Source organism: Enhydra lutris, unplaced genomic scaffold (assembly GCF_002288905.1).
Source record: "Enhydra lutris kenyoni isolate GAN:26980312 unplaced genomic scaffold, ASM228890v2 scaffoldscaffold27, whole genome shotgun sequence".
Classification (NCBI taxonomy): Eukaryota; Metazoa; Chordata; class Mammalia; order Carnivora; family Mustelidae; genus Enhydra; species Enhydra lutris.
In genome coordinates, this window is record NW_019154111.1 from 17,458,880 (window position 1) to 17,530,968 (window position 72,089).

The following is a 72,089-nucleotide window of genomic DNA, read 5'->3' on the forward strand; positions in this document are numbered from 1 at the left end:
TTGTAACAACATGATATCAGAAGCAACCTAAATATCCATCAGTAAGCAACTAGCTCAGGTTGTGATCTCAGGGGTCATCGGATCAAGTCCTGCATCGGGCTCCACACTCAGCACAGAGTCTGCTTGTTCCTCTCCCTCTGTTCCTCCTCCCACTTGCGTGCTCTCTCTCTCCCCTCTCTTTCTCAAATAAGTAAATAAAATATTAAAATAAGTAACTAGCTAAATATATCACAGTGTCTTCTTCTAAAGATTTTATTTGCTGGGGTCCAGCCTCAGCAGGTCCAGGTGTCCCCGAAGGAGGGGTGGTGTCAGCGAGATGAATGGGAGAGCCACGCAGTGAGTTCTGCTCAGTGGTCAGGCATCTCCATTTTATTCTGATTTTAGAGCTTCTTATATAGGCAGTTTAATGGGGTAGGGGATTGCATTTGTGCAAAGGATATTAAAGGACTCAAGCACTCATCAAATAATTTCCCTTTGTTCAGCACATGTTATTCTAGTTAAGCTATAATGGGTACAGACTGGCACCAGGGTTGGGGGACAGGGTCTTGCTTCTTGAGTAATCATGTCCCTCAGAAAGCCTTGGGAGGTAACTTATTCTGGGGTCTGCAGGAAAACAGGATATAAGTTAATGGAAAACGAGGAGCTATCTGAAGAAATTAAGTATATAGGAGAGAAGTAGGAATGAAAAGGCGTTCCCTTTGCAAGAGGCAGGTGTATTTTAATGGCTCGACTTGTGAAAGCCTTTGGACAAACATCAGCCTAGGTAGGAGACCCTCTGTTGTGGTACACATCTAAAGTTCTCCATACTCCTAGGAACAGAATAATTTACCTCCTTGGAGTTGCTCCAGCCCACAAGCCTGAGAGATGTTTGTGGCAGATTAACAAGGGGCTCTTTGTTTGAGAGAGATACAGGGATCAGAGGAAAAGGCAAGAGACTAACAGACCATGTTCATCTGCGGGGTCAGTCCTGCCCTGGGCAGGATTAGGCCTGCATTAGTTCATACCTTAACCTTGTGGGGCAATGCCCTCGACCAGGTCTCATGCCTCCCAACATTTCTCTCTTTCTTTCTTTCTTTCTTTCTTTCTTTCTTTCTTTCTTTCTTTCTTTCTTTCTTTCTTTCTTTGTCAAAGAGAGATAATACAAGCAAGGAGAATGGGTGGCAGAGAGAGAAGCAGGCTCCCCGCCAAGCAAGCAAGGAGCCCAAGGTGGGAATCAGTCCCAGGACACTGGGATCATGACCTGAGCCGAAGGCAAATCCTTAACCTACTGAGCCACCCAGGTGTCCCTAAATATATCACAATATATATGTGTGGTGGAATGCCTTACAGCTATCAAAGAAAAATAACTAATATGCAGAAAAATTAAGGTGCAAATTATGTGCTTCCACGTATGCAAAAGAAGAGAAAAAGAATATCTGTGTGTGAGTGAGTGTTTATTTGTATAGGCAGAAAATATCTCTGGAAAGACACAGAAGGAACTTGATCTTGCTTTTCTGTCCAGAGGAAACTAAGTTGATAAAGGATAGATGTGGGAGGAGATTTTTCTCTACATTCCATTCTCTAGTTTTGGATTTTGGTCTATGTGACGATATCACCTAGACAAAATAAAGAAATGCATTTAAAAATCCAGAAAAATAAAACCAAGAAATATTTTCCTCACATAGTCGTAGTCTAGATTACACTGATTTCTCCATAATCCTCCCCTCATTTGATTTGCTGACTTGCCATCACCATTGCCACCTTCTTAAAAATAAACTTCTAGGAACAAAAAAGGAGAGAAAGAGAGCATATAAAGCAGGGACAAAATGGAGGAGGAGGAGGAAGGGAAGGAGGAGGAAAAAGAAAAGCAGAAGGAGAAGGAAGGTGGGAGGAAAAAGAGAAGAAACAGAAAGATGCCTTTATATAAGGACAGAGAAATTCCTTCAGATTCTTAAGCCAAGGTTTTGAAAAAAGTACAGTATCTCTGATGTTTATTATTCATTCCACTTGTCAATGTCCCAAGAGCTTTCACGGGAGACCCCTATATATTTTACCCTTTAAGAGTTTCACAGTGTATTCATGTTGTAGAGTTCTGACTTCAGTGACGTATACCAAAGTCTGAGAAGCAGTCACTCGGAAAAAAAAAACTCAGAAACATGTTCTACCCTGGCTTACCCGAACCGGTTTCTACAAACCCACACACAAAACCACGCTCAAGCTAAGTGAAGGATGCAGATCAGGCAAGTAATAAAGTCAACAGTTAAGTTTGTGTTTTGTGGGTTGGTTGATCGGTTGGTTGGTTTCTATTTCAGAAATAACTTGGTATAGTGTGAAGAAAGACTGGGCACCGAATCTGGTTGTGCTACTAAAATCTATTGGGCACTCCTAAGCACTAGATAGATATTCTGTGAGGCCCTGGAGATACACCAGCAAAGAAAACAGAGTTTTTGCCTTTGAAGAGCTCCTCCTCTTGTAGGAGGGAGAGATTTGCATATAACCAAGTGAAGCATAAGGTGATAATCGTCATCCTGGCACCGTCTGGTGCCATGAAGAGCTGAGAAGGGAGAGCAAAGTTCTACTAGGTTGGGGGAGGAGAGCAGCTCACAGAAAGGAAGTGATATTGGAGTTCTGCTTTGAGGAATAAGCAGATTTCTTTTTCCAGACAGGGAAGGAGTGAAGAGCATCTCAGGCAGAATTAGGAAACAGTAAGTCACTTACGGGTTGCAGCATGGATGAGACAAGGCATATGAAATTCCCAGCGTACTAACTGCCGTGTGCTCCTCTCTTTCCCCACCCAAGCAATCAGTGGTCAGGAAATAAAAGTGAGAAGTTACCGTTAGCAGTAATGCCCTCTGCCTTACCAAAAGACACACAAACAAACAAATCTGCAAAGCAGTACTTTATTTTTTTAAAGACATGGGCTGTGACTTTGGTACTTGAAAACACTTCCAGCCAATCTCTAAGATCACTCTACCTCCACCACCATATTAAGATTCAGATGGCAGAAGGTGATATTTTGTGCCATTTCAACCTTTTTCCCACCCCCACTTCTCACCCCCTACTCCTCTCTTTTTAATCTGTCTTGAAAATAGAAGAAAAGTGGTGGTAAGAACCCTCTGAGCCAGGCAAAAACAGAGAGGTCCCAAAACTAACCCTGTGACCCAAGACCTAAAAGAAGTGCTGAGAGCTTCAGTAGGTTGGTAAATTACCGTGACCTCCACACCAGAGACTAAATTCTGGTGCTTCTGTTACACACAGGTCCCCAGGGCTTGGCATATCTGGGAGAAGGAAAGCTAGTCTTTTTTATGTGCAGATGGCGTTCATTAGCCACAAGCACCTGGCCAAGTGGATCCGCTGATAAAATCTCAATGGCAGTAGAACCAAGGAGCCATCCTTGTCGAGGCATTTCGCTTCAGGAGAGGGAAACCAATTTCTGGCCCCAGATTCCCCTAGCCTGATCCAACTTGCTTACATCTCCAGAAGAAATGGAGGGAAAGAATGTAAACAACTCTGAACAGCATATTTTCACTGTTCAAAATGATTCAGAGGTTATACCAACAATTCAATGACTCATTCATAATTTGAGTGGGAAAAGAAATTCGTCAACAGGAATGTGTTTGGTGTGAAGTACAGAGTCCTGGCAGTGTTAGCCCCCAGGCTGGAGTTACTAGCGTGTTGTCTTCTTCTCTTAATGGTCCCAAAGATGAGTGTTTTTAACACAACTCAATTTTAATAATACATTGGTGAGAGGGGCAGGTGGGAGGGAGAGTTTAGTAATATGTTACTTCTCATGAAGCAATTTCCTTTTTTCTTTGTTGCTGGAGAATGTATTATTTTTCTTAATAACTGAAACCTAGATGAATCATCGGGCTCCTTAGTACCTTGTAACAGCTAACGCACCACTTCCTCGGCAAAACTTCCGCAGTTCTCCAGCTCATCCTCATCAGCTTCCCAAGGAAATGTACTTGGACATGACATTGAATCAGCATTTCTAGGGTCCTATAATAGAGAATGACATATCACTTCACATAAGCGGTAGCTGAAAACAGTCCTGTAACCTGGGGCCAAGAGAACCAGAATTATGGTTTTTTTTCCCATACTCTCACTCATCAGACTCACAGTCTCAAGTATTCAAGTTGGAAAAGATTTGTTCTGGGGGGGAATTATGCAAAGATAGATTTTTATATGCTCATAATATGCAATATTTTATATTATCTTTCACATGAGCAACATCATAAAACCGTTTCATTTATGTAGCTTTATAGAAGAATGAAGTGGTCAGTGGCAGTGAATTTTACCAAAAAATAAAGCCTACCACTTTAAATATCAACTGATTTAAATATATATAATGGTTTTTTAATGGATTCTTTCTAAAAGAAATTATATCTTGCCCTTATTAAGCAATAGTTCTTGGATATCATTTACATTTTTTTTAAAAATGCAGGTTCCAAACTTTTATATATTTATTTATTTGTTTATTTGTTTATTTATTTGACAGAGAGAGAGATCATAAGTAGGCAGAGAGGCAGGCAGAAAGAGTGGAGGAAGCAGGCTTCCTGCCAAGCAGAGAGCCCGATGCGGGACTTGATCCTAGGACCCTGAGATCATGACCTGAGCCAAAGGCAGAGACTTAACCCACTGAGCACCCAGGTGCCCTCATTTATATTTTTCATGCTGATTTGGAGTCTTGATTAAGAATAGATCTTATTGAGAATGTATTTAGATTGGGGTGCCTGGTTGGCTCAGTGGGTTAAGCCTCTGCCTTCGGCTCAGGTCATGATCTCAGGGTCCTGGGATCAAGCCCCGAATCAGGCTCTCTACTCAGCAGGGAGCCTGCTTCCCCTGCCTCTCTGCCTACTTGTGATCTCTCTCTCTGTCAAATAAAAAAATAAAATATTAAAAAAAAAAGAATGTATGTAGATTAAGTCTGTTTTCTTTTTTATTAGCTCTTCTTGCCTTCTTTCAAGTTTTTTGTTCCTAGTTTCCTGTTCATAGAGAAAATAAAGTTTTTAATACTCTGGTATACACACACACACACACAGAAAAATGTTGTAGAATCCGTAACTGTTCAGGACATGGATTTAGTGCAGAGGTTTTGTGAAAATTATCTATAGAACTTAGAAGCCTTTTCCACATAATTCCAATTCATGACTCTGTTCCAAAGGGTTTAGGTCACTGGCAAGTAATTTTATACTAAATATAAAAGCGCCTTTGAAAATATTTTACACACCTACAAAATTAAATTAAATCATATGTAAATAGCATTTCTTCTTAACCTGGTAAGACTCCTTTCCCTACATACCAATCAAAGATGCACTGAAGGTTCAATTGTAATATTTCTGGCTCTGTAGTGGACTGAAAAGATGTTACACTGTGAACACTTGAAAATATTTGGTCTCCTATTCAAGATTTAAATTTAGGAGTTATCAACAAAACCTATATTATTCTATGTGAAGGTTCATAGACAAAAGATAAGTTCTAAATTATCATTCCCAAGGATAATTCTGTAGTAGCCTAATTTTGAATAATATTTGAATAATCCAATTTTTAATATACTTGAATATCTGAATATTTAGGTAAATATAAGCATCTTCAGTATTTTTTTGTAGTTTTTCTGATATGAATCCATACCAAATCACAAGCAGTACTTACTTATGCTTAGTACAAAATACAGTATTTGCTGCACAAAAATACAGTAACTAGGGGACTTGGGTGGTGTAGTTGGTTGGGTCCAACTCTTCATTTCAGCTCAGGTCATCATCTCAAGGTCATGAGCTCCTCCCCTGCTTATGGCTCCATACTCAGTACGGAGTCTGCTTGAGACTCTCTCCCTCTGCCTCTACATTTCTCCCCCCAGTACTCCCTCTCAAATACATAAACAAATCTTTTTTAAAAAAATACAGTAACAATACTTAGTAAGCAAACATGTGAATGCTCATCAGAAACAAACACTGAGAAATCTTAACTAATCATCTCCATTTTAACTTTCTCTCTCTGTGAAGCAATGGTGGTTCTGAAAAACTCAAAACTCATTTCACAGACTCCGTGCCAAATCTTTAATATTCTATCTCTGAGAATTCTGAACCTCATCACATTTTGTTTCATATGTTTACAGATGGTTAGGTTTGATCTGGAAAGATGCTCTCTGGGGTAGTCTAAACCTCATCACAGTGGAATGACAGTGTATTCCATTTGTCCAGGACCATCCCTGTTTATGTGAATTATCACAATCTTAAGTTTTTCAAGATTTTATTTATTTATTTGAGAGAACATGAGCAGGGAGAGGAGTAGAGGAAGAAGGAGAAGCAGATTCCCTGCTGAGCAAGGATCCTGTGCAGGGACTTGATCTCAGGACTCCAGGATCATGACCTGAGTCATCCAGGTGCCCTTCACAATCTAAATTTAATAGGGCCCCCATGTCCCTCAGAATGTCTGGTTTAAGCAATAAATTATGTAATTGCCCTATCTATTAGTTTAATTTAGGGACAAACAAGAAATGGAATGGTTTTGCTTCTTCAACCAAAACTTGATCAACTTGGATTCTTAGGAGGAGAATGTGGAGGGGTCAGGAAAGAGAGGAGAAGGGCAGAAAGACAGGGAAGATTCTTTGGTTTCCCACTGAGTGAGAAGAAGAAAAACATCAATTTGGAAAGACTACATTATCATTCATCCAGTCTTAGGCCTATTTCTAATCTGGCAGTTCAGTAATATTTGGCATACTGTCCAAGAATCGAAATGACATATTGAGTACAAAGATACTTAGAATGAGGTGAACTGGGGACACACATTTGTGAGCATCTCTGGGTTAAAATCTTGAAGTGATATTGTACACTCATCATTTTGGTTGGTGCCATTTCCCTTATAGTATGCCACCTTGTAATCCAAGGATATATGAAAATTTTTTAAAAGACAGATCATTACTTAATTTTGTGCTGGGGTTACTTATAGCTTTCATAACCCCCATACTACCTTTTGCTGGCAATTTTCGGTAATAGGGACCATGCAAGGACCAAGCATTAGCTGCTGCTGGCGGCCCCAGTGGTCAGACACTGATTTCCAGTCATACAGCATGGCAGGTAGCCAGACTCACATTTGGGAAAAGTACCAGGAATAACATCCAGAGACTTGGAATTTATCCATGCCATTTGTTAGTTATGTGAACTTGAACAAAATCAAGACCAGATCACAGTGAATTGAAGTTTTGTACAATTTTATTTGCGAAACAGGGAGTTAGACCTCTAAGTGTAGATCCAGCTCAAACAACCTGAAATATCTTGAATTTTGTTTTAGTGGTATAAGCAAAATATATCTATTCTCTGACTCTGAGTAAGATTAGCAGTTGGATCGTCTTCACATTCAGCACATCAACCCCAAAATTTCCTGCTAGAGTTTGCTAAGGGGCCTCTCTCACAGAAACAATTACACTAAAGATGCAGCCATTGTCTGCCAGGAGTTGGGTTTTGTTTGTTTGTTTGTTCGTTTGTTTTTCCATTCAACCATTCTTTCCTTTCTCCTTCATTGAAATTCCAGAGTGAGTCCAACTTCTTTGTTTCTAATTGTCTGTCCTATATTGTTTCTCTAAGGTATCAGTTAGTTATTAACTGATATTTTCTCTCCATCTCCTTCCTGACCTTTGATTTGCCTCCATCTCAAATTTAAATTTTAGTTTTCTGAGGCAGAAACTGTATCTACAACTCAGTATTTCATCACAAACATTGTGCTTGCTCTGAAAATACAGCTTCCTCTCACTGACATTTTTTTTTTAATAGAAGATTGATTCCTTTATTTATTTCCAGGTCCACTCCAATATCATACCTCTATATAGTGTCTTTTTACTTATACAATTGTACTTATACAATTGTAATTAGCTGAACTAATTAATTCTTTTTTAAATTGTGTTTTTTAAAAAACATAACATAAAATTTACTATCTTATCCATTTTAAAGTGTTCAATTTGTCAGTATTCAGCACATTCACATTATTGTACCACAGATCTCCAGAATGTTTTCATCTTGCAAAACTGAAATTCTATAACCCATTAAATAGCAATTCCCTGTCTCTTCCTCCCTCAAGGACCTCGTAGGCCCCATTCTACTTTCTGTTTCTATGAATTTGACTACCTTATTTATTTGTTGTTTGTTTTTTTTTTTAAGTTTTTATTTATTTGACAGAGAGAGAACACAAGTAGGCAGAGCGGCGGCAAAGGCAGAGGGAGAAGCAGGCTCTCTGCTGAGCAGGGAGACTGACGCACGGCTCAGTTCCAGGACCCTGGGATCATGACATGAGCTGAAGGCAGCTTCTTGACCAACTGAGCTACTTAGGAGCCCTGATGAATTTGACTACTTTAAATAGCTCATATAAGTGGCATTTTTAACAAAATCTGAACTATATTTTTATTACATATACAATCAGAGAAGTCATGGCAATATGATTTTATATGTTAGTGTATTAGCACTTCTGTTGTTTCGAAGAGCTTCCGTACATATTAAGTCCCTCTTTATTCAGTACTTTCCTGTCACCCTTCTTCTCAGACTTCCCACTCTTCCACCCCTTTTCATCATGGCCTTCAAAACTCAATCCCACTATAAACAAGCACTCTATACTCTTAGCCTTAACTAAAACTTCACTTTCCCTGGAGAATCCCTCTCCCTCTTTCTAAACCTATAATAGCAACTCTTTGTTCTCTTGTAATCATACAGTCCAAGGCCATGGTGGCAGGGTGTAGGAAGGAGTATATTAATTACTAACCCTTTGGTTAGTAATTATAGAGACCCAAACTCATATCTGGCTTAAGCTTAAAAAAAAATAAGTTACTTCTGGACTTACATAACTGAAGAGAGGTATTCTCAAAGATGCAAACAAATAAAGAAATATTATTCTAGCTTTCAGCCATCATTTCCACTTGTCTCTGCTTGAATTAATTTTCTCAGGCTTCTATGGCAATTTTCTTCTAGGTAGTTGGCGAGATGGCTACTGATAACCACAAGATCACATCATCTTTATCCTTTTCTTAAGGAGTACATCTATAATACAGGAGTATTCTAGTTAAAATAGCTTGGGTAATAAAACTATTCTTTGATCCAGTTACTGTCTATGGAGAATACTATATTACTGATCCATCCTGGGACATGATAAGCCCACTAATTTGAGAGACTGGACACCATAATTGATAGCTTCTCCAAAATCACAAGACATTCTATATCCAAAGAAAAACAAAATGGGCTATCTAGTAGAGAAGAAATAGCATTCCCTGGCACCTCGTCTTAGTTTTTGTTTGTTTGTTTGTTTGTTGTTTTTGTTTTTTTTAGAGTCTTTTTTATTTTTTATTATTTTTTATTTATTATATTTTATTTTTTTAATTTCTTTTCAGTGTACCTGAATTCATTGTTTATGCACCACACCCAGTGCTCCATGCAATACGTGCCCTCCTTAATACCCACCACCAGGCTCACCCAACCTCCCATCCCCCGCCCCTTCAAAACCCTCAGATTGTTTTTCAGAGTCCACAGTTTCTCATGATTCATCTCCCCCTCCAATTTCCCCCAACTCCCTTCTCCTCTCCATCTCCCCATGTCCTCTCATCTTCGTTTTAAATCATTTCTTCTCTACCTTCCTCTGATAAAAGCTAACAGACCTTTCTTCCTTTGAGGCATGTTATCCAGCCTCTTTTCTCAGCCATCTCCTGCCCTTGGTCAATATTTAACTTTGATGGTTGGGACACTAGTCTTTTCAAAATATCCATCATCATAGTGTATAACGTCAGTGTCCATTTGGATGACTTCTCCAGTAGTCTGAAGTCCTAGATTCATAGTTCCTTAATCTCCTAAAATCTAGTCATCTTAACCTTCTATTTTCTGAATCTCATCAACCATACAAATCTGTTTAAAAAACCTTGAGATTCTAATATTAACCTCTCTGGCCACAGACTCCAACTTCCTACTAACATGTCCACATGGGTATCTGACAGAAACATCAAATTTGATATGTCTAATTGGTAAATGATGGCAGCCTGAGCTAAGATTGTGCCCCAGAGACTGCTACAGTGCATGCACCTTGTCTCTGACCTGCCTGTCCACCTGACAAAGAGCAGCTGCCCATCAACAGCGATTCCAGCTCCCACCAGATCTCCTCCTCTCGATTTTCGGAGTTCTAGTCTAGGTGCACGTGCAGCAGCATGTGAAAGGCACCAGCGGCATCCTCAGGTCATCCATATCGCCACAGTTAGATGCGGTGAGCATCAAACAGGGTTCCCTTCACCCACATGAGTTCCATTTTGTCTTCTCAGGTTCCACTCTGTCCCCTCGGATCTCAGTTTGCACCTTCCTTCCCTACGCGTCATACTGACCTATACTGACTGCAGGCCCAACACCACATGCAGAGGAGACTTCCAGATATTATTTCTCCAGTTTCCCTTCATGTCGATGAGTGATTTTTCTCTGATCTTCCAACCATCACTTTTAAGATCTTTATGTCTCCAGTTCTTACACTTTGGATGATCTAATTCCTACAATAAATCTATTCCATGTCATTCATAGGAGTTCTCCTTCCCTGATCAAACTATAACTAAGACACCAGACAGGAGGTTATTGTACAAAATTCTGAGAAGTATCTATAGAGAAAGAAAAGGCCTAAAAAAGCAAAAGAATCCAAGTAAAAGGAGATTTTATATTCTTAGATGTGTTTGAAAAGTTCTGATTTAATTGAAGTGAGAGGAATAGCAGGACTGAAAAACAAGGTGTCACCCATGAATTTTATGTCTCCAAATCACTTAAGATGCTATTTCTGTGTATCCTCATCCCTTTCTGTTCTCTCTACATAATATCTAAGAATCATTAAGAATTTTTTTATTAACTGGTCCTATGTTTTTCCCCACCAACTTCAAACATTGTATATTAGATTTCAGTACAAAAGGGTAGATTCAATTCATTTTCAACTTTTCTTCCTCTGTATACCCCATAAGATTATAATAAGGATTATCTAAAATGATAAAAACACAATAACTAAGAGAAAATAGTGGGATCACCCCAAAAAACAAGTGACTTAACACATTTCTGGAATATGGAAATTTACCGTGTGCTATAGCTCTAGCCCAAAATAAGAAAGAAGGAGGCTTCGGCAGATACGGGAAGCACCTTGCCCCACAGAAATCGAGATGCTTCAGAATAGAGACTACAGGTAGAAGAAAGTTCAGGAGAAAGTGGAGACGAAGACAGGGGATTAACTGAAGACCTGTATAGAACACAGACACCTGTCTTCTCACACAGGATGACCTGTAGTCAGGCATTTCACTGGTGCCAGAAAGCAAAGCCCTCCTTCTTCTAGTATTTGCCAAAAGAAAAGGCAGCTGGCTCACCTTGTTCTCACTATAATGTAAAACTTACAGCCACCAAATCTTTTCACATACAGAGCACACCATAACTTTTTAATTCCCTCAGTTTTAAATATAGATGGACAATAAATGAGCACCAGAAAACTGAGAGAAGGCTGCAGTGGAACAGAGAAAAACCAAGATAAATAGAAAAATTATCCCCTAAAGAAAGAGAGAATATTCAGGAAGCAGCAGAGGAGAGCCTTAAGTAAAACTTAAGTGTCCTTAGGTAGAAAATACTATATCCAGAGACCAAGAAAAACAGCAATAACAACAACAACAAAAAGAAGGTACTTTTAGAAATTTAGTAATTTCCTAAATCAAAAAATTAATTAAAAATTTGAAAAATAAAGCACAGGCACTCTCTAAGAGGTTAAAAACAAAAGAAAACAAAAAGAAGAACATATGAAGGTAAAGATAAACAAAATCAAGAATCAATACAGGAAGTCGAATTATTAGTAATTCTGAAGAGATGAGAGCAATTTATCAAAGAATTAAAACAAGGTAATTCTCCAGAGATGAAAGGAGGCTCCTGTCTCCAATCTGGTAGGGATCACCTGCAACCAATAGTATGAATTTAAAAAGAAAGAACCACATATGGACACATTATTATAAAACTGTACAACTCCAAAGGTTAAAAGATATTACAAGCTTCTAGAGAGGACTGGGAAAGGAAAATTGTGTACAAAGAAATTAAAATCAGAAGCATTGGTTCCTTTTTGTTTTATTAGCAGCACCAAATAGCATAGCAATGTTTTCAAGTTTCTGTGGGAAGATTTTTTCCAACTTAACATTCTCTGCCCAGTCAAACTCTCTGCCCAGTCTCTCCCAGGTGGGAGAGAATGAAAATTAAGTTTTCTGTCTGAAAGCACTGACAGATTTATCTGCATACCCCCTTCCTGAGGAAGTTCCATGAGGAGTGGTGACAGGTATGAGAGTTGTGTGAGATAAACCCTCATGACTCACAACAGGGCGACACTAGAAGTGTTGAGGTTGGTAAGTCAGGAAATCGCATTATATATGATTTATTTGGAGACATAGAGCTAACCACTAAAATAACTAAAAACTGAAGTTGTAGAAGTAGCAACTTCTAGAGAGGGATATTAGTTGGTAGGGTAAAACCTTCAGTACAACTTTACTGTCTTAACCGTGTACATATCTATATATAAAAATATATCTTTTTAAATTTTATTTATTTAGTTGTCAGAGAGAGCACAAGCAGGGGGAGCAGCAGGAAGAGGGAGAAGCAGGTTCCCCGCTAAGCAAGGATCCTGATGTGGGACTCGATCCCTGGACCCTGGGATCATGACCTGATCCAAAGGCAGATGCCTAACTGACTGAGCCACCCAGGTGTCCCAACCATGTACATATGTTAACTTTAAGTAATTTTTAAGTGTCTTACCAGAGCTCCAATTAAAGTTTTCTGTTTAATATTTTATAATAACTACATGGACTTCAGTAAGCAGAACAATGGCCCCACAACAAGAAACACACCCTATGAATATGTTACCTTATGTGGCAGGGAGGGACTTTGCAGATAGGATTAAGGTTCAGGATCTAGAAACTGGGCGATTAGCCTGACTTATCCAGGAGTCCACAGTGTAATCACAAGGTCCTTAAAAGTAGAAGAGGAAGGCAGAGGGGAGTCAGAGGAGATGGGAACAGGAAGAATAGGCAGAGAGATGCAACATCGCTGGCTTTAGAGATGGAGGAAGATCCCAAAAGTGTAGGTAGTCTCTAGAAACTGGAAAGGCAAAGAAACTGATTCTCCCCTGGAAACTCCAGAAAGCAATGCAGTCCTGTGGATGCCTCAATTTTAGCTCAGGAAGACCCAGGTCATGCTTCTAACCTACTAAAGTATAAGATAGATTTTTGCATCATTTCACCATGTTTGTGGTCGTTTGTTACAGAGGCAATAGAAAACTGATACATGGAATTAGATCTAACAGGAATTAACTCCTTTTGGTGTTTTCCCTTCTTAGATTATTATTTTCCTTTCAGTTTTTAGATCAGGTGTCCTGTTTAAAAGGGGCAGCAAAACAGACCCTTTGCTTTTCCTATTTTATAGGATGAAATAGGATCGATTTCCTGGGGGTTTTGGTGGGTTTTTTGGTACATTTCTAATGTTTTATACATTTCTTTTTCTAAATCTTAGTTAAGTTATGGCTGGGTATCTTTGGAAAAGATGCTGAGCTACCACCATAATAGAAGGTCGTGTACTTCAGTATTTCAAAATATTTCCACAGCTGTTCTTTTTGGAGTTATATGTTAGGGTTTTTGGGGTTTTTTTTTTTTTTTTGTCCTATTTCGATGATTAAAGCACACATACGTAAAAGATACTAAATTCCTTAGCTATACTACTAACTGATTTTTTATGTCATCCTTCACATTACGTGAACTATACTTTATCATGCTATTAGTATATATTTAGTCCGTTATTTTAAGATAGTTCTAAAATGTCACCAACAAGGTTCGTTGGACTTTAAATCTTAATGTGGGTCTGTACTAAAAATTCCACAAAGGTTGATTTTGTTTTGTTTGTTTCTTTTTAAGGTAAGTTTTTTATAGCCCACCGAACAGCAGATACTTTTTCTTGTAACCCTCAGAGTGAGAATGAATCTGTATATTCGTCTCTCTTTCTGTCAGTCATTCTTTGGCACGTTACAGAGGCTGCACAGTGTAGGAGCAAGAGGACTAAACCGGGAGGCCAGATGTGTGAACTGGAGATTTATCTGAGCATCAGTGGTGTGATCCTGTGTGATCCTGAACAAGTCACTTCATGACTCTAGTGCGTGTGTTTTTCTTACACAAAATTAGGTTTGACACAGTTGTAATATTAAGAATGGCCAACGGCAAGTCTGTGGCATAGAGCAGAGAAAAAAAACTCTGTCACACCAAAGTTCAGCCAAGGGAATTACACAATCACAAAGGCCTTATAGAATACATGACTCAACAACAGCAAAGTATGTACCCCTTGAACTCTTTTCTTTTATAAGATTTTGCTGTCGCCATATGTACTTGAACTCATTATGTTTTCTCTAAACCCAGACAACAATCAGTCAGTGAAAACAATTTCTCAGGTAGCTCTAACAGTGAGCAGGCTAACGTGGAGATATTCCAATTACTCATCCAATACAGTTCTCCTTTCAGTGACTTCTCCCTGCTCAGGTATTTCAGAAGTTCTGAAACCCTATTTCCTCACTGACCTGATTTTGCAAGCGCGCTATAGTAGAGAACACCTTTACTTTAGTTCCTTGTGCTCATCACACTTTTCTTTCTCAAAGCAGTGGGTTATTCTAATAATATAAGTAAATGATCATGTTTTTAGGAAATAAATTTAAAAATATTTTCCAACAAAGCAAAAATGTACCCATAACTTATTTAAGCAAAATTTTCTTAAGGAATCAAAATATTAAAAATTCATATTATTACAAATACCAAAACCTGCCCAAGAGCAACTGCTTACATTGTAGGTGCATTCACTTCAATGTGGACAGACACACTGGGTCATAAACTGGCCCCCATACACAGAAAGAAAGGAGAGACCAAGGAAGAGGCAGACCATTCCAGATTGGTAGATGGCAGGTTTAATAACCAAGGGAACTTATTGATGAAGTTTGTCTTGGGTGGCCTCAAGACAGCAGATCTCTGAACCTAACCTCCAGGATCTTAAACAGTCACATATCCAGTCCAGATGGTCTCAGTAACACAGAACTCCCCGAAAGCTACATCCTTGGAAACAGCTCCCCTATGGAAACAGTGGGCAGAATATGCAAGAGCACAGGAGGCAGTGGGGAGGCTCCAATTGCCTAGGTCCAGATCAAGAGTCAACTGGTAGTCATGTTCTCTCAGTGACCTCCTTCAACACGTAGTAAACGTGACAATCAAAGTAGCCACCAAGTCGTTTCTTTTTCTTGAGTACATCTCAGCTGGAGGAAGTGAGAACTGCATAATTTAGGAAGAGGAAAGAGAAAATGTTGGGATCCTGCTCATCTACTATTCTATGGGTTCAAAAAATATATATATCTTCAAATAAGGCCCTTTGTTTCTTGTGGCCTGATCGCTAGCAATGCTTCTTAGAAATCTATCTTTAGCTTCTTATTCTACTTCTGATTTCAATCTACATCCTTCCTTTTCTCTTCTCTTCATTTTCATTTCTCTGGGTACATAAATTACTTATATATCTATTTACCGCCCCCCCCATAGGTGCTCTTTTGTATTATCTGCAAATCTCTTTATACTACCTGTATCTGAAAACTTCTCTACATTCAGGAATTCATTAAGCAGATGTCTAATACCATAAAAGTTAGACACAAACCCTGTCCTTACAAAGCGTATGGTCTAAAGGAAACAGATAATAAACAAAAATAATGTTGTTGGTAAATGCTCTGAAAAGTGAGTTAGAGGGTCTTCTAGAAATGCTTGGTAGGGCCTCCATAAACCAGTCTAGGTGGATCAGGGGATTACATTTGAAGCCTTCTTGGCTTAAAGACATCATCTTCAGAGCTATACCCTGCCTTACAGTTGGAAATCTCTCTATTCCATCTGTTCCCCCAAGTTCCAAAATCTAGAGGTAACATCTGACCTTGTCTTTAATTTCCATATAGAATCATGCCATGTTCTGCCACTTGATAATATGGAAATACTATGGATACGGTTCTTCTTTGTGAACAAAAGTCTAGAATACTTAGGTTCAGTCTCTGTCGATTGCTTACACGAGCTTTAAAGTAAGCCTAGTCAGCAGACAGTCGTGTTTTTTAATAAGCCAAATGCTCTATTTATATTTTCTAAACTACAATTAACTCATTTAAGATTGTTTAGCATTTCAGGCAGTTTACCACCATAATATCAAGTCTTTCTTGGTATCAATTTTGGATCCATTATAATGTGTCTATTTTTAGTGAAGCTATGATGGAACACTTTTTGATGATCTTCTTTCCTGGAAACCTGAATAATTTCATCTGATTGCCCATATCTTTTGTCAAGCTTCAATAACTAGCAACAACATTTTCAGAAATGAAAAAGAAAGTGATTAAGTAAAAGAAAAAAAATGATTGTCTTTTCCTGACATGATTACAGTTTTACTTCTCTATCCCTATATCAAGTCCTGTAGACACTAACTTCAGGTGTCATAGCAAGGTCAGAAGCTTTTGCTAAACACTCCACTTAGTAATCATGTATTTTCATTTAATTATCCCTTAAAGTAATTTTATGGTTGTCAGTATATATGTACTAACCCTCACCTTCTCTACACTGAAATTCTCTTTCCTTCTTTATGGGGGAAAACATGGGTTTGGAGCTAAATATATCTAGCTGCCAGCCTGGCTCTCTCATTTATAGGCTACGTAACCTTGGGCATGTTATTTAACCTCTCTGAGCTTTCTCCATCTATAACACAGAGGCCGTAATACTTTATACTGCCTGTCTCCCCTCTGCACTACTGACATCTTGTACCAGATAGCTCTTTGTTCTAAGGAGCTGTCCTTTGCTTTATAAGATGTTTTTCGCACCTTGGTCTCTCTCTTCGTTAGATGCCGGTATAACCCCTCCCCTTGGAACAATCACAAGTTCTTTCCAGACATTGCCAAATGCCCCCCCCCCCCGGCAAGTTACTTGATTGTTGAGTGGGTTAAATGAAGTTATATATGGGTCATTTAGCACATTTTGGCACATAATATTTACACAATAAATATAATTTTTTGATTATTGGTAGACCTGGATTCCCAGTAATAATAATGACAACAACCACATTGTATTGTACAAAAACAAAGAATGAGAAATCCAAGAAGGAAAGACTTTTTTTTATTATCAGGGAGAAGACTGGCTGTAATTCAGGAAGGAAATAATTTAGTGTTAGTTCAGTTGGAACTTTTAGTTGTGCCTATTCTGGAGGAAGGAAAGGAGGAAACCCGAATAAGTTAAAGCATTTGTGAATTTGACACATACCAACTTCAGCACCAGCTGATATTTTTTTTTAGTCCCCTGAAAGCATATCCATTGGAATTTCAAACTAAATTTAAGCCTTAATTTCCAGGTGTCTGATAATGTAGAAAGAGCTCAGCTTTGAGAAACAGAAAGATCTAGGTTCAAATTCCAGCTCACCATTTAGTTGGGAAATTTCAAACCATTCTGAGCCTATTTCCTGATCTGCAATATAAGGAACAGAAATATTACCATTTGATAGTGTTTTACAAATATTCTGTATTTTATCTGGCAATCTAAAATAGAACTCAAGCATTAAGCACTTGAAATCCTATCATTTCTTGGTATCTGCTACGAACCAGGCATTGATCTAAGAGTTTGGCACATATTAACTCACTTAATCTTTAAAACAAAAATAAAAACTCCAAGAGCAGTACAGCACTAAGCTAACCCCCCTTTAGGAAAGGCACTGGGGTGCTAAGGAACTTACCAAAGGTCACATGGCCAGGAGGTGATGGAGCTAGAATTACACCATTGCAACTCCAGAGTCTAAACTAACAACTAAAGTTTCCTAACTCTGATCCTCCCCTAGTTAGGTGCATATAGCTGGAGTCTGCATTAGGTCCCTTACATTGAAGGAAATGCCTTTTCAAATAGACTATTGGGTTAAGAAAATAAGACTGACATGATAATTCAGATTCCAAATTCTGGATTCAAAGTCTTGCATAAGTTTGGATCACAGCAAAGGAAAAGGGTCTGAACATTTAACAGACCAGAAAGGAGAGTGATTAGGAACTTACAATGACCAAATAGCGAGGGCTCAACTGCCTATAAAGCAAGTTTATTTTTATTACAAGAGATTAATTCATTTATGGATCATGTGCAAATCTTTAGCAAAGTATGGGGGAGAAGTTGGAGCAGAAGCAGATATCTCTGAAATGGTCTCAGTTTCCTGAGAGTCTATAGGCTTCAGAGAGAAGATTGTAAATGAAATGAATATAAATGAAAGAACATACATGGGTTCCTCCCACCCCAGGGCAACTGTTTCACTTGTTAAGACACATATAGAGATGCCCTATTCAGAAAAGTGTTTCTGATTTTTCATTGATTGCAGTATTTAAAGCTAGATGCCTATGTAGATTTTTATCACAATCTTTGTTAAAAATTAAATCCTGTATTAAACATTTGTTCAAAACTTGCCGAAAATTTTTGAAAAATTTTCCCCAAGATTTAATTAATTTATTTGACAGAGTGTGTGCATGTGTGTGTGTGCGTGTGTGTACAAGAGGGGGAGCAGAAGAGGGAGATGCAGTTCTTGATCCTAGGACCCTAGGAAAATGACCCCAGCCAAAGTCAGAAGCGTAACTGACTGAGCCCCCCAGGTGCCTCTGTTTGCTTGTTTTTTTAACACAGAGTACAAAGCATACAAGGTGTGTTGGGTTGGATACCAAGTTGGAGTCAGACTAGGAAGGGCCCTGAAGAGTTGTGAAGTTAAAGTAGTGAATAATGAGGGTAGAAAAAAAGAGGCTGTATCCAAGGGACATCTCCCAAGGAGAATGGATAGTTCTTCAAAACTGCTTAGATGTAGTGAGTGTAGCAAAATGGGGAGCAGAGGAAGACTTCAAGGTGGATAGGTGGTGATGCCATTAGCCAAGACTAGGAAAGGCAAAGATCATATTCTCTGAGGGGAAACAGTGGAAGAGAGGGAGTAACGAGTGATCAAATGACTTCATTTTCAGAAATGTTGAGGTGGCACTAACCCCCAGCTGTAAATAGCTGATGGGATACTGGATATATGAATCTGAGTTTGCAGTGGTGACGATCGTAAGAGTTTTTGTTGCTAGGTTCTACGCCAAGCATTTTGTACTCTGTAGCAGAAGTTGCTATTTCTAAATATATGTCCTCCCTCAATAACTATACTCCCCTTTATCTATACTAAGAGAACCCATGGTTTGTGGCTAGGTACATTGCTACTTGGAAAGGGACTATGCATCCCAACCTTCCTTGGCTAGCTGTCATTATGCGACTAAATTCTGACCAGTGCCCTGGAAATACAAGTGTTCTCAAAAAAGCCCTTTCCTTATCCTTCTTGATGCAAGAATGCAGACAACTACATGGCTAGGAGAGACAGATACTTAGAAAAGGAAGTCACCCAGAGTATAGCAACCACATGAGCTAGTACCTGCATACCAGGAACCTAGAGAGAACCAGCCCCAGGCACCTAGTGAGAATTATTCATGAGACAAAAATAATTGTCTTGTTTGGACTACTAATATTTGGATGTTTTGCCTTTTAAAACAAAACCAAATCATAACTAGGGCATGTACATTATCTCATATAATCCTCATATCAACACTATCATTATAACTAATTTAGAATGAGGTTAGGAAAAATGAGGAGAGAGGTTTGCCCAAGGTCATCCAAACAGGAAGAAGTAGAGCTAGGATTCAGTCCAAATAATCCGACAGCAGAGGCCATAATCATTATCAATAAGCGTTAGGAAACATTCTAGCTCTCTGACCATTCCAAAGGTACCCCACACAGATAAAAATCAGCTGTTTCTTTTTTTTAACTTCTTATTAAACTATATATCTGTAGAGAAAAGAGCACATCCTTATTTTTTAAATGAGGAGCATATTCAGCCAAAGCATTATCTCGTTTCTAACCTATATTCTTCCTCCTTATTCATGTGCTCATTTTCACTCATCCCCAGATAAAGGCCACATAAGCACCATTCTTTCCGTGTTTATTTTATGACCCAGAAACACATTATTAAAGTACTCTAGAGACTTCTCTCTTGCGGGCTAAAAAGCCGTGGGTCCTTATGCCTTTCTTTATAGACTTAATTTCCTAACTACTTGAATTATTCCCACTGTAAATCTTTAAACATTCTTTAATTCCTCTCAATCTTTTACCTAAGTGCCGCTCATGGTAGCAAAACGAGCAGCATATAGGGCTTGAGAAGGAGTTTTTCACGGCACTTCCTTTGTGCCAGGCCCGCATTCACGCATTAGCCCACCCATCATATCGAGCAGATTTAAATACTTGGTGAGTTAAGAAGTACTTTCTGTTTTTCAGAGACAAAGAGAGCTTTGTGTTATTGCTGAAAAGCCACATAAATAACTTGAAAACAAAGGGTTTGTCAATTACAATCTGTTCTTTATGTTTTGAGGATTTGTATTTGGCTAACCATAATCCACTAAAATTCATCCGTGGACAGGAGGGCATGGGAAAAAGTGGTACAATAGTTTCTTTCCGGGACAGATCCAGTGGGTCAGCGGACAGGGAGAGGTACACCATGCTAGAGAGGTAGATTTAGAGCAGGACAACTGCCATGGGTCAGGTGTGAAGAGGAATAACTCAGGAAATACAACTTGCTATCACACACCCCCAGAAAAATCCAAGGGCCCAGATAGCTTAGATTCTGCAGAAAGATCTATGCCACTGTGAAATTCTAAAATTTAGAAGTTGTTTTCAGGTATTTGGGTAAAAAAAAAAAATTCAGAAAAGGGAAGTGGCTTTTACTAAGAAGGAGTACTCAGAGGGAAGATTAGGATTTCAGAAAGTACCCTAAAGATGCTTCAGAAATATGGAAAATTAGGGCACCTGTGTGGCTCAGTCATTAAGTGTCTGCCTTTGGCTCAGGTCGTGATCCAAGGATCCTAGGATCCAGCCCCATGAAGGGCTCCTTGCCCAGCAGGGAGTCTGCTTCTCTGTCTTCCACTCCCCCTGCTTGTGTTCCCTCTCTCACTGTCTCTCTCTCACTGTCAAATAAATAAGTAAAATCTTAAAAAAAAAATGGGGAAGAAAGAAATACGGAAAATCAGAGGGAAGTTGAAATTCATTGACACTATAAGGTAATTACAGAGATGAGATAGAAAAGAAACAAAGGGTAATTATAGAGATGAGATAAGAAAGAAACAAAGGGAGTATCATTATATGCCCATAGATAAATAATCTGAAAGATTTGCCAAGTTCTGAAATCACTATCATTAAAAATGATTTTTTATTTATTTAATATAATGGCAGGAACAGGAAATTTAGATCCAGAGGTCTTATACATCACACAAAAAATGAATTTCCCTAATACATGAAAACTGTTGTTGATAAATTAAAAAAAGAACTATCACCCCAATGGAAAGGGATATGAAAAGATAGTTTATAGAAGGAGAAAGATAAATAGTTTGTCTATGTTTGCATAATGCCCCACTGTACACAAAATATGACAATTAAAAATTAAAACTACCAATGAAATACTGAAGCATGAAAATATGTAACAAAATATTATTGGCAAGATTATGTGGGAATAGGCCCTTTCATAATCCTGGTGGGAATGCAAATTGATCCAATTTCTTAGGAGAACAATTTGGCAATATCTATTAATTACAAAGGTACACATCCTTTCACCTAATAGCCTCACTGCTATATCTTTAAGTCATTTATACCTACATTGTGAAATGACTTGTGTTTAAGGCTTTTTTATTGTAGCATTTTTTAAATGAGTATAGCTGACACAGAGTGTCACATTGGTTTCAGGTGTACAACATAGTGATTAAAAAAAGTTTATACATTATTCTATGCTTGCCACAGATGCAACTACCGTCTGTCACCATACAATGCTATTACAATATCATTGACTGTATTCCTTATGCTGTGCCTTTTATTCCCATGACTTATTCATTCCCTAACTGGAAGCCTGTATCTCCCATTCCCCTTGGCCCACTATATAGGCCTGATTTCTCCTTTTTGTTTGTTTATTCCTTTGTTGCTGCTTTCTTTCAGATTCCACATCTGAGTGAAAACATATTTGTCTTTCTCAGTCTGTCTTACTTTACTCAGCGTAATACCCTCTAGGCCCATTCATTTTATCTCCAGAGGGGTATGATCTCATCCTCTTTATGGCTGAATAATATTCCTCTGTGTGTGTATGTGTGTGTGTATGTCTCACATCTTTCTTATTGCTCTATCCCTGGACAATCAGGTTGCTTCCATATCTTGACTATTGTAAATAATGCTGTAGACATAGGGTTGCATATGTCTTTTCAAATTAGTGTTTTCATTTTCATTTCTAGGGTAAATACCCAATAGTGGAATTATTGGATTGTATAGTATTTCTATTTTAGTTTTTTGAGGAACCTCCATACTGCTTGCCACTGTGGCTGTACCAATTTATATTCCCACCAACAATATACACGTGTTCTTTTTTATCCACATCCTTGTTGACACTTGTTATTTCTTGTCTTTTTTATTTTAGCCATTGTCAATTTTTATCTTAGTCACTCTGAGAGGTATAAGGTGATATCTCATTATGGTTTTGATTTACGTCTCCTTGATGATTAGTGATATTGAGCATCTTTTCAGGTGCCTATTGGTCATCTGTATGTTTGTATATATTGAAACATTTTTACCATGACAAAAGATTTTAAAACATTTGAATGCTCATTGGTAAGGGCCTGGTTAGACCTACAGTGATTCACTTGATCAATGCAATACTACTTCATTGTTTCAAATAAAAACTGAAGATGAGTTCTTTATGTATAGATCTGGAATGACTTCTATGCAGAGTTAATAGGTGAAGAAAATAAGGTATAGAATAAAGTATATAGTTTATTAGCATTAGCATAAAAAATGGTAGAGGAAGCTTCTGTTCACTAGTATATGCATAGAATATCTCTGCTTAGATAGCCAACTAACTAATACCAACCTAATAATATTGCCCCAAAAGGAAATGGGTGGGTGGGGGACATATTTCAGAGGGAAATTTTCTCTGCATAAACTTTTGTACCTTATAAATACTGAAGATATGAAAGTATTGGATTTTTTAAATCAAAGTATAGTACATATAAAATGTTATTTGTTTTTTAAATTAAATAAAAGCTAAATTAAAAACACATCTAGGCTTGGGTCTGGCCTCAGCCTCTCCAAGAGTTATTTTAACCCTTGATATACAACTTACCTATTTCGGAATTTCCCTAGCAGTAAATGGTACTTCTTGCCTATCACACACTGTTTCAAGAAACCAATGAGAAAAGAAGTCTGAAAGCACTTTGTAGACTATAAAATACTATGCAAATACAAAAAAAAAAAAAAAATTCTGTCTATACATAACTGTACTGAATGAGCCTAGAGCCCTGCTATAAAATAAATACCTGATAGTCTAATAGTTTTGTTGAAACTCAATTTAAGAATGTTATGCAAATTCTAACCCATTTATTTCTGAATTGTTGATTCTGGCTCCAAACAATGATTTTTTTAGCCTTAAACACAAAAAAGAACTGACCTCATGCCATGTAATATTAAAAAATAGTTGTGTGTAACTCAGAAAATAACATCCTTAATGTATTAGCGAAGCTTGTGATCTCAAAAATTCTACTATGAGGATTTGCTTACCAGAGAGAGAACTTTTATAGAATAAACAGTTACCCCAATCATGAGAGCATATGTGTATAAATGCAAATGACCATATATCTAATTTACCCAAAAAGAGATAAATGCCCCATATACACTCTAGAATGGAAATGCCACATACAATTCATTTTTCTTAATTGATGATGTCTTCTTGTATCATTCTTTTGAATGTGATTCAGAGGCAAACTCTGGACTCAAACTGCTGTCATAATGATGTCTGCTGTGTACGTGAGCGTAAGGAATGGTTGGATGGCCAGACACGATCATGCTTACTCTCTACATTTCTACATGTTTCTCCTTCCTTCTTCCTTTCTGCCCTCCCCCACCATGATTTTCTACAAAAAGATTCCTAGGTAAGAGGATTCCATGATAGAAGGATTTATGTAGCCTGGTAGTGAGAAGGAAAGAGGTTCTCCTCCCTAGAAATCCTTAGCAGAAGGAGAGGATGAAGAGAAGGAAGAAGACCATGTTTGGAACTCAGTTAGATGTTCTACGCTCTGGCTATTAAAATGTGGAAGGGGAGGAGAAATGTACATGACCTAGTTCATATCAATATTATTAGATTTTATCTACATATAATCTAATCGGAGAAGACTGAGAATGTCCAAACAGTAGCTCACTTAAATCAACATCAGAATCCACAGAAATTGAACCTCCTCTCTGTGTATGTTTCTGTCCTAGGAGCTATAGAGATGCTGACAGTGTTTGTGACTCAAATAAGTTTTCAATATAACAAAACACAGATATGAGACATTCTAAAAAATTCAGAGTAACAATAAAAGCAATACATGATGGGGACACCTGGGTCGGTTAAGCATCTAACTCTTGATTTCAGTTCAGGTCATGATCTCAGGGTTGTGGAATCGAGGCCTTTGTTGGGCTCCACACTGGGCACAGAGCCTGTTTGGGATTCTCTCTTTTCCTCTGCCCCTTCCTACACATGTTCCCTCTCTCTCTCTCAAAAAAAAAAAAACAAAAAAAACAAAACGCAGTACATGATAAAATTCATGATATATCAACAGCCAGAATACTTCAGGCAGGTAAAGTCTGGCCCAGTTTTATGGAGGTATCGATATGAACAGACCTTGGCGAATGGATAGGATTTACTGAAGTAGGAGGGGGTCCGATGAAGATTATTAAAGATGAGTACAAGAGATAAGGCTGCAAAAGCTGATCATTACTTGGTCTTGATGATCGAGAAAAAGAGCTTGGGTTCTGGGCTATAAGTCAGGGAAACCTTTTGAAAGTATTTGATTAGGGTGATGAAATCTTAAAATCTTAAGGGAGGTTACGCTGATAGCAGTATCCAAGATAGACTGGAGGAGGATAAAGAAACTTGGGCTGGGTACATCAGCCTGTTACTGGAATAGTTCTGTCTGAGGTGACAGTGGTCTGAACAAGGGTGATAACATTGGAAGTGGAAAGCAGACAATAAACTATAAAAATGTTTTAAAAGAGATTTTGGAGAGTAAAAATAGTATACAATAATTGCTAAATTATTATTTAGCAAAGTAGCAAATAAATAATTGCAAAATGTGGGGGCTGAGAGATATTCAGGAGTCAAAGTTAGTATATTGGAAGAGTAGAAAGATCCTATATCTTTTTTTTTTTTAAGATTTTATTTATTTATTTATTTATTTGACACAGAGACAGCGAGAGAGGGAACACAAGCAGGGGGAGTGGGAGAGGGAGAAGCAGGTTTTCCGCTGAACAGGGGGCCTGATGAGGGGCTTGAACCCAGGACCCCAGGATCATGACCTGAGCCAAAGGCAGACGTTTAATGACTGAGCCACCTAGGTGGCCCAGAAGATCCTATTCCTAATTAGAGTCTGGTCCCCTTTCTTGAGTGTGCAAACACACTCAGGCTTTTCTTCTGTCATACTTCGTATTATTTAGCTTTGTAGTCTCTATTTATCCATCTCCCTCACTAGATGGTGAGATGCTTGAGCATAAATATCATGTTTTGGTTGTGGCATAACTGGCACAAAAAGGTGTGTATACAACCTGGACATAAAGGAGAGAGAATAGAAGAGAGGGAAGGAAGTACCTGTTAGAGGGAGAGGTGAGCAATGGAATTTTATATGTGGAGAGATAGAAGTAACAGTATATTGTTCAAAATAATACATATATTTAGATTTTTTCACAGCGTATCTCTATTACTGTCCAATCAGTACCACACATCACATGGCACATCCCAAACGTATATTCTCAACACCAAGACTCTACCATAAGGCCAGCCTCCCACCAGCCATGACTTCCTAGTCTCATTCTACAAAAGTTTTCAAAGGTGCCAGCAAGGCTACTGGTGAACTTTTTAGTAAAAGCCAAAGCCTTAAGATGTGTATAACTTTAATTCTCCATTTGAACTGTAAAGTATGTAGTCTACGTAAATAAACATGGCTACATGAATAAAATAATTAAGGGAATGCTGTCACATAGACATTTATAACAGCAAAACTTTTTGAAAAAACCTAACTAGCCAAAAATTGGGGATTAGCTAAACAAATTATGGGCTATCTTTACAAAGGAATCTTTTGTCATCATAACCAACGATGTAGCAGATTACCAAATGGAAAGATGACCCCTAATCACCAATAAGTGACAACAGCAAATTACTAATTATAAAGAAATGCATAATATAATCTTCTTTGATGATACTATAACATTGTTAAAAGACTACATACCAAATATTAACAATGGTTATCTATGGGGAATGGTATCATGGGGAATGTGCACTTCTTTTACTTTCTACTTTTATATAGTTCCAATTTATTCAATAAACAAGTATATCTTTTATAGTAAGCTATACTTGAAACTTCAAGAGTAGACTTTGCTATATTCATTTTTTTATGTCCAAGGTATAACACAAAATATCGCACATAGATGTTCCATAACTGTTTGTTGAATGAAGAAAAATATATGTAAATATACATTTAGTTCTTATAAATAAAATTTATATAGGATATAAATATAAGAAATACATATTCCCTAAAGCAAGAGTTGTAGCAGTCTTCACCACAGAGGAAAGCAATGTGTCACCAACATGACTCACAGAAGAAACACGGTCACACAGGTCAGGCCAAATAACTACAGTGAGAGGAAGAAAACCACCCAGTAGCCATCACCTGGCAGGAAACAGAACCAGCAGTTTAGCTAAGGAAGGCCAAGAGTACCCAGAGTTCTAGGAATCGAATCCTCCCCAGAGACCAAAGAAGGCCAGGCTACTGGCCAGCGGGACTGACTCAGGAATCCTTCACCTGTCTTCTGGAATTCAAGTGAAAATCACTCCCCTATTCTGAGTGCTGATCAGTGACCTTGTTTCACACAGCCAGTGCGGGCACTGAGAACCCTCCAGTGGGTGGGAGACATTTTATAAGATGGGGAGTGTAGTCTGGAGGAAGGAGGTTTTGGAGTTTAGGTGAGAAACAACCCTGAGGTGCCTGGGTGGCTCATTCAGTTAAGCAGCTGCCTTCAGCTCAGTCCCTGATCCCTGGGTTGTGGGAGTGAGCCCAGCATGGGGCTCTCTGCTCTTCAGGGAGCCTGCTTCCCCATCTTTCTGCTGCTGTTCCCTGTTGCTTGTGCTCACTCTGTGTGTGTGTGTGTGTGTGTGTGTGTGTGTGTGTGTGTGTGTGTGTGTCCAAATAAATAAATAAATAAAGTAAATACCTGCCTTAGAAAAAAAGAAAGAAAGAAAAGAAGAAAAAAACAACCGTGCCACTAACAGTGTGTGAGTTTTGGCAAGTTGCATTTTCTGGTTTTACCTGATAAAAATGAATTAGAAAAATACCTCTAGCTCTGTTGTCACAAGACTGAGGGCAAAATCAGATAATGACTGAAAAAAAAAAATTTAAGACGTGCCATAACTGTTAAATTATAAGATACGTTACCTTTACTACTGGTTGGTTAAGTGATTTTATAACACTCCGACAGAAGAGGAAAGAACCTTTCATTGTGGTATTAGTGTAGCAGCCCAACAAGTCTCACTTGCCCTACCAACCTCCCACCTACTTGCCTACTTCTTGATTATGGAGACGGAAACAAGTGAGCAAGGGCTGTGTCCTTTACGTAGCAAGGAAGTGAGTAGTTGGGTTGTTGTTTGTGAGGATGGACCTGGCAGTCTAGCATACTGGCAGCTAATCAGAACTAGAACTTACCATCTTGCTCATAATGATTATGAATGAACACCATAACCTAAACTGTGATCTCAGTGAGGGGAAGTTCCATGTAGTGCTCAGCTTTACAGTGTCCATTCATAGCTAAACACCTAGAATGCAGTAGGTGCTCAATAAATAAGCATGACAGAGTCTGAGCACAAGTAAAACTTAATTTCTATTCCATAACCTGTTTTCTTTGACTGATGTATGTGCTCAGTTAACTTTCATCTGCCTCTCATCACACCTCACTGCAAAGTAAGCCTTTGAAAAACTGGATAGATTTTCCCCCCAAATCCCAGATTAGCAAACAATTGTGTTTGGCAACTTGTATTTTTTTTTTTCTATACTGAAGTACAGTATGCACTTAGGTGTTTGGAGACCAGGTACAAATAGACTTTGTTAACTAGATGAACACATGCAAGTCTTTCAGTTAAAGTCTTTCAGTTAAACCACAAATAGGGGCGTTAACTGGAACCGCAGGATGTGACTTTGCTGAACTTCAATATCTAGAGACACGTCCTAACAGGCCACAGGAATACATTTGCATTCCAAACTTAACTTTCCTGTAATCTGACCTCTATCTTCTATTTCACAACAGACAGCAACCCCTTCTGTATAGCTCCATTTGTACAAATAAATAGCCATTTACTAATTTGTAAAGAAACCCAGAAGGAAAGGTGGGGGGGGATAAACAAGTAAAGCTACGGAACAAGTACAACGAAAATATGAGATGATTGTGTAGATTGATGATTAAAATAAAATGTGTGAGAGCCAAAGGGGTGGAGGAGCTGGGGGAGGGACTAGGGATTCTTAATGCCCACTATAAACTTAATGCCCACTGTAAACAGGATGGATCTTTATTAAATTTGCAACTTCAACTCATTCAGGATGGCTTTAATGTGAGAACATAAGAAATAACACAGTGTCTTGCAAATGAGCTTTGGTCTCAAGTGGAAATGACTTCATAGCTGGCTAACACCTTGAGCGAGTAACTTTTCTGAGCTTCAGTTTCAGTATCTGTTAAAAATTAAGAGAACAGTTAGTTATATGAATTACTGATAAGCTCTGTGAAGTGCACAGCTGACATGTAGACGCACATTAAGTAGTATCCATTACCAGTGATGACCTCTCTTACCAATAAAAGGGTTTACCAATGCACTCAAGTATTATTATTCAAAATAAGCTACTTCCTTTGAAAACATAATGGTATTAACTGGGGAGAGGACAATCCTGGGCATTCTAAGGTGAGGAGGCACTGGCAGGCAGGGAAAGGTTACACAAAGGGAGTATTACTGATTTGAGTATTGCTCAAAGTCAAATTTTATTTTTTAAGCAAGATTTTCCAAAACAGCTTGTTACTGTTTTAGTTTTTCCTTAAGCTTTATAAATTAAAAGAATTTATTCAGTCTGTTCCTTAAGAGCCCCACTCAGTAAAATCTCAGGGATAATCCTTAACTGAGACAGTTTTCTGGTGAAAACTAAGAGCTCCAAGACAGTTCCGGGACAGAAAGAAAGCCTGAAATTTAAAATGACGATATAAAAGTACATAAAAAGCTACCAGGAGGAGTTACAAAAGGAAACTGTCCTGATATCAATGTGACTCCCCATTAATCAGATTATCAGAAAGAAGAGTAACAGGAGTACACTTAAAAAGAAGGAGCTTTGTAAAGACATGCAGTAGGAACAGTAGGAAAGATTTCCAGGATGATCCCCTAACAATGTCATGTTCAAAAAAGTTTCCATGCTCCTATTTGATCTTTCTGCTGTTTTCGATGAGCACTAATAATTTATTAGTTATTTCCTAATGGTCCATTTGCTCTCACAGATGTTTAAGGAATATCTAAAACAAATCTTTAATTTGGAACTTTAGCATATGACAAAGAAAAATTAAGAAAGAATAGTATAGGTAAAGCAAAACTATAGACACATGCTTACAAATATTTTACACAGCTGTGTTCTTGAACAATCAGTCAACCTCTCTTTCCCTTCCCCTGGGATGAGCATCATTTTAACTACACTACGTGTCAACCTTACCTCCTCGTTACCTTTACCTGTCGTTACTCAAATTACTGTCCTCAGATTCTATGCTGGTCCTCACCCTTAGATTGTGTGAACCCAAGATCATGCATCTACATCTCCAAAGCTTATTGTCTGTGTGGTCATGATGTTATTGTTTGGCTATCTTCATTAACATGTACCGTCTTCATCAACACAACTTTATTATTCTAGGAAGCTCTGGGCCAGTGAGATAAAAATTTATTATTTATTCTCAACACTCTGAAACTCTCGCTTCAAAGCAGTCGTCTTGTGTCCACCAATCCTAAACCATTATATCATAGTCATTACCTAATTCTAATCAAGCCCTTGTATTGAAAGATCCATCTTAAACCAGAATCCAAAAACCTCATAAATGGTACATTGTCCTTCCCACTACAAAATGCTATTAAAACTTTGTTGAGGAAGAAAGCTTCCTTAACCATGGTAAGCAAGAAACTCAGTTTTGCCTTAGCAACAAGTTATTTTGGTGGTATTTTTAGGGAGCCACCATTCAGCAGTTGTAAGCATTCTTGGATGAATGTGCTCCTTCCTTAGTCTGATGATTATGACATATAAGAGGGGTGTGTGTGCATGTGTATGTAATTCGATCCATAATAAGAAAAGTTTTTATATCTACTGTTAATGTGGCTGCTGCCTTTCACTGTTTCTTCTGTCATTACATTCATTCCTTACCTATTGAACTTACCTTAAGCTTTCTTTTAAATGCTGTGCTTTCTGTTCACTGTCCTTTGTTGTCCTGGTGTGCAGTGGAAAGTCTGGGGGCATTCCATACATCTAAAAGTCTACAACCATGGCCCTATGGCCACTAGACAGTTCACTGAAGATTATCATAATTCTCCAGAAGGCCCTTCTCCTAATTAACAGATCTCTCCCTAGTCACACTAACTACCCTGCCCCAACCTGGCCAGTCCAGTAAGGTTAGTGTTGGCTCCACGGGAATTATTGTATCTCTACAGACATGGTTACTCAGACTGCTTCTTGGCCTCTGAAGTCAAAGAAGGCTATGTTTTCCATGGAAGAACAGTGTTTCAAATCAATTTTGCATGGCTGCTTTCTAACCTAAGGAGTCTCAACCCAATGTTATTTTATTGCAGATTCCTGTTTCATACTTTTAACCTCCCCTCAAGACCACCAACTCCCAACAAGTTGCTGCTTTTACAGGTTTATCTTTGCAACCTAATGTTTGCAGTAGCAAAGACCAGCACAGAAAGGTTTTTACACATTTTATGATCATGGAGTCTGATGTGAGGATTGTAAATTATAAAATCATCACGGATCATTAAACCCATGCTGCAGTTTTCCTTTTGGAAACCCAGCAATGAAGTGTTTAAAACAAAAGAGCAATGTGAAGATGAAGCAGAAACAAAAATTGGTATTATTGGTGGGCTAACTTTTCAGAATGGCAGAAGATACTCATTTTTTTTTTTAAATGAGGCAATGAGTGAAAAGAATGAGGGCAATTTACTAATGAATAGTTTTCTTGCCCTTTGTCTCATGCCTTTTTTAAGCTTTTCCTTTTATCCTTTTTGTCTACTTTTTTTTTTTTTAAGTTAATGTTTCATACATTTTGAAGTGGTGTAACTAAGGAGAGGCCTCAACAAAAATATAAAAAGAAACAGAATAACAGGTAATAGCTGCGTTTTCTGCTATGGCTTTATAATTGTTAATTTATATTTTACATCACTTCTCCTAAGATAAATGAGAAACATTAAAAAAAGGACCCAGAACATTGAGATTTTTAGTAATCTAACCCACTCAGCAGAGCAATACATTGACAACAGTAGTGAAATACAGACTATTACATATTCCCGAATTTTAAAAATTAGCGTGTTTCAAATATGTGTGCTCAGTCAGTTAAGCTTAAGTGTGTGCCTTTGGCTCAGGTCATGATCCCAGGGTCCTGAGATGGAGTCCCATGTCAGGCTCCTTACTCAGCGGGAAGCCTGCTTTTCCCCCTGCCTGCTGCTTCCTCTACTTGTGCTGTCACTTTCTCTCTCTCTGACAAATAAATAAAATCTTAAAAAAAAATTCAAGTTCAGTCTAGTAAGTTAGTGTATGCATGTTTGAATGCCTATATTTATGCTATCATTATGAAGTGCTTTCCCTTGCAGAGAACAAGTGCTTTTGTTTTTAATTTCTGATAAATTGGGTCGAGGGTTGAGTTTATTTAGTAAAATAATAATTCAAAGAAATGTATTCATTGGTATATATAGTAGTTCCCCTCCTTGGCCACAGGGGATACGTTCCAAGATGCCCAGGAGATGCCTGAAACCACCAATAGTATTGAGTATATACTATATATACTATGTTTCTTTTTTCCAGTATATCCTTATCTATGTCAAAGTTTAATTTCTAAATTAGGCATAGTAGGAGATTAACAACAACAATAATAAAATTGAACAATTTTAACATTATACTCTAATAAAAATAATGTGAATGTGGTTTCTCGCCCTCAGAACATCTTATTGTACTATACTTATCCTTCTTGTGATGCTGTGAGATGATAAAATGGCTACATGCTGTGATGAAGTGAGGTGAATGACATAGCGTTAGGCTACTACCGACCTTCTGATAATATGTCAGAAGGAAGATCATCTGCTTCTGGACTGTGGAAAGTGAAATTGTGGATAAGAGGGAACTAGCTGATCATAATTATTATTAATAATAATCATAGGTAGGGGGCGCCTGAGTGGCTCAGTGGGTTAAGCCTCTGCCTTCAGCTCAGGTCATGATCCCAGGGTCCTGGGATCAAGCCCCACATCGGGCTCTCTGCTTCACGGGGAGCCTGCTTCCCCCTCTCTCTCTCTGTTGGCCTCTCTGCCTACTTTAACTTGTGATCTCTGTCAAATAAATAAATTAAAAAAAATAATAATCATCATAGGTAGGCTTTACCCAGATATGATAGCTTATTATCCTATCAAGTAGATTATACACTTCTTAGAGAGTGCATCTTATAACCCCTTATTTCCCCAGTGTATTTAGCATCTTGTATACAGTAGGTGCTCATGAAAATGTTTACAGTGTTTAAAAAAATAATACGGGGCTCAATAGGGAGTCACTTGCTCCAAGCCAGCAAACCAAGACTTACAGAAATGCAACTTAAATACCATCTGGAATTTCCTGATCAGCACTAGTGTATCTGCATGATAGACCCCCATGCAAAGGAAGGTTACCTTGCCTAAAACAGTTCTCTTTTCTTTTACTAACAACTTTTGTGTCTTGCCTTGTCTCTGCCTATAAGGCTTCCATTTTGTACAGCTCCTTGGAGCTTACTTCTCTTTATTAAACGGGATGCAGCCCAATTCATGAATCATTGATTAAAGCTGATTAGATCTTCAGAGTTCCTCAGTTGAACTTAGTTTTTTAGCATTATTATTTCTCTTCATTGTACTTGCTCAGGCACTTGGGCAACTAACTGTCTCCTGTTTTGTGGCTAGTTTGACAAGCCTGTCCCTGAGGCTTCTGTCCCTGGCATGATGTCCCTGGCAGTTTCCACCCACTGACTTTTGACAGTTGTCAGAGGAAGTCTGCAAATAAACCTCATGCTAACAAAGCTGGAAAAAAAAAATCATTACTTTGACCTTATGCAAGTGATACTACTTTAACAATTTTTCTTCTCACCACACTTTTATTTCTCTCTTACCTAAATCACAGACAATTTAGCAACTGTAGACTAACATAAGGGGTTGAAATAAGTAAGGGGAGAGAGCGGGGAAGAGAGTGTTTTAAGAAATGAAGGTATGGCCTCAATATTTTTAGAAAATTAAAAATTTTTTAATTAATTAAAAAATTAATTTAAAATTAAAAAAAAATCCCCAGAAAGCCTTCCATCCAAAAAACCATCCCATCTCCTTACAGATCAGAACTGTTATCTAGTTTCTGCCTAGATATGATGGGGGCAGGGTGAGTATAAATCAGTATAATTGACCCCTAAGGTTCTTTTCAATCCTTTTCAATTCTAAACCTGAGTTTTGGATTTAGAATCCAATTCAGAATTGGATTCAAAAGTGCAGCCCCCAACATACCAAAGTTCTACATTCCCCCACCCTCTCTTCAAAATAAGTAAGTAAGTAAGTAAATATCTCACCCTCTATTTTACCCTCCATCTCTGCGATGACCTAGTTCTGCAAGGAGAAAAGCAGCACTGGGGGGTATGCCAGTGTGAGCAACGGTACTGTTCCTGATAGGAGGCTCTGGCAGCCAGAGCAATGTCCAACCCAGCTGGCTTCAAATCGTTTCATAATTCTGGGGGGCTCTGAATTTCTGTCTTTGGCCCTCAGTAGACTAACCTAGGAAAGCAGACTGGTAGGGGGAGAGAGTGAAAAAGTGAACCAGGCCCCGTGACAACATTTCAGATGCTGGGGCGTGCAGGCGTGGAGTCTCATGTTTATTCTTTGTGACTGGGGCACAGCTGGCTTTGAATTAGAACATTAAATATACAGCACCACAGTTTGGTCTCTGGCCCGGCCTCTGGTTTGTGGCACTAGGCCATTCGCCTCTGCCAGCCAGGCCCTGGCTCTGGTTCTTCTACACAGGGATTACTCCTCATCTCGCAATCACACCTGTTAGGTGTTTCTCCTCCGCCCCAACAAACACCTCTCACACCGCCCGAAACCCGGGTGCAGAGGGGGCGGGGGAAGAGGGGAAAGGGGGCGGAGAAGTAGGGCCCGGCCTTCGCCAGCGGACCCCCTCGGGACTGGGGACCCCCTCGGGACTTCCGAGGATGGGTCGGGGAGGGGACCCTGCGTAGGCGGGAGCGGTGGAGAAAGACGGAGAGGGGCATGGGGAGGGCCGGGGAAAGGGGCGTCGCTGCTCGCTTTACGCTTCAAGAGCCTGCCGCCCAGGAGTGGTGGAGATGGGGTTTTGCAGCAGCCTCTGCACTCCTCTTCGCAGCCCCAGCACCACCGCCCCTCGCCGGGCCGCGGCGCCGGTTAGGCCACGCAGAGTGAGAGCGGGCGCCGGCCGGCTGCTCCTCACCCAAGACTGGAGGGCAGGGCGCGGTGGGTCCGCGGCAGGGGGACTCCGCGAGTCGGGCGACCCGCGGTGTCCCGAGCACACCAGCTCCGGCTGCCACCCGGCCGCGGCCGGAACGGAGCTCCCTGCGCGCCCCCCGGGGGCCGGCAACGACCGGGAGGCGGCGCGACGCGGCGCTCGGCCCGTCGGCCCCGCAGCTCCACGCACCCAGCGGCGGCGGCGGCGGCCCGGGCTCGGGTGCCCGGGCAGCCTCTGAGCCCATGGCGGGCAGCGATGCGGACGGCGAGGGTCGCGCGCGAAGAAGCAGCGCGCCCCGGCGTCCTGGGGAGCCCTGTGGGCCGGGAGGCGAGACTGCGGCCAGCGGCCCAGAGCCGCTGTCCACTGCTGAAGCGCCGGCCGACGGCGCTGCGCTGCCCGCCTGGATGCGCCTCTACTTCTACGGGATGCACGGGATCACCCTGGACGTGCTCGTGTCCTCGGCTCGGCGCTTCGCTAGCAGCCCGGACCTCCGGATGCTGGGCTTCTCCTCGCCCTATCGCTGCCTGCTACACTCGCTCACCCACTTCGCCCTGGAGAAGGTCTACCTGCAGCAGCGGCGCTGCCCCAGCGCCTTCGTCTTCAATTTTCTCCTCTACCCCTCAGCGCACGTGACACTGCAGACCCTGGCCGGCCAGGCGCTGCTGCTTGGCCTGCGCAGCGGGCCGGGGGGCGCGGCAGTGCCGGGGACACTGGACCTAGCGCTGCAGTACGTGCTCGCTCTCTACCACTGCCATGTGTTTCTGAACCGCTTCCTGCGCTTGCGGTACCGGCGGCCGCCAGAGCAGCAGCAGCAGCAGCAGCAGCGTGGGCCGGGCGCGCCCCCCGCTCCTCGGGGCGCCGGGACCCCTGTGGTTGCAGGTGGCCCGCGCCACCTACCCCGAGGCGGCAGGGGCGTCGGGGGAGCCCCCAGTCACGGGCTGCCGGGCCTGCTCCGCTTTCTTTTCTTCGGAATGCACGGCTTTTTGGATGAGATCTTCTTCACTTTCTTCTTTAATTTACTGGGGCAGGGAGATGGGGTAACCAGCGGCCACACGTCGCTCTGGTCCTTCTTCATGTACGGCAGCTGCAGTTTCGTGGTGGAAAAGCTCTACTTCCATCTCCACTGGAGTCGTGGCTGGAGCACTTGGAAGCGGATACCCATCTACGTGATCTTCATCTACGTTTGGGAGTTGTCCTGGGGTCTGGGACTCCGCATGTGCGGCGCTTGTTCCTGGGACTATTCTCACTATCCGCTCAATTTCATGGGCCTCATCACCCTGATGTATTTACCTGGTTGGATATTCCTTAGTGTGTACCAGGACCTACTTTTCAACGTGTTATGGCGGGTGCAGTACATACCAACTAACTAACTAAAAAACAAAACAAAACAAAACAAAAAGCCACTCGATTCCCATGAACCAATTCGATTTATTTTTACATGTTAAAACGGAGTGGGTTTTTTAGCCTTTTTATACATTTTACTAAACTCTTTCAATATGTTCTATTCGACATTTTAGTTTTTCTGACACTTTGGGACCTATGCATAATACAATATTTTGAAATATTACTCAAAACATAACTCAAAGTACTTGTCAATATTTTAAGACCCCTTACGAGCCCAGATAGCAAAACCATTATACCTTAACATCAGGAGCTGTAGTATATTCACTTATTTGGGCATAGGTGGGTGATAACTACTAATCTTTTTTTAAGCAAAGAAGTTATTCAAATCAGAAATTACTGACCATTGCGAGATTTGGCGAAATTTTCTAATTTAACGATTTGTTTACTTTTTAATACAATTTCATTTTAATTCCCTGCCATATTTACCAATCACTGCTGAAACTCGGTGTCTTGCACTGATAAAAGGACCATTAACAACTCTTAAAGTGCCTCCCTCTAGCACACAAGTGGAAAGAAACTGACAAATGTGAAAATACATCCTGTGGATCGATTTTTAAATAAATCTTTTCTAGCAACTCAGACAGGCAACACTGTGTTAAGAAACTTGATCTCCATCCTGGAAATGATTGTTTTTCCAATGTGGATTAGCCTTAAACTAATGCCAAGTGTGTTAACATTGATCAGATCCTGTGTTATCTATAGCTGTAAATTTTGTTCTAAAATGTTTACTTTATATGCCCAAAGGCGAAGCAAAATTATACCACCCTCAATAGTATTCTAACTCTAAGGACTCTTTCTACATGAAGTTTCAAGGATAGAAGCAGTTCTGTGGAATAAAATGAACCTGAATCTTCATTATACTCGAATTAGGCCTAATTGTTTACTGTTATGTGTTTTCAGTGTATTTCTGTCATGGCTCACTTGTAAACATCTTTCTTTTTCCTTCTGGACCCACAGAGTTCTTGGGCCAAACCTGATGTGCTAATGTGCATTATAAATCAATGATAGCATTTTGGTGACTCATTATTAATGTCTGGAAATTCCAAAGTTAAATGAGATGATAAAAAACATTTTAAGAAATCTTGTCTAATGAATTAATAATGTCCTTTAAGGTTGTTTGTTGTTTTATTATATTTAGAAAAGGCAAGTAGAGTTGAGTATAGCTCAGCCAAGGATGACTAATACTTTCTCAGTTTTCATTACAAAGATAATTAGGAAAATTTAGAGGGTGTACAAATGAATAGTTTCCACTTCAAATTATTAGCTTGTCTATGCTATGAAAGGGGACTTCTTTCTGTTTTCAAAAAATGCTTGCTGTGGCAGTAGAAACGAATATGTCCTTAGGCGATTGTCAGGAATAATTTCAAGAAGGCTATTTTAATCCATTGTCTGAGGTTGTGAGCTAAATTGTTAGTAATGCAATATAATCAACCCTACTTGTGAGATGGATCATGTTAAACTGATTATTAGCTGAGTAGCAAATAATAAAAGTAAGCCAAAGGTTTGTGGAAAGTAAAAGTGTCACTTTCTGACACTTGGCTATAGGTGAAGGATTTCTGAAAACCCTGGTAAGGGAAAAGGATAAGTATAGACACTAAAGTTAGTCAGATGCTACATAAAATATTTGTAATACAAATGTGACACATGCGTAGGAATCTGAGTTAAGTGTGGTACCATTCCACACCACATATTCCTGTGAATTAACCAAATCCTTGACTTCTAGAATACTTGCTAAAATACACGTTTGCACTTCCGTCGTCCTTCCCGTGCTGCTCCTCCGCCCTGCTCACCTGCTCACCGGCATTCTTAGGGTCAGAAATCTGTCAGAAGTAGGGAAGCCTCTTACTTTTTGTTTGTTTTGCTTTTAATGTTAATCCTATTTTAAAGAAAAGGTTGCAGTTTCCATTCATTCAAGAAACCGTTATTGTGTACCTACTCTTTGCAAGGCATTTGCCTGAATTCTGCAGATACAGCAATGACCCAATACAGACAAAATCTCTGTCCTTGTGAAGCTCAGGTATTAGTGCTCTGATTTATAGCAGGTTATACCTACTTGGAAGGGTACCGTTTCAGCACTAGGCAAAGAGAGGCAGTTGCCAGGAGGGTTCTCATCAGGGCTGTCGCTGGAATATCAATCTATCATCTCTAAAACAAAAGCCCATTAACAGCCCCTCTGCTAGTTCTACAAAGACTTCATTCATATGTAGTCAGGAAGTGATTATGCTGTCTATTAACTCAGCACCTTGCTGTAGGGCTTCTCATTCTGTTTATTCAATTTCTTAAATGACATTTTGCTATAACTGAAACTTTAAAGAAAAAAAGGGCAAGAACCATTAGATCAATTTTGTTAACTCACCAGCAGTTCAGATATAGAAGTGCTGAGTCAATATAATAATATTTAAGTAACACCACCTGCCAAAAAATGCTGCTGTGTTACATATATAAAATCTGAAGTAAATATATGTATGTCTCCATGTATATATCTTAAATAAATATATATCATATATATATATATATCTTAAGTAGATACATATAATCTTAAGTAAATATATATCCATATATATTTTGAAGTAATACATACATATAAAATATATATATTTCTTAACTACAAATATATACACACATACATATATATACATCAGAGACACATGAGCATATTTATTTAAACCTCTAGCAACCCTCTTTTTACAGATGAAGACAGTGAAATTAAAGCCTGAAGAGGTTGACTTGTAGCTCAAGTCATACAGCTATTGAATATTATGATGTAGGAAAAGATGTTAGGGTTCGAAGCCAACGGCCAAGACCGAATTCCTGAGAAAACTTTGGTGCGAAAGGTGGTTTTATTAAAGCAAGGGGACAGGTTCCCTGGGCAGAAAGAGCTGCCCTGGGGTCATAAGGAGTTCGGAGGGGGTTAGGGATAGCTTAAGATAAAGGAATTTTGGAAGCAAGGTTTCCAGGACCTTGAGGGGGCTACCTATAGTTGGGAAAAGGTCATTAATGACCATCTAATTAAACCTTAGTCATGAGACCCTTCAGATATATTTGTGGGCCATATGCTTGGGGGATGATTGCCAACTCATATCTTGGGGGGTTTAGAGATAAAGGAATTTTCTAAAGGTATTTTTATATGTAAAGATAGACTTATAGGATCCTGTGGGTTGGGTTAAGGTTGCCTTTTTGCCCTTAGCAAAGTACTAATATTGAGGCAGCTGAGTCCCCAGAGCAATGTCACTCTGCCTGTTTTAAGGACTTGTCAGTGGACTGTGGGTAGTAGGGAAATTTAATAATTTTTCTTCTGCCTTCGTTTCCCACATCATTTAGACTTGAATTCAAGTACACTGTACTCCAGGGTCTGTTCTTAACAGCAACACTGTCATACCTCTGTCTACTGACATAGTGATTTTTGGATGTTCTGTGGATTTCACCTTACAATTTGTATTACTCTTCCCTTTCAGTATCACAGATGCAAGGGTAGACGTTTAAAAGCCACGCACTAGTAACAAAAACATTCTATTCCATGGAAAATCACAAGGGAGCTAATACCAGGATCCATAACTGAAAACAGTCTAGCTCTAATCCTTAGATGATAGTCTTTATATTCAAGCAGGGTCTGAAAGGGAGTTCTTCATTTTAACTTTGACAATCTTTTTGATATAAGAATAATACAACAAAAGGCATGATACCTTATATCACAAGCTAGGGAAAATACATACAATGATTGCTACATGTTTAACATAGCACTTGGAATGAGCAACCTTGTAAGAGCTAAACAGCCCAAAAATTAAAATTAAATTGTTTACAACAACATTTATTCTGAGTTCAATTAAACACCTTAGAGTTAAAGACAGTCTTTACAGAAAATATGGGAAAAAAGTAACAAGTATGAGTTTTGCTCCATGTTTAACTTATACAATACTGAAATTTTCTTATAAAAGTGCTTTAAATTTTAAATCAATTCTATCTGGGCACTGAATCTAGAGAAATATGACCTTTCCAGTTTTTCATGTCAACAATAAACATGAAAGTTTTTAGGTTCTGCAAAGACACCAATAAGGTTGATAATCCATTTCAGTATTTCAGACATTTAAGTGACTCACTGTACTTAACTTAGAATATTCTATCAATATTTGACATTTCATGTTTCAACCCAGCAAAACACAGAAAAGTATGACGTTCTTTGTTGTTTAAGAAACCTTTCTAATTGGTTAATCCTATCCTTCTGAAAAAATAATTTTTCTATACTGTTTTAAAATAGACTGTTGGCGTAATAGACTTGGTTTTGTTTAAGAGAGATGGCGAAGAATTTTGGTAGACTGTTTTGGTTCTGTTTCCACTTCCAAAATACATTTAAAAATCAATATACTTGGAAAGGAAGTTATATTCATGCTACAGACTTGGAGTGACAAATAAATCATTGTATTCTAATATCTGAAAGCGTTTTAATAAAATCAATTTTTGTTTATATTAAAGGCATTAAAGACACTTTATATTTTAAATTAATTTTAAATATACTGTCTCCAATATATTTTCCAACCTTGCTTAGTAGAACTAAGCTCCTTTACTGAGGGAAAATAAAAGAAACACTCTTCCCCTCCCTTGATCAAGCACATGCCTCAGTTTATGCTAAAGGGAAAGATGGCAGTAAAAGATCGTTCTGTTGTGTTGCCAGTTTTTTTTTCTTTCTATTCTTAGACTTGGTACCAGAGGAACCAACAAAATAGCAATTGTTTGTGCAGACTTCTATTCACTAGAATTGGCCTCATTCTGATTTTTAACATTGAGACATGAAACCATCACATAGGCAATGACGTCCAGACACTAGCAACCCAATTATAAATTAAACTGGGATGAGTGTAGAGAATCTTTCCCTAGAGACTTTTTCTCTTAATATACAGGGGAATATAAATTTAGAGACTTTTCCCCTTAATTTGTAAATTCTCTTTGCAGTGATAGTCAATTCTTAGACCGTCTTTACAGAGAAAGAAAGAACGAAAGAAAGAAAGGGAGTGTGGGAGTGAGGGACTAGTCTTTGACATAAAGACTTGATTTTCATCTTTTAATGATTCCATTAGAATCCAAATGTCACATGGACCAACTTTCTCATTTGGAAAAAAATCTTTACCATGATTAAGGAGAGTCAGGGGTCGAAAGAAACCATGAAGGTTAACATCCAGCCTTCCATCCAAGGCAGGAATTTCTGAGAACATCTCTAACAGATGGTTTCTCAAGTCAGCTTGGACTGTTCAAGGCAGTATTAATTATGTCTTTCATGCAAAGACTGAATGAGGGGAAAGCTGTCAGCAGCTGAACTGACAAACCCTACTGTCTATCAGTGAAGGAAGAAGGCTTTTCAAAGCTTTCAGGAGCTAATATATATCATTCATCCTGCTTGTGTATTGCAATGAAAATTTTATGAAACTTTCCTTGTCACTAAAAAACAACAACAACAAAAAAAAACCAGTTCATTCTTTTTATCATGATACATATGGTCTTGCATCTTTTCAAATGATGCTTTATTCACTGAGTGTAAGCAGCAAGGCTCTGAGGACTTTGAGAGTAATTTGACATTTCTTCAGAAAAATAGGAAACAAGAAACATTGGATCACCACAGTGTCAGGATGGCTGGACCCTGGAAGACCCTTTGGTTGCTGCTCAGGTCTACCTACAGAATGTCAACTGGGGGACTTTCCTGGTAGCTTCCTCTGGCAGACCTGAACAGCAGCATTAAGAAAGGACTTGAGGGCACCTGGGTGGGTCAGTCGGTTAAGCATCTGCCTTCAGCTCAGGTCATGATCCCAAGGGTCCTGGGATGAGTCCCACATTGGGCTCCATCCTCAGTGGGGAGTCTGCTTCTCCCTCTCCCTCTCCGTCTGCCACTTCCCCTTGCTCCTGAGTGTAGTCTCTCTCTCTCTCTCTCTCTCTCTCTATCAAATATATAAATCTTGAAAGAAAGAAAGAAAGAAAGAAAGAAAGAAAGAAAGAAAGAAAGAAGGAAAGGAAGGAAGAAAGGAATTGAGAGGCCACAGGTATCACAGAAGCCGATAGCTAGCCAGGAAGGACGAAAGATGCCACAGATCAACTCTCCCAATCAAAAAAAGAGAATTATATAGAAAAAAGAGAACTAGCCCCACTTTTGATGGGATTCCAACAGGTATTTATATTATGTTGGAAATAATAACCTATTATTAATATCCATGATGAAAATAAGATTAGTCTCATAGGATCACAGATTCAGAACTTTAAATATTTGAAAAATAGTTGTTGGAGAAAAACAGTATAGAGGGGAATATGCAGAAAGTTTACATCATATCCTTTTGATTACCCAATAACTTTTAGGAACTAAAGCAAAATTAAATATGCTTTTGTACATTTCTGAAGGAGAACTATTTTAGTCTTAACCTTTTATTAGAAACAATGAATGGACAGGAAGATAAAATAAATAAAAGTGTTCCTTGGAGTCCATCAAAGCAGGTTCTTAAATCCCAAATACTTAAAAGCAAGCATTCAACAAAATTTACCATTGTACTTACTTCTAATGATGAAATTTCCAACAAACAAAACAGAAACAAAAGAATAATGAAGGCAGAAATAGAAGATATGGTGGAAGGGTTAGTATTCAATAGCTTTAGAGAACCCATGGATCATTTTTCTATAGCTAAAATAATTCAGATTATGAATGTTATTCTAAGCCTTTATATCATGTAAGATTTGAATTGCAAAGAATATGTTAAGTTCCTGAAATACTGTATACCCTAGGTTTGGTGGGGTACCAAAATGTACACAAAATTATGTTAACATTTATTCAACAAAATTTCTGAGTAATTTTTTGCATGTGTAATGATGTTACTGGACATGCTATAAAAGTTTTAATAATGTGCCTTTGAAGTGTCTACAGAAAGCACAGGTAAACAGTATACAGTATACTAAAATCTAAAATCATGGTTGTTTGGGGTTCCCAGCTGGTTCAGCCAGTAGAGCTTGTGACTCTTGATCTTGGGGTTGTAAGTTTGAGCCCCATGTTTTGGGTGTAGAGATGACTTAAAAAAAATGAAGATCTTAAAAAAATAAAAATAAGTAAAATCATGGAACTTTAGAACTTGAGGAGAGAGCTAAAGATCATCTAATTCAACTCACAGACAACAGAATAATAGGTGTACTTCCACTCTCTTCTTGATCACATCCAATGAGGGAGATTATGGCACTTACTCTGCGCTCCCAGGCCAACCCATTTCTTTGTTCTATTGTTTAAATTGCTAGAAAGTTCTTAACGGTAAGACACATCAGTAATTTTCACACATTTTCCCAAGTTTTCACACAAAGAAAGAAGACCAAAGGTTTGAAGAAAGTTTCCAAGTGTGTCTTAATTGTTTTACTCCAGGTAAAATATCCAAGATCTTTCAGCAATAACTAATAAAGTATGCAACTAGGAAATTATTACCTACTATGATCAGGGAACTTTATTTCTGCAAATGGGAACAACATTAAGCACTCTTAGCTTTTTTAGCAGCTCAGACCACTTAATTGTTCCTTTTTTGTTGTTTTTAAAGATTGATTTATTTTTGAGAGAGAGAGAGAGAGTGCACTTGGGAGGTAGGGGGAGGGGCAAATGGAGAGGGAGAGATAGTCTTAAGCAGACTCTGGGCTGAGCATAGAGCCAGATTCAAGGCTGTTTTTCAAGACCCTGACGTCACAACGTGAGCTGAAACCAAGAGTCCGATGTTCAACTGACTATGCCACCCAGGCACCCCCCACTTTATTGTTTCAATTGAATTTTCATTTCTCTAAATACTCTAAGTCTCTTCCCTGTAAACTACCATTGAGCTGGTGATCCCTTTGTGCACCTGCACATTTGTATAAAAATAAGTGGCACGGGTCTGTGCTATTCCCATACTCCATGAGTTGGCCCGAAGGTGAGTGAGAGAGAAATGAAGGCAAATAGAGTGAAGAACAGAAAATCTGCCATTGAATTCACTCTTCATTTCCTTCATTCCTCTGATTTTCCTGCTCTTGTTTTGAGAGCAGGCATATGTCATTCTCCACACTTAGCAAGGAACCTAGCACAGAGCAGGTACTCAAATTTTGTTGTTGGTGGTGATGAACTTACCTGAATTCTCATATCAGACAATTCAGTAGTGGAAGCAGGAATTAGGAAGGTGCCATGTGGCCACATGAGATTTCAGTAGGACATTAATTTATGGAACACACAGAAGACTCATCATGTGCTTAGATAAAAGGTGGGAATTATTTAATCTCTCCTCTTCCTCCCTCTTCTGTTCAGTAATTTTTTTGTCATGTGCAGCACTCTATGAGAGACTTTTTTTTTGTAATTTTATTTTTTTTTCAGTGTTCCAAGATTCATTGTTTATGCACCACACCCAGTGCTCCATGCAATATGTACCCTCCATAATACCCACCACCAGGCTCACCCAACCCCCCCCCCAAAAACTCCCCTCCAAAACCCTCAGTTTGTTTCTCAGAGTCCACAGTCTCTCATGGTTTATCTCCCCCTCCAATTTCCCCCAACTCACTCCTCCTCTCCAACTCTCAATATCCTCTGTGTTATTCCTTATGCTCCACAAATAAGTGAAACCATATGATAATTGACTCTCTGCTTAACTTATTTCACTCAGCATAATCTTCTCCAGTCCCATCCATGTTAATACAGAAGTTAGGTATTCATCCTTTCTGATGGAGGCATAATACTCCTTTGTATATATGGACCATATCATCTTTATCCATTCATCTGTTGAAGGGCATCTTGGTTCTTACCACAGTTTGGTGACTGTGGTCATTGGTGCTATGAACATTGGCATACAGATGGCCCATCTTTTCACTACATCTGTATCTTTGGGGTAAATACCTAGTAGTGCAATTACAGGGTCATAAGGTAGCTCTATTTTTAATTTTTTAAGGAATCTCCACACTGTTTTTCAAAGTGGCTGCACCAACTTGCACTCCCACCAACAGTGTAAGAGGGTTCCCCTTCTCCACATCCTCCCCAACACATGTTGTTTACTGTCTTGTTAATTTTGGTCATTCTAACTGGTATAAGATGGTATCAATGTAGTTTTGATTCGAATCTCCCTGATGGCTAATGATGATGAACATCTTTTAATGTGTCTGTTAGCCATTTGTCTGTCTTCTCTGGAAAAGTGTCTGTTCATGTCTGCTGCCCATTTCTTGATTGGATTATTTATTCTTTGGGTGTTGAGTTTGATAAATTCTTTATAGATTTTGGATATTAGTCCTTTATCTGATATGTCATTTGTGAATATGTTCTCCCATTCTGTCAGTTGTCTTTGGTTTTGTTGACTGTTTCCTTTGCTGTGCAAAAGCTTTTGATCTTGTTGAAGTCCCAATAGTTCATTTTTGCCCTTGCTTCCCTTGCCTTTGGCAATGTTTCTAGGAAGAAGTTGCTATGGCTGTCGAAGAGGTTGCTGTCTGTGTTCTCCTCAAGGATTTTGATGGATTCCTGTCTTACATTGGTCTTTCATCCATTTTTAGTTTACTTTTGTGTATAGTATAAGGAAATGGTCCAGTTTCATTCTTCTGCATGCAGCTGTCCAATTTTCCCAACACCATTTGTTGAAGAGACTGTCTTTTTTCCATTGGACATTATTTCCTGCCTTGTTTTTTTGTACAGTAAAATTTATCCTCACTTTTTGTTACAACACTGTAAGACAGTCTGTAACATTATTAAATTTTAATCCCAACATTGGATGCCCGTGTGCAAAAGAATGAATCAAGACATAGACCTTATACTCTTCACAAAAATTAAAATGTATCAAAGACCTAAATGTAAAGTGCAAAACTACAAAACTCCTAGAAGATAACATAGGAGAAAATCTAGATGACCTGATATTTGACAATAAATTTTTAAATATAACACCCAAGACATGATCTGTGAAAGAAAGATTGGACTTCATTAAAATTAAAAATGTTGTTCTACAAAAGACACTGCCAAAAGAATAAAAGGATTAACAACAAACTGGGAGAAAATATCTGCCAAAGAAATATGTGATAAAGGACTATTACCCAAAGCATATGAACTCAACACTAAGAAAACAAACAACTGTATTTAAAAATGGGCCAAAGACTTTAACAAAAATCTTCTTACAGAGGATATAGAGTTATTGTATAAGCATATGAAAAGATGTTCCACATCCTATCTCATCAGAGAAATGCAAACTGAAAGAACAAGGAGATATCACTACACGTCCATTAGAATAGCCAAAATCCAGAACATCAACAACACAAATGTTAGTGAGGTTGTGGAGCAACAGGAATTCTCATTCACTGCTGGTGGGAATGCAAAATAGTACAGACATTTTGGAAGACAGTTGCAAACATATACCTAAGGTACCATCCAGCTGTTGTAATTCTTTGTATTTACCCAAAGAGGTCGAAAACATTTCCACACAAAAAATCTGCACATGTATGTTTCTAGCAGTTTCATTCATAATTGCCAAAACTTGAAAGCAAACAAAATATCCTTCAAAAGGTAAATAGATGAACTGTGGCACACTAAGATAATGGAATATTATGCAGCACTGAAAAGAAAAGCACTATCAAGCCATGAAAAGATAAGGAGGGAACTGAAATGTCTATTATTATTAAGTGAAATAAGCCAATATGTAAAGGCTATATAGTGTGTGAGTCTGACTGTATGACATTTTGAAAAGGCAAAATTGTGTAGATAGTAAACTGATCAGTGGTTGACAGGGGTTAATAGGGAGGAAGAGATGAATAGGCACAGAGGATTTTTTTAGAGCAGTGATGTATGATACTACAATAATGGATACATGTCATTATACATTTGTATAATATATATACCAAGAGTGAATGCAAATGTAAACTATGGACTTTGGGTGATGGTATGTCAATATAGGTTCATCAGTTGTAACTAATGCCCTACTCTAATTGTTGTTGTAACTAATGCCCTACTGGAGAATATTGATAATGGGGAAGGCTGTGTGTACAAGATAGAAGCAATTACATTGGAAATCTCTGCCCCTCCTTCTCAAAGAAGAAATCTCCACACCTTCCCAAGACTGCTCTAAAAATAAAATCTGTTTAAAAACAATAAAAAAAAAAATTTTAATCCCAAATTTTTTCAGGTTGCTAATCTATGGTATGATGAAATAGGAGGATATTTTCACCTGCATTTTGGCAATTAAGTATATACATTTATATATTTTTTTTCTTTTTTCTTTTTTTCTTTTATTTTTTCAGTGTTCCAAGATTCATTGTTTATGCACCACACCCAGTGCTCCATTCAATATGTGTCCTCCTTAATACCCTCCACCAGATCTTCCCAACCCCTTACCCCCCTCCCTTCCAAAACCCTCAGTTTGTTTCTCAGGGTTCACAGTCTCTCATGGTTTGTCACCCCCTCCATTTTCTCCCAACTCACTTCTCCTCTCCTTCACCTAATGTCCTCTGTGTTATTCCTTATGCTCCACAAGTAAGTGAAACCATATGATGGTCTTTCTGCTTTGTTGAAGATTAGTTAACCATAGAGTTGAGGGTCCATTTCTGGGCTCTCTACTCTGTTCCATTGATCTATGTGTCTGTTTTTGTGGCACATAAACCTTTTGTAAGAAGTATCTTTTTTTTTTAGGATTTTATTTATTTATTTGACAGAGATCACAAGTAGGCAGAGAGGCAGGCAGAAAGTGAGAAGCAAGCAGGCTCCCCGCTGAGCAGAGAGCCCGATGTGGGGCTCAATCCCAGGACCCTGAGATCATGACCTGAGCCAAAGGCAGAGGCTTAATCCACTGAGCCACCCAGGTGCCCCAGAAGTATCTTTTAAATACAATGAGATAGCAGTTTTTCACAGGAAGCCTAATCCTTAGTAGTAAAGGAAGGAACAAGCCAATTCCAGCTTAAGCATTAGCAAGTTGTTGACTTTGGATTAGTTACTTTCCTTCTCTGACTTTGTTTCCCCAACTGTGAAAGGCCAATTTTTGAGAAGACTAGAGAAAGTAAACAAAAGTCAGCTAGTGCAGTGCTTGTCATAAGAATGGTAGGCACTTAGAAATCATTATTTAAAATTTGTAATCTCTTCAGAGAACCCAATACCCTTTGAAATATGAATTTGAAAAAACTGACATGCACATGAAATAGTTGGCAATATAAATATTACTACATGACAGTTCCCTAAAGACTGACTTACTCAGTTTGCAGCTTATTGATTCCTCTTGATTTTAATTGTTTTTTACTGATGATCCTCTGGGTTTTGCCAATTTTTGAATAAAAAATAAGAATAAAATTGAAAATTCATTATATTTAGAAAATTGCTGCTAGTGGCAGGTGGTAAACATTTATGTTTTACTATCTACGTGTCTGATCACTTCTTGCTGTATTTCCAACTCCAGATATTATTGGCAGATTGTATTAGGGTTCTTCAGAGAAACAGAATCAATAGGAGATACATATCTATAGGTAGACAGATGTAGTGATCGATAGATGTAGAAATAGAGTTACACAGCGAGAAAGAGATTTATTATAAGGAAATGGCTTACACAGTTTTGGATGCTGACAAGTCCTGAGACCTGCAGGCTGAGTCTACAAGCTGGAGACCCAGGAGAGCAAGTGGTGCAGGTTCTAGTCTGAGCCCAAAGGCCTGAAAACAGTGAGAACCAATAGTGTAGTTTCAGTTCAAGACTGGCAGTGTTAAGACCCAGGATGAACTCTGGGTTCATCCTTCAGTTGGACTCTGAAGACAGGAAAATACCAATGTCCCAGCTAGAAGGCAGTGAGGCAGGAAGAATTTCCTCTTATTCAAAGAAGGTCAGTCTTTTTGTTCTATTCAGGCCTTCAGCTAATTGGATGAGGCCCACCCACATTAGGAAGAACAATCTGCTTTGCCTCATTTATTGATTTAAATATTACACTTGGGACACCTAGGTGGCTCAGTCAGTTAAGCATCTGCCTTCAGCTCAGGTCATGATCCCAAGGTCCTGGGATCAAGTCCCACATAGGGGTCCTTGCTCTACAGGGAGCCTGCTTCTCCTTCTCCCTCTTCCTGCTGCTCCCCCTCCTTGTGCATGCTCGCTCTCTGACAAATAAATAAATATATCTTTAAAAAAAATAGAAAATTAAAAATAAATAAATAGTAAACTCATCCAGAAATATCCTCACCAAAGTACTAAGAATATTTGTTGAAATATTCAAGCATCCTTGGCTCAGTCAAGTTAACACATAAAATTAGCTGTCATACAGATCAAAACATTTGAACCAAAGGATTAAAAATGAGCATGAGGAAAATTGGAGAGAGTTCATTCATTCACCTGTTCAATAAATATCTAAACATGTACTGTGTGTTAAAAAGCAAATAAGATACAGATAATTCTTTTTCTCATGGAGCAAAGGATACAGATTTTAAAACCAAAGTTTATGTTGGAGAAAGATGCTATTGCAGGAAATAACAGGCCAGCCACCTAGACTGGAGACCATGGTGGCGAAATTCTAGAAAGAGGGTCCAGGATGTTCAAAGTCCTGGCAAGAGTGAATATCAGAACACTGGGTAACTCAGAGCCCTTGGAGTCAGAATTAGGAGAGTAGCAGAGGGATGAGTGAGAGCTAAACCCAGAAAGGTAGGCAAAAGGGGGTCTTGAAGCCTTGTGGACACATTAGAGGAGGGGGACCATTTCCTAAGGGTGTTGACAAGTTACAAGGGTTTGAGCAAACAAAGGACTGATCCATTTGGCATTTTTGAAAGAAAACTGAAAGAAGACAAGATGAGAGATAGAAAAAGCCAGTTTTGAGGCTGTGATACAAAATAAAGTGAGAGTTAGGAGCACCTGGGTGGCTCAGTTGGTTAAGCCTTTGGCTCCTGGTTTCAGCTCGGGTCCTGATCTCCTGGTAGGGGAAGGTCAGGAGATCAAGCCCCATGTGAGGCTCTGTACTCAGCGGGGAGTCTGCCTCCCCTCTCCGTTGCCTCTGTCCCTTCTCCCCTCCCCACCCATGCACTGTTTCTCTCTCTCTCTCTCTCTCTCAAATAAATAAATAAATCTTTTTTTAAAAAGTGGCTATAAAGTAGAGGGAAAAGACTGCCCTATAGGCAAAGGGGGGTAAGAGGTCAAGGAAGAATTTTTTATCTTCTGAATTGGGAGATGTGTGCATATATAATGTTTCTGGGAAGGAGCTAGTACAGAGGTTGAAGGTACAAAAGAGGAAGAGATAGAAGGTCTCTGGCTAAAGCATGATTCAAAATAATTGATAACTACTAACCTTGATGAGAGCTCACTGTTTTTGAAGCATGTCATATATCAGTTTAATTCCCAGAGCAGCCTGATCATGGGTACTATAATTACCCCCATTTTTACATATCCACATTTTATATACTGACACACTGGGGAATTAACCATCTTGCCCAAAGCCACAAGTGGTAGAGCCAGGACTTGGACCCAGGCAATCCAGATCCCAAGTTGCATTCTCTAAACACCTACATAGTCAAGTGGAAGAAAACGGAAAAGGGACAAATAGATAAGGGGAAAGAACCCGTGCTGCCCCATTTATGCAATAATAAAGAACATAGAGAAAGCATCTGAAACCAGTTCTATGCAAAGAGAATTAAATGCATATCTGTTGACTAACTTTTCTGTTTTTGATTCAATTATGGATTCATTCATTCATTCAGTAAAGATTTATTGAGTATCTACTATGTAACAGGCACTGAGAATGCTTTGGAAATAAAAAATGGACAAATCTGAGGGCGCCTGCCTTTGGCTCAAGTCATGATCCCAAGTTCCTAGGATTGAGCCCCACATGGTGCTTCCTGCTCAGCAGAGAGTCTGCGTCTCCCTCTCCCTCTAATTTACTCCCTGCTCATGTTCTCACTCTCTCTCTCTCTCTCTCCCTCTTTCTCTCAAATGAATGGATAAAAGATCTTTTAAAAAGAAAAAGATAAGAGCAAGTCTGACAGGGACCCTACCCTTGATACCCTTGATACCCTACCTTATTGTATTAGTCAGCTCAGACTGCCGTAACAAAATACCACAGACTGGGTGGCTTAAGTAACAGAAATTTATTTTCTCTGTTCTGGCGGCTAGAAGTCCAAGATAAGGGTACAGCAGGATCGGTTTCTAGTGAAAGCTCTCTTCCTGGCTTGCAGATGGCCGCCTTCTCACTGTGTCCTCACATGGCCGAGGGACAGCAGATCTCTGGTGTCTCTTCTTATAAAGACACTAATCCTATCAAGGTCAGGGTCCTATCCTTCTGACCACAGTCAAACTTAATTACCTCCAGAAACGTCCTATCTCCAGATACATTCGCATTGGTGGTTAGTGTTTCAACATATTAATTTGGGGGGGATAAAATGCAGTCCATAGCATATGTTCTCCCTTAATTGCCACAGTGACCTTGTATGGTGGTGGTTATTATTTATTACTATTATTAATACACAGTTCATAGATGAAGTCACTGAAACCCATCTGCCTCACAGCTAGTAAGGGACAGGAATGAGACCACATTTCAGTATTCTTTTTAGGCAACATATCAGCCTCTCAGAAAGTCCAGGGCGGTATTATTAATCCAGGGGGAAAGACTCTAGAAAAGAAGGAGCATCCTGGTAGTTTTACCCGTCTCTAGTTACATAAACCAATCATCATTGGTTTTTATTCTCTCTAGAGATAAGTTCTATTTTGTCCATGTCTAATTTTACCCTTTCTTAGTATTTATACACAGATTTCTAAGTGAGCCCCTCCCCATTTTCATTTTTTTTTTCCGCAGAGTCTGTTTGTTACCCAGAAAATTAGCTCTCTGGAAACATCTGATTGCAGACACTGTGTCTCCAGGACTCTCTACAAGCTGACACAGAGGCTTTAAAGGGCAACTATACTCAGAGCCAATTCGCTTAATTTCATACAATATATTTTGGGATTAAGGTTTAAAATAGTTGGCCAGTGATATTCAAGAGTACAAAATCAATTTTCAATGTATTATAACTTACTGGGTAATCACACTTCCATTAAGTTTATAGGGTGTTTATTTCCATTTCAGAGACATGAATTCCTAATATTATTTCTAGATGATCTATAAATAACTCTAGATATGCTTGCCAGTGCGTTGCTTTGCTTTTGATGGCATAAGATGGAAAACATAAATAACAAAGTATTCCATTTTCTTAGCCAAAGGAAAGAATTCTTTTTTTAATCCAGAAAATTGTGTATTACTTTGGAAGCTACATGCAAATCAGGTCATTTAGACACAATATCAAAAGGAAAGGTGGTCTCCTAGGGAACTGTTTGCAGTTTAAAATGTTTGGTATGTTCCTTCTTCAGTTAAAGCACAGTACATCCTTTGAGTCACCCCTGGGGTTAGAAGTCATTAGCTTTCCCCAAACCCTAGAAACAGTCTAACTGAAAACTTTTTGTTGAGGCAGGTAAAATCTTGGAGGGTAAATAAATTTCAGATTTTAAGATTCACCATACAGATCACATTTGGGCGGTAATATGTTTAATTTAATGGTAAGGAATTCAACTTGTTGCCCCCAAATGATTTAAGGAAGTCAATGGAAACTTTAGAATGAAAAGGTCAGTGATTGAAGTTAGCTATTCCAAATGGCCTTTCTACAAAAACACTATCTTTTCCAATAACAAACTTTCTTGAATAGGCCCATTCACTAAACTAAATAAATGTTGATAAATAATTTGATAGTCAACTTAACTTTACACCAGTACGATCCAATAGAACATTTGTTTTGCTTTGTATTTTGGCCTCTCACAAAGTACACTTGGGAAAAGTTGGCCTAAATGTATCAGCTAACATTCAGCCTATGCCATGACTCACTCTGATCTTACTGTTGGTAACTCTACAAGAAAAGCACTCCTTTCCCCAGGATTTAAATGTAGTTTTAAAAGTTCGTCAAAATTTAAGAGTAGTTTGGAGTTCCTTTTTGGATACCTTATATGCAGTCAGGAACCCAGAATTTTCTCTGAAGTGATCATTTATATTAACTTCTTTCCATTCTCTCAGCCTCCAGAGCAAACAGAAATCTGCTCTAACAGTCTCATGCTTTATCTCCCTACCCCAGTTTCTGTACAGCTCAATGTCTAAACTAATCTTAGAGGACAAGAGCAGGAGCTACATCTTCCTATCGTATACCTTATACCTGCAATGGACTTTCAGCAAAGCAGCATCATCCACTGTTTTAAATGAACAGTTTATTTTTATGTTACTGCTTTATGATTTGCTTTATATTAACGTACAGACGCGTTTCCATTTTATATTTGTGTAGAGCTACAAATACAAAAAGTTTCATCCCTGTTTTTGTTTATTCATTATTTAATATCCATGATAATTTTTTTGTCTTCCATGGAAATTTCTGGAAGGATCTTTCATGTAAATGCCAGAAACACACTTGGGCAATTTCTGGCTTTCATATACTGCTTTGTGGAAGACCTTGGTACTTAAAATTGTGGCTTCATCTAAACAAAACTTTGAAACAATGGTTTTGGATGGAGATTCAGCTGCATGTCTGACCTTCCCTGAGCACTAGAGAAGCTCTTCTTCACACCACTGCATTTCTTACGCTTCTTATGAAATGGGGGTGGGGGGGGAAGGATAGGAAAATAGAGAATAAAGGAATGAAAAAATATGTATATAAGCTTGACATTAAAGCAAAATCCTCTGTATCCACTTATAGTAAATCTCTTAGGAGATCAACATTTTGAAATTCAAATATAAGATTTTGTGTATTAGAAGGAAATAAGTCTAAGTACAAATTTCACTTATCAATGGGTATATGGGACAGGAGTGGAAGGGAAGATATAAAGAAAGCCCATCATTATTCAGAAACAATGGATGTCCTTCGCACACAGACTGTGCTTTTTAAGAGTCCCATGATCTGTTAATCTCTTTGTTTTTAGAAGCTTTCCTCCACTGCCCCTTCCTCCCTGGTAGGTCCTGTCTGTGGAATTCATTCAGCTAGATGTGGTACCAAACACTTGGGCCCCACCGTGATCAGTTACTATTTGATTAATGAATGACCCTCTCCTCTGGGACCAGTCCCACGGGGAAAAAATCAGGTTTAAATTAATCTTATCTTTTTGTATTCAGTCTACCTTGAATTCTTTCTTTATTGACCAAATATATGGTGATATACAATTTTCACAGGAAGATTAAATAGGTAAATTTTAAGTTGGGTATGTAACTGTGTAAACTGACACTTCAATTCACTTCCTTTTAAAAACTGGCTTCAAGGGGCGCCTGGGTGGCTCAGTGGGTTAAGCCTCTGCCTTCAGCTCAGGTCATGATCCCAGGTTCCTGGGATCGAGTCCCACATTGGGCTCTCTGCTTGGCAGGGAGCCTGCTTCCTCCTCTCTCTCTGCCTGCCTCTCTGCCTACTTGTGATCTCTGTCTGTCAAATAAATAAATAAAATCTTAAAAAAAAAAAAAACTGGCTTCAAATTAGAAAGGAAGATTTAGCTGTGGTTTATCAGGGATGAAAAATTATTCCATAAACCACACCAACCAAGGCATTAGCCTTTGCTGTGTGTTTTCTCTATTGTATATGAGGTAGCACTTTTCTCCTTTCTCCCGGTTTTCCCCTCTACCCATAGGCCACATCTCACTTAATTCCAATACCAGGAGACACTTTTTTTTTTTTTAAGATTTTATTTATTTACTTGAGAGAGAGAGCATGAGAAGGGGGAGGGCCAGAAGGAAAAACAGACACCCTAATGAGTGGGGAGCCTGACACAGGACTCAGTCCTGGAACTCTGGAATCATGACCTGAGCCAAAGGTTGTCACTTAACCTACTGAGCCACCCAGGTGCCCCCAGGAGGCACTTCTTAATAGATATTTTTAAGTACATTTTTACTTATTGGGGTTAGCTTTAAAAAAAAAACCCTGCATAAGTGATACATTTTTTAATCTCAAAATTCCACACCTAATAGACGTCCTTTTAAGTCCGACTGGAATTACACTGTACTTCCAAGTTCATTGATGAGAGAAGGTGTTAAGTACCCTTTTTCTGTAACCACAAAGAAACAGGTAGCTACATCCTTCACAGACAAATTCTGTTCTTTTTTTTTTTTTTTTAAGATTTTATTTATTTATTTGACAGACAGAGATCACAGAGAAGCAGGCAGAGAGAGAGGGAGAAGCAGGCTCCCCACTGAGCAGGGAGCCCGATGCGGGGTTCCATCCCAGGACCCTGGGATCATGACCTGAGCCGAAGGCAGAGGCTTTAACCCACTGAGCCACCCAGGCGCTCCGACAAATTCTGTTCTTAATCAAGCATGTGGGTCGACACTTAGCTGGGGTGGGAGATGGAGATCCTGGTCAGAGGTGGAAAGTCAGGGACTCAAGGTAGGAGTGGCTGCAGGGTGAGACTGGAAAAGGGGACAGGCTATTTAGAGATGTGTCTTCTATGACAGGTTTGGATTTATCCTATGGATATTGGGCATTAATTGAAACAGGAGAGTGAACTGTGTGTAAGCAGATACAGATTTTAGAGGGATTAGTCCAATCAGCAGGGAGGGAGTAGTAAATGACAGAGAAACCACAAGGTCACTGTGATAATCCAGGTAAGAAATACTGAAGGTCTGAGTAAGGCTGTGGCAGAATGGACAAGACAAAGTTATTTGGAAAGTAGGTTCTGCAGATTAACTGGAAAGGGGGTGGGATGGGATTGGAGGGGCTGGGATGCCAAAATTTTTAGTCTTAAGCATGTGCCAGATGAAACCCAACTCATTCTCTTCCTTCTATTTCTTTCTCTCTCTCTCTCTCTCTCTTTCTTTCTCTTTATGACATACAACATTTTATTAGTTTCAGCTATACAACATAATGATTGAATATCTGTATATATTGCAAAGTGATCACCACAGTAAGCCTGGTTAACATCTGTCTTCATATGTAGTTACATCCTGTGATGAGGACTTTTAAGATTTAGTCTCTTAGCAGCTTTGAAGAGTGCAATACAGTATTACTAACTGTAGTCCCCATGCTGTACCTTATATCCCCATGACTTTCTTTATATTTTTGTCTTAAAATGTAGCAGTGTCAGACTGACAGAATTACCACTTGTAACAGCTCCCTGTGACTTTAATGTGTTCTATCTAAAACAGGTAGCTCACCTAATTTCTTTTTCTTGTTTTAATTTTAGTACCCATTCATTTTGCCTGATGCTGGCTTGCTTCCTCTTTTAAAGTGCTTTATATATATGGTGTGATATTTAAAGGCCAAAGGTGTCTAACAACTTTGTAAGGTAGTGCTTCAGGGTGGGATGAAGTTGGAGAAGCACCTCAAAGTATCATTGAATGGAAACGGACTCATCTTGGGCCATCACAAACCTGCTCCCTCGAGGGGCACTGACACGCCCAGGGGTCTTTCCTTGGCCCACTCCCCAGAAAGTGCAGCTGTCAAAAAATACTTTCATTAGCACAACAGTCCTAATATTTTCACACCAATTGAGAGGCACAAAGCAACTACTGACAATTGTAAATTAAATGGCTTTATCAGTAATCTCAACACAGCACAGGTCTGGGCAACTTCAGTCTGTTCCCAGGAAGAAATATCAGAAATGAAAGACTGGTGCTGACAAGTTCCAGGACCTGGGCTCAGCAAATAAGCTGAAGCGGGATTTCCAACCAAGGTACACTGTTTGCTCCCCATCCTCTGTCGTCTCTTATCCTCCCTGAGGCTGCTGGAGGCTGGGTTTTAGAGTGTGTATTTTTCGGAGGAGAGGTAAGACAGCCCTCCTGATTGCAGCTTGCAAGAAAGCACTGTGAGCAGAGCTGTGTTTTAAGGACAGTTCTCTGGGAGGGCACAGGTCTAATGGCTACAAATCCTTCATTGGGTCCCTCTTTTTCTACCCCAGAAAGTATGTGTATGATCTGGTTCTAAGCCTATTTACAGACCAACCCATTCTATAATTTACTGACCTACATGGAAGTTCTAACAAGGGAAAGTCCTGGTACCTGACCCATTTCCACATAGTCTAAACAAAAAGTGAAAAACCTGTTTAGCCGTAGGCTATAGCTGTACAAATAAGAAAGAAGGAAGGATTTAGTAGTAGAATCTCTCTGACTGGATTTATGGTTGTATAAAAACACTTTGTTTTTCTACTTGTCTTCCTTACCTATTTTCTCAGAGTTGAAAGATATCCACATTAAAACAAATACAGCATCATAGAAAAATAACATTATTATAATATTACCTGATAAATGATGAATATAAACATAATACATAGATATGTTAATAACTTTCTTGTATTAGTCTGGAGGCTCTTTTGATTACTTTGCATGGTACATTACGTGATTTATACAGTCGAGCTCTTTTACATTTTTTAATAGACAAGGATATCTTAAGGTAATTTGCTTAGCATTTTCAAACAGAAATTTGCAAGTCTTAAGTCTTTTTAAATGTCCTTGCCCTTGCTTTCTTTTTGAATATTTATCATTCAGTGGCTCATAAGGAATGGTTACATTAGCACATTATAGTAGCATATTTTAAAAATACGGTGTTATATATTTGTAGGGTATGGTTATGGTTAACTCTGGGAATATTATCTAGGAATAAAATTGATTTGTGTATTTTCGTCCTTCAAATATTAATGCAGTCTAAGAGCAAGATACTTTAGTGCTCTACTTTAAAGTTCAAATAAGTTCAATTTCATTGTTTATAACATTTTATTTTCAAATGAATATGTGCATTTATATGGCACAACATTTAAAAACTACAAAAGAGAGCAAGAAAGCAAATAAAATCAGATGGAAGTATTTTGATACATCTAATACTGCATTGCAGTATGATTTTAATGCTTATATATTTTCTATAATAATTCATGGTAAAGGGGCCCCTGGGTGGCTCAGTATTGAGCATCTGTCTTCAGCTCTGGTCATGATCCCGTAGTCCTGGGATCAAGCCCCGAGTTGGGCTCCCTTCCCAGCGGGGAGCCTGTTTCTCCCACTCCCACTCCCCCTGCTTGTGTTCCCTCTCTCACTGTGTCTCTCTCTGTCTAATAAATAAATAAAATCTTAAAAAAAAAAAAAGTTCATGGTAAAAACTAAGGAAATTGCTTGAGTCTAGCAAAAAAGCAACTAATTGAGACATCTCAAGGTAACTGATTTATGTATTTTAATCATTAGATTTTTTTGAAGATTTATTTATTTATTTTAGACAGAGGGTTGGAGTGGGAAGGAGCAGAGGGAGAGGGAGAGGGACTAACTCAGGCAGACTCCCCACTGACCCACGAGATCACAACCTGAGCCGAAGCCAAGAGTCCAGCGCCCAACTGACGATGCCACCCAGGTGCCCCAATCATTAGATATATTGATAAGAGTTTCTTGTCATTTACACACGTTACTAGTTTGTCAAGGTGCTAGATACAACTTCTTTTGATTAATATTTGCTGTCTCCCACCCTACCCCACACCCGTGGGTGTACTGAACTTTCCTGACCCTTGACTTTGGGTTTGGCCGTGTGACTTGCTTTGATCCATGGGAGATTAGGAGGATGTGGTAATCAGAGGCCAGAAAGCACTTGCACAGTTGAGTTTGTTTTCCTGTACTTTTGCCCTCCCAAAGAGAACATGCCTGGGCCAGCTCATAGGTTAATGGAGCCCATCTGCCTGTGATGAGCTGTCCCAGCCAAGCCCAGCCAACCCCAGACACGTGAGAAATAATACATGATTGCTTCTTGAGGTGCTGAGTTTTGGGGTGGTTGGTTACACACCATTACTTTGTCAATGGATAATGTAGAGGCTGCTTTTAGGCAACCAACTTGAACAACGTCAGTCTGAGTAAGGTAGAAGGCCCACAGCAACGACCGAGCTGCGAGCAAACACGGTCATTAAGTGACACACCTGGAAATAGCCTCAGACCTAACTAATTACAACCAGGCACAGTTCCTAAGATTACCAAAAAAGGGAAAATTCCACACCTTCCCATCCTCCCATCCTCCCTCACTCTGCCCTATAAATGTGGCCCCTCGCCCCCACACCCCCTACACCCCCCACACCCCCGCCTCATCACAGTCTCTCTTTTACTGTCCTGCCCATTTCTCCCTTGCCATGTATTCAGTACACTTCTCTTTCATTCTGCATTAGGTGATTACTTTCACCACTCGAGGAACTGGCCTTCACCCAGTAAGGAGGGCCCCACAGGTCATCAGTGCAGACGCCAGCAAGAAATTCAAGGGACAAGGGCCCTACCTGGGTTTGAGTTCCAGCTCTGCCATAGATTCCTGTGTGACCTTGGCACATTTAACCTCTCAGCCCGTTTTGCAGCCTTTTCCAACTTGGAACATAAAGACAGAGGGCTCTGGGGACACCTGGGTGGCTCAGTCGGTTAAGCCACTGCCTTCGGCTCAGGTCATGATCCCAGAATCCTGGGATCGAGTTGCACATCGAGCTTCTTGCTCAGCAGGGAGGCTGCTTCTCTCTCCGCCTCTGCCTGCCACTCTGCCTGCTTGTGTGCCCTCGCTCTCTCTCTCTCTCTGACAAATAAATAAATAGATAAAATCTTTAAAAAAAAAAAAAAAGAAGGCTTTGGAAAAGCATCTTCTCCAGGAGAAAAAGAACTTTGTACTAATTGGCAAGTTTGACAATGTGGAAATTATATTGAGAGACTAATTGAGGATGTAGGAGGATTTAATGGTAGTTACACAGAAAAGTATGTAAACGAAAAAAAAATGAGTCAATGATTATCTTCATGAGAAGCAAGTTACAGAAAAAGAAAACATAATCATGGTACATGACTTGGCACAACAGTAAATAATCGTAATAATTTAAATGCTGAATATCGATATAAACAAAAATCGTGCTGTATCTAAGTTGAAAGGAAGGAGTGATGAGAATATCATGATGCTATATTTGCATTTACCCCTCAGGTTTCTCAACCTTAGTGTTTTGAGCCACATAAGTCCTGTGCATTGATGATGTTTAACCCTGGTCTCTACCTACTAGAAGCTGGTAGCACACTCCCTAGCTGAAAACCACTGGTGTGCACTAGGAGAGGTATCTGTAATGCCCAGCACTACTGAGGTTTTTGTTTTTTTTTTTAAGATTTTATTTATTTAGTTGTCAGACAGAGAGAGAGAGCACAAGCAGCGGGGAGGGGCAGAGGCAGAGGGAGAAGCAGGCTCCCTTCTGAACAGGGAGCCGGATGTAGGTAGGGCTTGACCCTAGGACCCTGGGATCATGACCTGAGCCGAAGGCAGACGCTGAACTGACTGAGCTACCCAGATGTCCCACTATTGAGGCTTTTAAGATATTAAAGTGTGTTTGGGGGCCCCTGGCTGGCTCAGTCGGAAGAGCAGGTGACTCTTGATTTCAGGGTTGTGAGTTCAAGCCCCATGTTGGGTACAGAGATTACTAAAAAGAAAGAAAAGAAAACTTTAAAAAAAGATATAAAAGTGTATTTCAGTTACTGGTTTTGCATCATCTGTTCCTGATTTGTGAAGTCCATTGTCTCTGAATAATAAATTCTCCTGAAGCCTGCAGCACAAGAGATGCCCACGTTCAGCTGTGCTCTATAATAAAATTTAGACTAACTTATCATTTAGGCTAGAAAAGAATCCTCAGATTAATAAAATGTGACTACGTTAGTTTCCTAGAGCTACTGTAAGGATTCGCCATAAACTTGGTGACTTAGAACAGCAGAAATGTGTTTTCTTATAGAAGTGATCCAAGTGCAGGGCCCCTGGATGGCTCAGTGCGGGTTGGGCATCTGCCTTCAGCTCAGGTCTTGATCTTGGGGTTCAGGGATCGAGTCCTGCATTGGGCTCCCTCTTCAGCAGGGGGTCTGCTTCTCTCCCTCCCGCCCCAATGCTTGTTCTGTCTCTCTCTCAAATAAATAAAGTCTTAAAAAAAAAAAAAAAAAGACCTGAGCGAGAAGCTTTTACACCTTGTAGACAAAGAAAACAACTTTGTGAAGAACTGACAAAGTGAAGCGGTTTGGAAAGAAGTAACTAGAAAGATAAGGGTTTGCTTAACTAGGTTTATTTACAGATTTCTCTGGTCTCTGGGTTGGTAAGAGTCTGCCTCTAACAAAAGGAGAATCTATTTTCTGCCTTTCAGTAGAAAAGGGGGAGCTTTTTCTGCATTTACTACTTTTTAATTATCTTCAGCCTGAAAAAAAAGTTATGTCAAAGAAGAATATTTTGAGGTGACATACTCTGGTTTCCTTCACATGCATATAACTTTTTCTTTCCTGTCTCTCTCTCTTGTACATCTTTCCAGAACTCCAAACCTGGAAAAATCTGCTCTATTCCAGGTCTTCACTCAAGCAGCTGATGATGGAGAGAAAGGAGCCAGAAGAACTTATATTATTGTTTAGAACTCAAAATCCAAGTGCACCCCAATGCTGACAGACAATACAAATACTTTTCCCTAGACAAATAGTTCTCTTACTATTTTATAGTCTTTAGTGTTTCTGGACTTTAATTCCAACATGTAGGGGGTAGGGGGACCTTCTCCACAACAACGAACAATTCTTAGATACCAGCAGGGGGTCTGAGAATTCAATTTAATTTAATTCTGACCTCTCTACCCAAAGAGAGTATTAGAGTCCATAGGTTCAGGGCTCAGTCCCACAAGATTGCTCCTACTACCCCCTCCCCCGGCCCCCCACCCCGCCACCACTGCAGATGCCTGTCACAAGCCCAGACTGTCACCTGTACTTTTCTGATGAACTGGCTGTAAGATCACAGGTTCCAGTGACCTCCTCCTTGGGTTTGATTAATTTGCTAGAGCAGCTCACAGAACTCTGAGAAACATTTTACTTAATATATCATTGGTTTATTATAAAAGGATATAACTCAGGAGCACCCAGATGGAAGAGATGGATAAGGCAGGGTATGGAGAAATTCCATGCCCTCTCCAAGCACACCACTGTCCCCTAATCTTCACCTGTTCACCAACCTGGAAGCTCTCTGAATCCTGTTCATTTGGGTTTGTATGGAGGCTTCATTAAATAGTTACAGTTGATTAAATCACTGACCATCGGTCCAATCTCCACCCTCCCCCCCACCCCCACTACCCCCCTCCCACCAACCTTCTAATCACAGGGTAGGTTCTCCTGTCAACCAGCCCCCATTCTTCCACGATTTCCAAAAATCACTTCATTAACATAACAAGAGACACCTTGGTTGCTGTCATCATTTAGGAAATTCTAAGGATTTTAGGAGCTTTGTTCCAGAAATGGGACAAAGATCAAGTACATCTTACTATAAATCACGATTTCACACATAGCTTTCCTTTTTCCTCAAAATTCTGATACTCCTCTCCCATTTTCACATGAGATCCTGACCTTGCTTCTTAAGCACTGAGAAAATAGAGTCAGACGGAAGACAGTGTTCTGATCCCTGCTATCAACCAAACTATCAACCTCCCTGCATTTACAAATCCATATATTCTGGCTTTTCTCCTAGTTTTAAGAGTAAACATTTTGCTCCAATTTAAGGCCAGCTCCTCCACTGGTGCACTGCCTCTGACCACGTCTTACCAATGTCAAGGATTTTGCATCTGCAGTAATCACATTACCTCCTGTAGCATCAAATTTTCTCTCTCTGTTAGATCATTCTCATCAGCTGACATACTTTAATGGCACCCTTCTTTTAAGAAAAAAAAAAATTTAAAGGGGCACCTGGGGGGCTCAGTTGGGTGAACATCCGACTCTTGATTTCTGCTCAGGTCATGATCTCAGGGTTGTGGGATTGAGCCCCAGGTTGGGCTCCACACTGGACATGGAGTCTGCTTAAGACACACACTCTCTCTCTTTCTCTCTCTCTCCCTGCCATGCCCCCTTTCATCTCTCTTAAAAAACAAAAACCAAACAAACAATAACAACAACTAAAAAAGCAGAATAAAACGTGCCCTGACTTCACAGCTCTCCACCTACTGGCCATTCCTGCTGTCCTTCATAGCACAACTGTGAAGATTTCTACCCTGCAGTCTCTAACTTTCTCACAGCTCATTCTCTGTTGAATCCACTCCAACAAGGTTTTGTCTCCACCACTGATAGAAATTGCTCTTGTGAGGCCACCAGTGACCTCCAAGGGGCCAAATTGGTGGCCAGCCAGTCTCATCTTCTCCGACCTCCCCACAGCAGGGGCGGCCATGGCACCAGCTCCGAGCTCGCCCTGTTCCTTCTTTGCACACCTTCACAACAGTGTGTACTTGACTCCACTCTCCTATATCCCCCCTCAGTCTATCCTCAACAATTTCACGGCTTTTTTGTTGTTGTTGTCTTTTTTTTTTTTTTTTTTTCCCGGGGGGGGGGGGGGGGGAGAGGAAGCACAGGCAGACAGAATGGCAGGCAGAGGCAGAGGGAGAAGCAGGCTCCCTGATGAGCAAGGAGCCCGATGTGGGACTCGATCCCAGGACGCTGGGATCATGACCTGAGCCGAAGGCAGCTGCTTAACCAACTGAGCCACCCAGGCGTCCCTGTTGTTGTCTTTTGAAAGTGCCTATCTCCCTCCTTTATTTGAAAATTTCCAACAGCACCCTTTTCCTTTGGTTCACCTAAAATTTCTTTGTTTGAGGCCTTATTTCCACATGGGGCTAATGTCTAAACCTCTACCTCCTTAACAGTCTAGTCTGAAGAGAAAAAGACAAAGTGTGGAGACAGGAATTCCTTCTTCAGCTTTTCCAAGGCCAGACTCCCTAATCCCAGCTTCCTACCCAAACCCCCCCCCCCCCCGCCGCCCCGTCTCTTCTTCAGGGATTGACACTAACCATCACCTCTTTGAAAAAGACCTCTACTTTCTAAGCATGGGAGCGTGGCTTTACACTGTGCCTTCCTCAGGGCATCTGGGTCAGAACAGAGGCCTTGGAGAGAAATCCTGTGTTCCAGTCCCCACTCTGCTGAGTACCAGCTCTGTGACATTGAGCAGGTGATGAAATCCCTCTCTGCCTCTGTGCCCGCCTTTGTAGGACAGGGACAATCATCGTACTTACTTCAGGCGGTGGATGTAAGGATGAGGTAAGCTTATAGATGTCAAATCCTGGAAACAGGGCTCAAGACATAGCAAGGACTTGTCACGTTAACTAGCTAACGCTGAGCCATGCCTACCGCCATTCATAGGATATACACAGGTAACCAGGAGAAATGTTCTCTGGCCAAGAATACTGATCCTGGAGGACCTAGTCAGAGTAGCTTTGTGAGGCTGAAAAGGAATATGAAACCGGAGTGTGGCAGAACCTTGACCAGCACACAGTCATCCCCACCCTGCTCTGCAAAAGCTCATTGAGGAATGACGGTTTCCAGTTCCCTCTTCCTAAGTTCCCTGGCCTCATCCCCATTTAGAATTCAAAGCTATTGACCTTCCCTTCTTCACCAGGATCCTTTGAAGTGCAAGTTTTACTCCAATCTTTAGCAGAGCCTCAGGGCCTCCGTAATCCATCTGCTCCTTTTATTATCCCACAGTGTTTCTGATCAAACGGAATTTGAGTAAGAGACAATCCTGTCAAACAGTAAACAAAGAAACTTGCTCCTAATAATGCAGGGCTTCACAGGAACCCCAGCCGTGGGTGTTCTGGGATGCTCCTGATCCTTAGTAAGCCATGCTACTGTCTTGACTATAGAAAAGGGAGAAGTCTAGTGTAAGGAGGGTTTGGATGTTAAATGTACCTGTGTCGTGATTATACTGATTGTTAAGTGTTCAGAGATGCTTTAGAAGGATAGCGTCATTGGTAGAAAGGTCAGCACATTTTTTTCTGTCAAAGGCTACATAGTAAATATTTTTGGCTTTTGGGCTACACCATCTTGGTCTTAACCACCCAGATCGGCAGGAAGGCAGCCACAGGCAACAATAAGTGAACGAGTGTGAATGTGCTCCAGTCATATGCTGTTCGCAGAAGCTGGAGTGGGCTTGGCCTGAGGGCCATAATTTACCAAACATGGGCCTAGGATAGTGCTTCTGAATCTGAGGCATGTCCATACCACCTTCATGGCTTTTTTTCTAAACCTATGCGTATCATACTATAATGATATTGATTATAACATTATTTAAACTCACTCTGTTTTTTTTAAAGGTTTATTTAGGGGTGTCCGGGTAACTTAAGTTGGTTAAATGACTGCCTTTGGCTCAGGTCATGATCCCGGCCTCCCCCTGCTCTGCAGGGAGCCTGCTTCTCCCTCTCCCGCTGCCTGTCACCACCCTCCTCCCCAACTTGTGTGCGTACCTGTGCTCTCTCTCTCTCTGTCAAATAAATAAAATCTTAAAAAATAATAAAGATTTATTTATTTATCTTAGAAGAAGAGGGGGAGGGGGTAGAGGGACAGGGCGATAAAGTCTTAAGGAGGCTCCCTGCTGAGCACAGAGCCCGACAATGCAGGCCTTGATCTTGAGGTCGCCTCCTGAGCCTGAGCCAAACCCAGAGTTGGATGTTTAACCTACTGTGCCATGTAGGCGCCACAAGTCACTGTTTTTAAATAAATTGATTATAAAATGAAAATAATATTACTAGAGTAAAAGGAAAATGACTATTGCTAGTACCAAAAAAAGTAACCTGAAAAAGGTTAAGTACCATGAAAACAAAACTTTGCGATTAAAATGCTAATTGAGGGGCGCCTGGGTGGCTCAGTGGGTTAAAGCCTCTGTCTTCGTCTCAGGTCATGGTCTCAGGTCATGGTCTCAGGGTCCTGGCATTGAGCCCCACATTGGGCTCTCTGCTCGGCAACAAGCCTGCTTCCTCCTCTCTCCCTCTCTGCCTGCCTCTCTGCCCACTTATGATCTCTATCTGTCAAATAAATAAATAAAATCTTTAAAAAAATGCTAATTGAAATTTAAAAAGTAAGTTTTACCACGGATGGTGAAGTTTCTTAGCAAAGCTAGTCTCATTGTGTGCCTCCTCACTGTAGCTGCTCTCTCCACCTTAGCCACAGTGGCCTTCTTAAAGTCCCATTCTTGCATTATCCTTACCACCACAGGGTGTTTGCACAAGCTATTTTGTGTGTGTATAGTATGGGTGCACATGCTGTCTGCCTACTTGTCCCTGCTTGTCCCTGCTTCTTTCCCTGGTTAATCTAACTCAGCAGGGCATCTTTCCCCTGAATAAGCCAGACCTCCTATTACAGCTGCTCATAGACCAGCAGGCCAGTCCTTGGATGTACATGTCGCAAATTGCTATTTTATATTGGCTGGGAAATTATTGGATTGTTTCCGACTCCCCTGCTATCCTGTCTTCTTTTTAAAGTCAAGGGATCAGGAACTAACACTGTAAGTTACCATAGCAGCTTCTAAGAAATAACTATTACACTGAATGAGTAAATTAAAGAACTAAGATTTTTAAAAAACTAAATTAGTCTCTTCTCATCACTTTTTTGTAATCTAAATCTACATTTTATCTGTGATGCTCTATAAATTCATATTCTTATAACTAGTTAAAAAGCCAACACCTTCTTAATAAGGGAAATGTTTAGCTATTTCCAGCAAAGCCAGAGATCAGAATTACTCCCTCAAAATAGGGAAGAGGAAAGTTGAGTGATTCTGGGCCATTTTGAAGTTTAGTTTTTTCCAAATATTCCCAGATGTCACCCTTTCAATGTCAGCATTCCTTTCTTTCTTGGTCCATACCCTCCTATCTCAGTAGACCTACTAAGGATGTCAATTTAGTGCTTTAAATTAAGTACACAGTTCCTTTTTTTTTTTAAAGATTTTTATTTACTAATTTTAGAGAGAGGAAAAGAGTGAGCATAAGCAAGGGGAATGGCAGAGGCAGAGGGAGAAGCAGGTTCCCTGCTGAGCAGGGAGCCTGATGCAGGACTTGATCCCAGAACCCTGGGATCATGACCTCAGCTAAAGGCAGATGCTTAACCGACTGAGGCACCCAGGCATCCCATAAGTACACAATTCTTATAATAAAAAGTGTTCCTGTCTGTACCATTCAAAATGATCTTGCATTCTACAACTTGTGCTGTAGGGAACAAGGGAACTACTAGGGAACAGTGGCAAGTTAAACAGCAAAATTTTGGAATTCTAGTTCTGCTGTTTACTAACTTCTGGGATCCCTTTTCCCTAACCTGTGTCATGGGGATAACAAGGGCTATCTCACAGGAATTCAATAAAAAAACTCACCCAAGTAGAATTTGAAAATCTCATTGGCTTTATTAATCAGTTTGTGAATCAGGCAGCACTGAGCAAGTAGAAGGGAGTTCTAGAAGACCATAGGAAGGAAAACATTTTTAAAGGCAGGAAAAGGAAATCATAAACAGAAAAAAGGATTCTTTCAGGTGAGATCACCTTCCTTTGGGGAAAAAAGGTCTTATGATGTAGATTACCTCATCTCTTTGTGGGTCATAGAGAGGGTCCATGTGACAGACTATCTTATTGATGCCAACCAGCAAATTAATTCCCGACTGACCTGTTTAAGACTACATTTTGGGTGGAGGCTGAAACCGTAATTAGGTTAGATGTTAAGTGCTGGTTTGGTGCCACGGCCTAGCATAAGTGACACCATTTGGACCTCTGGTTTTCTTTCTTCCTTTTAAAAAAAAATTAAGATTTTGTCTGTCAGATTGAGAGAGAAAGAGAGAGAGGCAGACAGAGGGAGAAACAGACTCCGTGCTGAACAAGGAGCCTGATACAGGACTTAATCCCAGGACCCTGGGATCATGATCTGAGCCAAAGGCAGAGGCTTAAGCAGCTGAACCACCCAGGTGTTCTTGTGATTTCCTTTTTAACACAGAACTGATCTAGGGATTTTGTTGGGATAATAATGTAGAGTAAATACTAAGCCCAAGATCTTACTTGTATATGATAAGCAGTAAATAAATACTCATTATTGCTGCTACTGTTACTTAGATAATTTACATGCTATGTTCTTTTAAATGTAGCCCTAACTCAATTTCATATTTAAGCAACATTGGTGCAGATGAAAAAGAACAGAAATGCAAAAACTGCTAACCTGTAGATCAAGGATTGATATCAAAAAGGTTAGGTACAGGGAAATTTATGGCACTCTCAATATTTTTTTATAAGTGTTGTTTTAGGGGTAGCTGGGTGGCTCAGTCTGTTAAGCCTCTGCCTTCGGCTCAAGTCATGATCCCAGGATGACCAGGCTCCCTGCTCCCCAGGGAGTTTGCTTTTCCCTGTGCCACTCACCCTGCTCAACCTCTCTCTCACTCCCTCTCGCTCTCAAATAAATAAATAAAATATTATAAATAAAAAGATGCAAATTTTTTAATGAAAGTGTTATTTTAATAAAAAGCGTGTTTCTGTTAAATAAAAACTCCTTCAGCACTTTGAAGTCTTTGCTCAGATGTCAGTTCTCAGTGACACCCACCCTGACTGTCATGTTTATAATTGTAACCTACCCCACACCACCTTCTCCTCCAGAAGCCCCTGGTCTCCCTTACCCTCATCCTTTTCCCTGTTACCTTGCACCCTTCTATTTTATTTGTTTATTATAGTTTATCGTTTATCTCTCCATTAGAATCTTCACAGGAAAGGAATCTTTGTCTCTTTTCTTCTCAGATGCCTGCCCTCTGTCTAGAACAGTGCCTGGCCATTATTGGAACTCAATAAATACATCTTGAATAAAAGAATTAAGGAAGACAGAGACTATAGAATGCCTTCTCATAGAAGAGTTATGTCCTCCAAATATTTAACAAAATCCTAAGCAAAAAGCAGGGGGAAATGGCAATGTCTAAAAGATATTATCTTAGTAACATATGTGAGTCCATACTTGAGGCAATGAAAAGAGCTAGGTTATGGCCCCAGGAAGTGAGCTGGGATTATGTTAATTAAGTGGAATTGAAATAAAAACCTTAAAAAAGAAGTGAGGTATGGTTGACTTCTTGGTGCATGTTTTAGGACTAATCCTGCAAAGGAACAAATCATTGTCTCATTCCAGTTCCCAGAATGATTTGCACGGAATTAGCAAGTCTCCGGTTCAATAAGAGATGTTCGCATAGAAATCAATTTCTTGTCTTCCTAGGGCACATTTTGGGAATGAAGCTTAAGCAATCACCCTTTTCCTACAGAGACCACATCAGTTACTTAGTGTTATCATTTGACTTGATTAAACCAGTGTCAAAATTAATAGGAGGTGGAAGTCTAATATATGAATAATATCATTATATGGCCTCCAGATATGTCTAGAAACTAGAAAACTACAATACATATAAACCATTCTTAGTGTACCTATGTATTACTTTTTTTAAATGTCATGGGTTCTCTTCCATCTGTGTATACTTATTTCTTTTTAGAAATTGGACATAAATAATTATCCTTGTTTTATAAAATAGATTGTTCCAGGCATAACATTTTTAAAGTGATCTAGAGCCAATTCTATCCTATTTTAAATGCTCAAGAAACATCATTCAAATGAACTCTGGAGTGGAAAAAGAATTGCCTTAATAGCTGTTTTTCTGTTAATTTCAAACTTACTAGGGATGTGATACACTGATTTTGCTTCTTTCCTGTTCTCAGAGCAATAGAAAAATCCTTTCACAGCAGGATTTAAGCAGACAGTAGACAATACAGTAGAAAAAGCAAATCATCAATGAGAATGAAAAATAGGAAATCCCTTCAAGCAATGACAACTTCCACGTTTTATTTGGACAAAAAACTTTTCCTTATTCCATACATGTATTTTCTTTTTCATTATGTGGTTTTTATAAAGAATATTCCAGATCTGTACCTTGTGTTCACTCTTACTTAAAAAGGCAAGCCATCTTTGTTGCTTAATACCAAGCAGCTAACATCCCAACTGGGTTCAGGCTTAGAGTTTGAAAAACTGGTCTTCTGAGACCTTCATTTTATGTGCTACTCTGGTGAAGGATGTTGGTAATGAGAGTGGCTGTGTACGTGTGTGGCGCAGGTGGGGTGTGTGGGAAATCTCTGTACGTTCCCCTCAATTCTGCTGTGAACCTAAAACTGCTATAAAAAAATTGTCTTATTTTTTTTAAAAAAAGGAAACTATAAATCAGCACGTGAGTATGATTCCATTTTTTGGGTAAACTAGTTAAAATTATATATGTTTATTTATAAGCCTAAAAACTAGTCTGGAGAAAAATTTTATTTGCTTATGCAATTCTGCAATGCTAATATTGTTTTAAGAATTTACTCTTCTTGTACTTAATTTTTTTTCTTAATGCTCAACCAAATGTAACTTAAAGCCACCTAAAAGGCACCAAATTATACATTGTTTTTATAAGAACATAAACTTACTTATTTTATATCTGTGGTATATTTTTACTAAATGGGCATTTAAATCATAGCACACAACCAAATATGGCCATCAACCCAAGCATTTGCCCTGCTGAGTATCATTTTAATGGATTCTTTCTTATCTGTAAAGAATGTCAGAAACATTGAAAATGGCTAAGGTTAGAATCACAGAATAAGGAACTAATAAAATCCAAAAATTATTGTGCTTAATATTTACCTTCCATTGTTCTCAAATTTTTTCAACTATAACTAGTTTTATCCCCCTAGCAACCTTATTGTTATTTGCATGATACAGCCAAAGAAACTGAGAAATAGAGAGTTTGAATAACATGCCCAAGGTCACCGGTAGTAAGTGGTGGATCTAAGATTTGAAGTTAGCAATTCAGCTGCAGATCCTGAACTATTTACCTACCACTCAGTAACCAGCTCTCCTTCCAGGGGAATTCTTTAGTTTTAACAACAACCAGGACACATCATAGGACAGTTTTTTGTTTGTTTGTTTGTTTTGATGTGGCAGTTCTAGGTAAATGAGAGTTTTTGTTTTTAATCATATTGAACCAAAGTCGGCTTCCCTGTATCTTATACCCAGTGGTCTCAGTACTAGTGTCTAGAACAACATAACACAAGTCAGAGAATTAGAGATCTTTGAGCGGAAGTTAACCTTAAGTTCAGACATCCGTCAGGTGCTGCTTCAGCTAAAGAAAGCTGGCATATCTCCCTGTATTACTGTACAAGCTTCACTCCTCCAATTTCTTCACCCTGAGGTGCTGCTTTGGGAAACATGGCAGTGTGTCAGATTTTCTCTTTTTGACATGCAGAATTGACTTTAACCTTCAGGATTTGGCATATTGCAAAGTCAGAGACATTATTTCTTCATGCAGATAATGCTGTAATTTGAGAGAAAGGACATCCCTGCCCTGCCCATATGTGTGTATCTTGTACTAATGTTAGACTCTTAGGACACAGTTGTCCTGCTGAGGCCAAAGTGTACTCTCATGTCGATCACAAGAATAGAAACCAGAATCTCATTGTGTTGAAGTAGACATTCCCAGTGTCCGTTTTCCATGGAAAAGACACATCCTGGGAATAGAATTAAGACCTGGAAGGGGGTCTACAATGTGAAAGAGATGGATCATTTTCCTCACTCCACTCGGGGTCTTCAGAAGGGTTTGGAGGACTCTCAGTTGCTGGGGAAATTAGACGCTGCACACGGAGGCAACTGAATGGTTAGCAAGGAAACATAATGCCATAGTTGGGCAGGGGATCACACCCATAGGGGTTCCTGAGGCAAGCCACGCTTCTGCTGTTTGAGAAGAGCCATTCCTAGAAGCCGATTGTGTACAGTAGTCTTTGTGTGGAAATTCCCTCATTTCCTGGCACCTTTTGTTAAGTTATAGCTTGTGCCAGAGTAAGGATATATAGAATTCAGCTGTTGGTGCCTGTGTGATCTCTTAAAGGATAAGAGTAAAGCTGTGATGTCCAGCTGCTCATCCCTATCTGGAGACTCTCTGTCCACTGCCAAGCCCTGGAGAATTAGTTATTCTATTAAGGGAGCTGGTGAGCTTCCTTGTAGCATGCTAATACTTTTAGCTTTTCAACAATTACATTATAACTTATAATTATGATAAATTTCCAAATAGTTAAAGTGCTCAAGATGTGCAGACATCTCTACTATGCA

General features: G+C 39.5%; 1 protein-coding gene across 1 annotated transcript; it reads left to right on the top strand.

The window, feature by feature from the left end:
* Window positions 1–35,123: 35,123 nt before the first annotated feature.
* Window positions 35,124–36,251, top strand: LOC111152130 (transmembrane protein 229A). The gene has a single exon (XM_022510437.1). The coding sequence runs from the start codon at window positions 35,124–35,126 to the stop codon at window positions 36,249–36,251; it is 1,128 nt and encodes a 375-aa protein (XP_022366145.1).
* The last annotated feature ends 35,838 nt before the right edge of the window (window positions 36,252–72,089 follow it).

Coding starts and splice junctions, on each gene's coding strand:
- LOC111152130 (XM_022510437.1), top strand. CDS start 35,124: ATGGCGGGCAGCGATGCGGACGGCGAGGGTCGCGCGCGAAGAAGCAGC.